Source organism: Lissotriton vulgaris, chromosome 1_1, assembly GCF_964263255.1.
Source record: "Lissotriton vulgaris chromosome 1_1, aLisVul1.2, whole genome shotgun sequence".
Taxonomy (NCBI): Eukaryota; Metazoa; Chordata; class Amphibia; order Caudata; family Salamandridae; genus Lissotriton; species Lissotriton vulgaris.
In genome coordinates this window covers 1,803,336,570-1,803,408,658 of record NC_141685.1, presented here as the reverse complement: position 1 = coordinate 1,803,408,658, position 72,089 = coordinate 1,803,336,570, and the positions used below count along the sequence as shown (strand labels likewise).

Here is a 72,089-nt window from a genome sequence, read left to right as displayed (position 1 = left end):
CTCTAAATCTAATATGTATATGACCACGGCTCATCATTTCCTGAATGACATTCATTTGACCTAAAAACAATATGTTCATTGGAGGATTAATGTGACGGGTATTAGGAAGCGTTGAATGTTTCTCTCCTACTCCCGACCACAGCAGGGGCTTAGAGAAAGTGGCTGAGCTAGCCCTTTGTGGCACTGCCCAAGCTGCCTTTGTGTGCCCATTACCAAATCTTTAAAATGATAGCTAGTGGATTCTTAAGTTGAAACATTTCTCACAGGAAGTACACATTGGCCATGTTTAGATAAGGGTAAACATCATTTACCTCGATTCCCAAACACCGCATGCCATTACAATGCGGTTGTTACATCGACCGCGTTGTTACAACTCATGCCATTACTCTGCAAGTCGGAACAATGACTTGCTCCAGGGGTCAGAAGTTTTGGATTTAAAATCCATCACCTTCCCTAGTGTTGCACAGACTGGAGTTGAAATAGTAAATGATACTATTTCAAAATCCAGTGCCTCCTCCCCTAGAGCATGTTGTTCTTCTGACTTGCGCTGTAATGGCATGGGTTGTTACAAAGCGTCGCTGTAATGACCGTGTTGTAATGGCATGCGTTAGTTAGTTAGTTAGCATGCAAGGTAACGAGGCATATTCTTAGATAAGATGTATCGAATCAGTTCCTGTAGTGTTAAGAGCGGTGAATCCGTACCTGTACTCCCAAGGTGCGAGTGATCGGCTACTGATGTCGGCCACCATCTTGTCTTCAGCACCAGCGTCAATGGCCCGGAGGTCAATTCTGGCAATGTGAGGGAACCTGGCACTCCCTCTACCAGGGCACCTGTCTCTGGTCTTCGCTGCCAGGTCTCTTTCAGGATCATTTTCATGAGGCAGCTCTTGTCCAAGATATTCGGTCGGAAGCAAGATTGCTGGGGAACAAAGGGCCAGTAGTGTGATGGCCTGCAAGGGGGAATGAAGGAATACAAGTGGGGAATGTTAAAGTAATAAAGTTACAACCTTTGGTCAAGTACAATTTGGCGGAAATTATTGTACGATTATTATGCAAATATCATTTTGGGAAAGAATGATATGACGTTTGAATTGTCAGAAAAATGTTTTTATGCCGTGACACGCTGCCACTGAATGCTGTGTGATGCAAAGCTATACTATGCTAAAAGTATTTCATGAAACATGCCTTTCAATGTCCCTTCAGCGCTCTTGGACACCGTGCACCAATATCTGCCTACTGACAAGGATATCTATCCAGTCTGCAGCATCCCTCCTTATCAGCTGAAGCCGGTTCTAAGAAGACTGTATCTAGCCTCTTTTTAACTTGGAAACGTCTTCATCCAAGAGCAGTTGTGTGAGGACTGCAGAGTGTCTTACTCACTCCCTGTGTGATGGACATACACTTCTTTAAATGACGCAGCGTGACAACACACGACTTCCCAACTATCTCACTTTTTCATAACAAAGATTACATCCAGAGTTGTTTCTTGTTTTGTGTTTAGATTTTTAGAACTTGTCTCCAGGCGCATAGACAGAGTTGCTTTGAAGAGACCTCAATGCTTTTCTATCAGGCCCTATCCCTTGCAGACACTGCTGTAGCCTGCCCTGCTTAGCGCCCTCACGCCCCACCACTGCAGACATGGAAGAGCAGCATGGCTTCAGGTTCTGCTAGAAAGGTTTCACCCAAGATCACACACTTATCTAGTGTCCTAACCAGCAGCTGATGAACGAATGTGTAAACCTATGGCATTCATATATGCTGAAATCAGATGTTTGCTATTTCATAGAAGGCAAAGGGTTTCTTACCATAATGGAGCAGGCTGAGGTCCTGGAAATCATGCTGCTCTTCTGGGTTTCTATCTCGTGGGCCTTCCTCGGTCGGGAGCTTGGAGTTTCTGCCTTGGGAACGGTCCTTCACCCCATTTATAGGCCTTTTCAGGGCGCCCGGGCTTTCCATAGTGAAGTGGTTCTCGGTTCACCTGCTTCCAGCTGACTTTCCCCCGGTATGTTACTCGTTCTGGCCCCGGGTCTTCCCTTTCATTCAGAAAAGTTTCTTTCTACCAGTTGAGAGACAAGGAACGCGCCTAAATGAGGAAAGCGTCTCTCCGGGATAACCTGGCGACAGCGCATAAAAAAAGGGACTTTGTATGTTCTTTCCTCGTACAGTATAATTTATGATTTTGCTCTGCTATCCAGCACAAGTCCGCAAGTGGTTTCTCTTCCTTAACGGATTATATTTACCTTTGCAGCACGTGCACACCGGTGGCAGCTTGGCATTTCCGTGGCTGCTTCCCCATCCACCCTCAATGATGTCATCACTTCCTTCTGTCGAACAGACTCACAGAGGAAGCTCTCCACAGCTCCGGCCCGCCTTACTTTGGGTTTATTCCCGCAACTAAAACCTGTCCTGAACTATGGCTTGGCTTTCATTTCCAGCTCCGCCTCCTGTACAGCCATCTACCTTCAACAGTGGATTGCATTTACGTATGCGCAAATCCAATCCGCAGGAGTAAATGCAGCTGTGAAGCTATGATTAGCTGCCTTTTTTAGGGAATAATAGTTATTCTTTGCATGGTATTATTGTAACTGACAGTTTATCAGCTGAAAAGATGAAAACATATTGAAACTAATATATCTGTGGGGCAGGAAGGAGAATCTTGCCTCGCTGAGTGAGTAGTGGGAATACTCAAATGAAGGAATGCAGTAGGATAGTCTGCCTGGACGCACAAATTACACTTTAACGTGTAACTGCATACCTGCCAACTTGAACAGCATGTTTATTATGTGAGAAGGTGGGCGGGACCTCGTGCAAAGAAGTACCTAAGAGGCACTTTTGAACCCCACTGTGATCCTGAACCCCACCGTAGTCCCAGCCCTCTCCTCCCCCAACCCAAAGAAAACGCTTGCTGAGGCTGGTGCCGATGCCCGGGGGTCTTTTTACATCCCTCAATGGACGTCAGCAGTTCAATGCCTCAAACACTTTGCTGGAAAATCACTATTTGCAGTGGCTTTCAGCTCGTTTTCCAGCCACCATCTGTCATCGGCTCCCCACCGGCTGACCGCGTGATGTGCGCCAATATGGTATGGTATGTCACAGGTTGGCACCGTGTGAGTTGGCAGGTATGTAACTGAATAAGGCCACTGCTACTCCGTGTTAATACAATGCTGTTCTGCTAATTATATGTGAGTAGCATGCTGGCATAATAACCACCTCCCTACCCTCAAGTTCGCAGCTCAGTATCTTTATTAAGTTCCAATGGTGCTATTGGAAAAATGTACTCTGGAAATCACTATATTAGGGGTCAAGCTGTAGCTGAGGAAGGGCAATGGAGTTACGCGGGGTGGAGCTTGAAAAGCAGAGTCTGACAGACAATTTATGTATTTATTTTGAAAAAATATATACTGCAAAGAAATTGGCCGCAAGGACGTCTGTGACAGTAAATCTGGGTTACTTAATTGGTCAGAAAGCCACAGTGTTTTAAAATATCTCACAGGTTAAGACTCCCCATTTTGCAGATAATTGTGCAGCAATTTTGATGAGATTATAATAGTGGTAAGATAACGCTAGTGGTTAACATAGTTCTGGGAGAGTTCTGTGCTTTGTTCAGTCACAGTTTTTACTCATAAAGCAGCATGTAGGGTTAATGTGCCTGTTGCAAATCACAGATTTGCTTTTTAATTACATTGGTAAGTGGGGTGCTGCTTTTCACATTGAGATCATTTTGTAACTTCCGGTTCATAAGTTGCAATCCTAATATAGTACAGTGATGTTTTTACCAGCAACAAGGAGCTACATTCAAACTGTAGGTCATGGGTTTAGATCCTTATTGATTTTTTTCTCAATCTGTTGCTATTCTAAGATTACAAAGAAGAGTTCCTTTGGGATGTAATCAGGTCTTATTAGTACAGATAACCACACTCAGTGCATTAGGCTTTATACTTGACTTTGTGTATCTCCCGTAATTTCACTCTCAATATATATTTGCTGCGACTATGGTCAATATGTGAATCCTATACCTTATAAGTTATAACCATCAGTGTTTTATATAACATTCGCTGTACTTTGAGGTACACACTTGTATGATTTATTGTGTCTCTGTGTATGATGTAAAGTGCTCTCACACCTTACATTGGGATGTGTAGTGCTATAAAAGAAATAGAAAGTAGTTGCCATTCACATCAATACTTGTGTAATTATTCATGCAGACAGATGCATCTTGCATTCTTACAGTGCAAGCACATCTCTTACATAGAGAGTTGAACAAGGGTAAAAACCTGCCTCCAAATCATAGTTTCTCTTAAGTACTTTTGAAGTGATAACATGCTGTGCGTCTTTGTTTTCTTCTGTTGCTTTGGCATCTAGGAGTGAGGCTTCAGATAGCTCCCATCCATTATTATACTCAAGCAAGAAAAATATATTGCATATAGTGAGGAGGCTAGGCTCATGAAGGTACTAGACCTGGTCATTTTTCAATCATACATGCTACTTTCTACAAAGGTATGGAGCCCTATTTTACCTGGGCAAATGAACCCGAGACAAGTTCTACCTGAATAGGTTACGTGGGAATAAGATCCATGTTTTGGCAGCTTTTCCATTGCCAGGTACGTGGTTTCCAACATTACCTTACTTCCCATGTGATGGAAAATCACATCATTTTACGAAGCACTTTATGCTCTTTTACTCACTATATTTTTCTCTCAGGCTACAGTTTCTGTGCCCATTTTTAAGAAGGAGATTTTTTTAATAATCACCAGGAGGGTTTGTGTTTCCTCCAACGCTGTGAGTCCAAAACGATATGCTGCTCAGTCTTAAATTGTATCACCCAATCACTGAAACTGTGAAGGAGAAATGCACTGTAGCTCAAGGTTATGAGTTTGTAAAGACTTTTATATGTGAGCCCAAAAAGCCATCATAAAATGTTGTAATTCTCATGGATTAAAAAATATTTCTTTAAGTACTCTTACAGTTGATATTGTCCTGATTTTATTGTGCTTTTATCGTTTTTGTAGCCCGATAAAACTAGATGATGATATACTCAAGCAAAGAGGGCTGATAGACCTTTAAATCAGGCCTTTGTTTTGGGTTGAGCTGGAAGTGTATAAGGGAAAGCCCCACTCACTGCCTGCACACTGCTTCTCCAAATGGAATACAGCCAACTTGTAGGCACTTCTGTTTCTGCATGTTAAGTTATACATTATTGTCAGGAAAGATCTTCTGATATTACGGCTTCTTTTTGGTTCATCCACTTGTGACAGTTATGGTTATGTTTACGATAAATACAATCATTTTGGGTCTGTTTTCATCCAAATACTTCCATTTGGTCTTTGAAATGCAATGATACAATGTTTTTGTTTGGAGAAAATGCATCTTTCACCAACAACAAATCATAGCAAGCAGAAGGCAAGACTAGGGTATAACGTTCTTTGCAAAACTGCCCTGCTGTTGTTGATTCTTAAGGTGTATAAATAGTATAAGTGGCACAGTCTTCATGCTCTGGCTAGATTAAATTCTGAACAGAGAAGGGAAACACCATTAACTGCATTATTGTAGCAGCAGGAAACAGGACAAAGGAATTCAGAATCTGTTACTCCTATATCTTGTTTGACACTTATGGAAAAAAAGGAACAACTTAGGGCGGCTAAATGCTTATCCATTTTCTTTATGTTTAGCTTCTCAACATGTCACGCATGACATCACAATCTTTAGTTTGCAAGACTGCTTAGCTGGGACCACTGCTCCCCTATACCATTTCTAAAGGTTAATGGCAATTCTTTCAGAAACGTTTCTACATTACATCAATTTCTTTCAGCTGCTTCTCCTTTGGTGGCCTTTTTGAGAGCAGTGTTTGCCAAGCTGATTGCAAATTTGCCAGGAATCCAAATTTAGAAGAACATTTCCAGACTGCGGTTGATGAATCCCAGGACATTCACAGCAGCACCACGGTCTTCAAAACTGAGGATCAACTTCAAACAGTGCTCTGCTCACTGGGGATAAACGGACAGACAATTGATGCTGGGAGTGTAATGACTGACTCAATTTGTGTAGTAATTAATAACCAAGGAGATCACTTGGTATAATGGTTATTACTGGCACGCCCCTGTAGGGAGTTCGATGAGGAGGGCAATAGGCCATGTTTACCCTTGATGTTACAACCATTCAGCTTCATTATTCTCAATCCTGTTACTTTGCATTGTGTGAGATTATCCTCTCAAATGGGAAGCCGAGAAGGTAGGCAGGGTCTGTGGCGTAGATTCCAAATTGTGATTTACTACACATGAAGTATGTGCTTGCTGGGGCATGGCTTGAGCGCTGATGGGAGAGACGGCGTGAGCTGTTAGCTCCGGACCCGATCCCTCAAATATCCAGTTTTAAACCCGAATCTGGCTGCAATCTCCGAGATCCGAGAGTCGGAAAAGTAAAGGGAAAGAACGCGGACGACCTCGGAACACCCGGTGACTTTTGCACGACCCAGGCGAGAACGGTGAAACACGAACGGACTTGGGAGCAGCGGTAAGATGGTGGCGGAGGCTGGTGGGTACTAGTATACCGCGACACGGAAGCTCCTGAGTGCACCGGCGTGAGAGGGCAATACAAGCCAAGACCCGAGAATCCTACACTGCGACTCCTGTGGTGGAGTGGGCGAACACTCCGATGCCCGAACTATCCTACAGGCCGAAAGGGAAAGCCAAAATGGCGGCTGAGGGACCGTCCACCCTCTGAGGAGCGGAACCAGGGAGCCAGGAGCCGGGAGTCCTGCTGTCAGCGAACTGGGCGAGAGAGACGGCACAGAGGAGCGACGTCTATTAACGCTGACAGGGAGGCGGAGTGCCGGTGAACGGAGGAGCACCTGGAGTTCAGTCACCACAGCGTAGGGATCGCAGGCCTCGGAAACAGACAACGGAGTGGCCCAGGGTCCGTGAGAGACATGGCAGTGGCGGACAGCAGTGCGTAGCCCAAAGCGCTGGACAAGGTGGAAGAACACCCAGCTGCAGCGCCCGACTACAGTGCCCGGGTAAGTGTGGTGGAGTGTGCCTGTAACCTGTACTGCGGAGGTGGGGGCGGGGGACAGGTACGCGACACGGCATGAGCGAGGGCAGGGGCGCGAGATCAGCGGTGGCGGGCTGAGGGAGTGCCCACGAGATGCCACGAAGCAGCGACATTGAGAGGGCTGGAAACGGACCCTGAATCCCACGCGACCAAGAAAGAGGAGAGAACTTCTAAGGGTCTCCGTGCTAGGCAACAGGCAATTGGTGTGATTGGAGGCAGGCACAGTGTCTGGGACTGGGAAGGAAGGGGCCCGGTGCCCAGGCATGATAAGAGAGTGCTGCTGAAGGCCGGGCGTATGGAGCTGTCGGCTGGCAGGCGGCAGAGCTCGAAGAACGGCCAGGGTGCGAATTCAGATCTGGGTAGCTCACGGACGCAATAGTAGCTTGAGAGTCATTAGGCCCCGCAACGCAAGGTGATATCGAGCACGGCTGATAGCAGGCGGTTAGGGCCCTACACAAATAGACCACAGGACACCAGGGCTGGAGTGGGGAGTCATTCAGGGAACCACACTGCCAGCAATTGATTCTACGCGGCACGCACTGTTGGAACTCTAAAAAAACATTGAGCTTACGCACAGTGTGCTTCCTCAGAATTAGGGTATTGGACATCGCAGCAGCAATAAGTGAGCCCTGGTACACCATGGTAACCCATAGAGTACAGAGAGACGACCGACTGTGGGAATGAAACCGAAAAACAGGAAAGAGGAAGCGACGGGGCAGGATGCCACGAATGGCGCAGAGTGAGGACCTGAGGAAGCCTTGTCGGACTCGGGGCTGCGTCAACATCTTGACAAGATCCTAGAAGCCATTGCGGCGACGAAAGAAGCTCTACAGCAGGACATTGCGCAGGTTGCAACTGGGCCAGGGCTTCTGCGTGCAGACCACTCGAAGCTGGAGGATAGGGTGAAAGCGAATGAACTGGCACTTCAGGACCTGAACCCTGCCCATGCAGCTATGGAACTCAAACTAGGGCAAGCTCTGGAACGCATAGAGATATTGGAAAAAAGGGCAGAAGACTCCGAAAGTAGGAACCGCCGCAATAACATACACATGGTGGGCCTGCCGGAAAAAAACAGAAGGGGCCGATATGATGGCTTACTTGGAGACTTAGCTTAAAACAGTAGTTGCCCCGGAGGGACTGTCTCCCTATTTTACGCTGGAGAGGGCACATAGGGTCCCGGCTAGGCCTCCGCTGCCTGGCCGCCCGCCCAGGCCAGTGGTGGCTAAGTTACTCCACTATAAAGATAGAGACACGCTGATCCAAAGAGCGCGAACAGCAGGGCCCTTTACAGTAGAAAATAGTAAGGTCACAATATTCCCAGATTATACGCAGGAGATTCAGAGAAGCAGAGCTTCTTATCTGACAATTAAGAAGGAACTCAGGGACGAAGGGATCCAGTATTGATTGATTTTTCCAGCAAAATTAAGAATTATTGTGGACGGTGCAACGCAGTTTTTCTTTACTCCAGCAGATGCGTGGACGTGGCTTGAAACGTGCAGAGCGGGCACTGATCGTGGAGCTCGCCGACACCCTGACCCTTCTCAAACATCCCAAGTGCGTGAATCTCAACGAATACGGAAAAGAAACAAGAGTCTGCGGAAACAGCAAAAAACGCAAAAGGTGGCAGACAGACAGGGGGCGCTGGCAGCGACGGCTGAGATAACTCGATCGCAGAGAACAGAGTCGGTGGTGGGAACAGAATCAGAGGAAGAAAAGATGAGGTCGGACATTGAAGTTTCAGAAACGGACAGCAACAAGGGCCCTGCGGTCACACCCTGAACGGCGGAAGGCAGGCTGGATGAATAATCAGCTCGAGTGGACTCCAACAATTGTCTGGCCACCCTGGACTGGTTGTATGTGTGGTAATGCCTGTGGACGGCAGGGGGCAGGGCAAATGCAGCCAATTACTGAATGGGATCAAGGGCGGCGGGGCATGAGGCGAACGCTGCAGCCTGTTGGTACTGAGTCACCCCTCAATTGCCCTTCCGGCAATCTGTAGTGACTACTACAGAACATAGTTGTGTGTATTGCTGTGAAGTTTGGATGGGGACTGATAGATTGTTATTAGGCCCTGTTCTGGGGGGAGGGAAGTGGGAGTTGAATGGGATGTTGCTGTATGAGGGGTAATGGTGGTGTGGGCGGACGTGATACGAGATTCATGAAGCTGGGAGATAGTCACAATGGGAACGTTACCTAATTTACGATGCCTCACATGGAACGTAAGAGGTCTGAACACGATGACAAGGCGCCATAAGATACACGCATATTTAGTGAGGAGGGGAATACAGATAGCCCTACTACAAGAAACACATCCGACTAGAGCAGAGGGTCAGGCGCTGCAGCGTAGATGGAGAGGGCAAGTCTTCAGCACAGCATACTCGGCATTCGCTCGGGGAGCACTCATTTGGGTGAGAGCGGGAGTCCCCTTCCAGGCCACGAGACACGTTTTGGATACAGAGGGCAGGTTCGTAGCGGTGGAAGGACGGCTATACGGGAGGGACATCGTGTTATGCAGCATATATGCCCCAAACGTAGATCAAGCACGCTTCTTGGAAAGCCTGTCGGGAACACTGGCGCACTATTTGGCGGGCCCCGCCATATTGGAAGGTGATTTCAACGCAATAACAGACATAGATTTAGACAGATCATACCCTCCGCTGCCCAACTCACCAATTTAGAGGCTAGCCAAAAGCAGGTCAGACTGGCAGGACAGATGGGGGTTGATAGATACATGGCGCAGGCATCACCCCCGAGATAGAGACTATTCCTTGGTCTCATCCATACAACAAGCTACATGTTAGGATAGACACAATCCTATGCTCTCACACGATCGCCCACGTGGCAGCACATTCTGAGTATCTCACACGAACTATTTCTGATCATAACCCGATGTTACTGTCGCTTAAATGGCTTCGAGCGCGATCCACGATCCCTACATGGTGGCTCCACCCCGAAACGATGGAGGATCAGGTATTCCGTACGGAAATACAAGAGGGCATTGAACATTACTTTGAAGGAAATCAAGGGACGGCTTCCACTAGAGCAGTTGAGTAGGACGCCTTTAAAGTAGTCATAAGAGAGATATGTATCAGCAAATACTCGGGAGCGAGGAAGGTGGGCTTAATGATGTGATGAAGGCAGAAGACAAACTGAGGGCAATAGAGAGAAGAAGGCAGGAAGAGCCTGCGCTACAAGAGCAGCTACTCGAAGCGAAGGAACAGGTAGCGGGCGAAGTCGAGAGGTTGCGAAGATTTGACTACAAGAGCTATGTGGCGAGAGTGCATGTGGAAGGGGACAAAGTTGGAACACTGCTAGCACGGCTGGCGGACCCAATCCCAAAGTGTGGCCCGATCATGAGTATAGAGGATGACAAAGGCCTTCTGGTCCATTAACAAGTGGAGGTGCTTGCCCGGTTCCTACACTACTATGAGACCCTATATAAGAGTGCGTTGGAGGCAGAGGATGTGGACATAGAGAGATATTTGGCGGAGATTCCGCTTCCACAGTTAGAGGAGGAACAGGCAAACATATTAGGGCTGGACATCACACTAGCCAAAATCCGGATCGCAATTAAAAACATGGCCAGGAATAAAACGCCAGGAGTAGATGGGCTACCCATAGAATTTTACGCACAATACATTGACATTTTGGCACCCCGCCTATTGGAGGTTTACAAGGAGGCCGGGGAGCTGGGTCACCTGCCAACGTCGATGCGGGAAGCATTGATTATTCCGCTACTCAAACCGGGGATGCCGGATATAGACTTGGCCTCTTATAGGCCATTATCTATGCTGACAGTGGACTATAAGATCTTGAGCCGGATATTAGCAACCCGACTCCTGCCGTACATGACTATGCTGGTTCATACGGACCAAGCGGGGTTTATTCCTACTAGGCGCACTTCTTCAAACATACGAAGATTATTAAGGGTGATAGCTGAGGGACAACCTGAATCGCGATCTCCGGCGGTCCTATCTGTTGATATGGAGAAGGCGTTTGATAGCCTGGAGTGGGCATTCCTACACAGGGTGCTGGAATGGTTCGGACTGGGTGAAAGGCTTGGAAACTGGACGAGAGTATTGTACTCCTGTGCGTCGGCCAGAGTACGACTGGGGGAGGTAATACCTACTCAATACCCAGTTCTAAGGGGGACGAGACAGGGGTGCTCGCTATCGCCACTATTATTCGCGCTGGCAATAGAGCCTCTTGCAGTCCAAGCACGATCGGGAAAAATTTACCAGGGGTTGATGCTCAACAATGCGCTGCAGTATATTTCTTTGTATGCAGACGATTTGCTCCTCTTTTTGGAGAACACTGGCGAGGCAGTGCGAGAAGCAGCCTCTTTGCTCGCGGACTACGGGAAGGTATCAGGCCTTAGAGTGAACTGGCGTAAGACGTGTGTCTTCCCGATCCGACCGGGGCTGGAACGCTGCCGTCAGTTGGAGAGATTACATGGGAGCCGGCGTGCTTCACCTACTTAGGGGTCAGGATCTATCATGATAACGTAGACTTGCTGGAAGGGAATGTGGGGCGCTGCATAAAGGCCCTGAAGGGATGTATGGCATTCTGGTCCACGCTCCCTCTTTCGGTAGTGGGGAGAGTAGCTTTGCTCAAAATGGTGGCCTTACCCAGATTGCTCTACTATTTCCGCACACTTCCAATTTGGATACCCCCGCAAATATTTAAAGAACTGCGGGCCTTGACAATAGGCTTTTTGTGGGGCACCGGGAGAAGGCATGTTGCACTGGCTACTCTGATGAGACCTAAACTAGAGGGCGGGATGTTAGTACCCGATTTTCAGCTTTATTACCTGGCGGCACAGCTGCAGGTTCTAACACAGGGAATTGCAGCGGAATTCAGGGGCCCTGAAAATAGGCGAGGACAGGGAATACAGCGTCATATACTATCTTACATAGTTTTACAGCAGAAAATTGATTTGAGAGACCTCAAAATGGAAGAGAGGACACTGAGGCTGTGCTGGAACAGGATCCAACGGAAAGCCGGTGTGACCCACCCATACGCTCAAGAGATTCCACTGGGAAGGCTGATGGCACTCCCGCATTGAGGTGACTGGACTCCCCTCTTGGAATGGGAGCGGCTGGGAATCCACATGGTGGGGGATTTGTACATAGATGGGGAGCTGATGCCCTTTCAGGCGTTACTAAAGATGCATGGTCTTCCCGAAGGAGGCTTCCTGATTCACGCAACTGTGACAGCAGCGATTCGGAAGCACTGGAGAGGCGGGCAGGGGGAGGCAGTGACCACGATGGCCTGCCAATATGTTGTAATGGAAGCGGGTACCATTAAAGCGATCACTTGTCTCCAATCTAGGATGTTGAATGAAGGGTTACGACTGTTAGCAGAACGAAAATTAAAATGGAAAGCGAGCATAGGCCGACCAATTCCAGAAGCCACATGGGGCCACATTCTTAAGAGGGCATGGAAGGGGAGTAGAAGTGCGCGGTTCCAGCAAGTACAATTTTTTATACTACACCCAGCTTACCTGACTCCGGGGAAGATTAGGAAATACATTTAGGTCCAGGATGCAGCATGCCCTAGATGCCTAGAGAGGGATGTAGAACTGGAACACATGCTATGGCACTGCCCGAATATGGGGAGCTACTGGGCAGATATAGGGGACCTCTTGAATACAGTCACAGACAGACAGCTAGACTATGACATGGCGACCTGCCTACTGCACTGGTTCCTGCACACAGCCAAAACTAAACTAACCAGCAAGTTTATTGATGTAGGGCTATTATTAGCTAAGAGGGAGATAACCTGGCATTGGAAATCGAGGGAGGGGCCTTCAAGCAGGCGTGGCGCACAGAGCTCTGTAAGTGGGCGAGTAGTGAGAGTGTCGTTAGATTCCGCCAAGCTAAACGGGTGGGAAATGACAAGGCAATGGAGATGGCGAGAGCATGGGAGGCGCTGGTCCAAGTTTTGCTGGAGCCACAATCGGAGGAGGTCAATGATTAAGGTATAAACGGGCATGTGGTCATCGAAGATGAACAATGAGGAGAATAACTGTCTGTACTGCTGAATATGTGATGAGATATGGAAATTTGAACATGCCCACACAACCAAGAATAAGGGGGGAGGGATCCACGGCGCGAGTTGGGAGTTACACACGGGGACATGTTTGTTGGACATGGATGATGCAAGAAATGCTTTAAATTGTATGATGAAAGAAAACCAATAAAATATGTTTTAAAAAAAAATGAAGTATGTGCTTGCTTATCTTGGAATACAATTCTAAGGCCACATGTACTAACATATTTTCCCACAGACATCGAATCGGTAAATTCCTTTGTTACATCTGGCCCTAAGTGCCTAATTTTATGGCAAGACCGGAGGCTCATATTATGCTTTCTTATCTTGCCTTTAATTACATAGAAGCCAAGATAAGCACTAAGACTACAGTTCCCAGAGGGCCAAGCAAAACAACTGGCCAATGGGAACGCAATAAAAACAGAACATTATAACCTATCTGGCAGTAGCTACATGTATAACGTCATAACTGACTGCGAACAGTACTCTTTTCTTGCTGCTTGCAGTCAGATAAGTGTTTTCGCTTCGTTGCTCCACTGTTTATGCATTTATATATTTACTCATTGTTGAAATTTGTCATTTATTGTTACTGTTATTGAATGCCTGCTCCTGCCCCAGTTATTGTCCGTTAGCTCGCACTCATGCTGCTAACCTGTTTCTTTCACTCGTGCGCAGTGTCTTTTCAGCCTACCGCGTCGTGAGGCGTCTGCATTCTGTCCCTCATAGCGCCCGTCTGTATTCGTGCGGCGCTTTCCTTTTTCAGAGTCTCCTGCTGTTTCCTTTGCTTGCGCGCAACGGTTTCCTACAGTTCCTTCTCTCTCTCTAAGAGTGCGTCTCCATTTTGACGGCCTTTCTCTCCTGGTGACCACTCTGAGCCTGCTGTCTCTTCCCTCTTTAACCCCTCCTTTTGTGGGAGTGTCCTGTGCTGGTTTCAGCATTTTTTTCAGCCTCCGGCTCCACTCTGTTCATCACGTTAACCCTTGCTCTAATTAGGCTCCTCATTTCTTCTACAATGGAACTCAACAGTTCTTCAGGGTCCGAACTGCAGAATGAAGAAGGCGAAGCATTCAAGAGTCCTTGCTTCTGTCTGCTTGGAAGATATCCAATCTGTCTCTCCTGACCTCCTCATTTCGCAAGAAGCTTCTCTCTTTATCAGTAAAACTTGGGCCCCAGGCACCTCCAATGCCTACAAATCCGCCTGGGCTTTATGGTCAAGCTGGTGTCTGGGGAGACTTATTGATCCCTTTTCAGCCCCTCTAAATGTTGTGGTCACTTTCTTAGCTTCTGAAGCCAGTGCAGGTAAGTCCCATAGAACAGTCAATTTATATAGATCAGCCATTTCCCTCAATCACTGTCCTATTGATGGCAATTCGGTTGGAGTTCACCTTCTCATTTGCCGCCTTCTACGAGGAGTACATTTTTCCAAACCTCCGTTGGCTAAGTATTCTAGTTTATGGGACGTTAATTTGGTCCTTAAGTTATTTTCGGATTGGCCTGACAATTCCGCTCTTTCTCTGAAAATGCTCTCTGCCAAACTTACCATGTCGCTTTATCTTGTCTCCATTAAACGTGTTTCAGACTTTTCTGGCATTGGATATTTCCTCTCACCAGTTTTCTCCAAATGGTGTTTTGTTTCAAGTTCATAAACGTACTAAAACAAATTTGAATTCTGTGTTTTACCCTTGTTTCCCTTCCCATCCTAAACTATGTGTAGGTCAATGCCTCAAGGTTTACGAACAAAGAACCTCTGATCTCAGAACATCCTCTCATTCCCAGCTTCTCATTTCCTTTTGCAGAGGGAGACAGCCATTACAACGCAGGCTTTACACTGCGCTACCATTATGATGCAGCCATCAAAACGCAAGTTGTTACAACGACTTGCGCTGGATGGCGCTATATACTAAGGAATAGTATGATTTACTATTCCAACACCTTCACTACTGTTACGTAGGCTCGAGTTGGAATAGTAAATCCAGCGCCTACAGCGCAAGTCATTGTGACGACTTGCGTTGTAATAGATGGTTGTAATGGTAGCGCAGTGTAAAGCCCATGTTGTCATGACATACATCCTTTGCCGACCACATCTTCTTGTTTCCTCTGCTACCCTGGTCCGTTGGGTTCGGTGGGTCATGTCCCTCACGGGCATTGAGGTCTCTGTTTTTGGGGCCCATTCTACAAGGGGAGCCATGGCCTCCAAAGCTTTTTGGCCAGGCTCCCGTTTGGAGGACATTCTGAGATCTGCGGATCGGTCTAATGATAATGTTTTCTGTATGTTTTATTGCAAGCCAGTTGTTTATGCTGTTTCTTTGGTTATTGATATGCTTTGAACAAACATAATATGAGCCTCCGGTCTTGCCATAAAATGTAGATATTCCTAGTAATTTATGACGGAAAGTCTTAATTTTAATAAACAAAGAGAGGTACGCAGTTCCTCAAATATGGTATATCCAATGAGTGAAATAAGGGGAGCCAGGTGCATACGTAGGAAAGAAACACAAGAAAGGGGGAGGGGAATCCTTCCTTTCTGAACTAAAACCCTCACACACCGAGCAAGTTAGGTGTCATGCTTCATCCTCTGGGTTTTGATCCTCGTCAAACTGGCGGTACAATGTCTGATGGGCATCCAGATGGGGCTCTTTAACGGAGATCTTCTGTCCCTGCCAGTTGGTGCATGTGGGTAGGAGGGCCCTAGTGGGGGGTGTGTAGATGTGAAGAAGTGGTGGTGATTAAAACAGGTTAGGTAGTCCACTGTGTGTTTTTAATGGTGTGGCTATCTACCTTAATAAGAACAGTGGGGAGAGGTGATTTCCTGGTTCTAAGATCCAGAGAAGTATACTCTACCAGGTGGTCGGTAGTTGTTGGTCAACATGTTTCATACATATGTTCTGAAGGATACAGCGCAATTCATCAGGACCTCAAATCTATAAGACTATCTACACGCTGTGGAAGGAAAAAGATTACCTACTCCACAGGGAATTCAAGGGTAGGCCGATGGTTCTACCACTTCTCAGTGGAACCTGGGGAGGGGAAACAACAAATAGGTACAGGAACAAACAGTGAGCTTGCTGTCAGAACCTATGATTACCTAATCACTCATGGGTATATTTAGGCAAGGGTTAAAAGATTCACCCCGTCACGGTAAATGTATAATTAAAAACAAAGCACAATTAAAAACAACAACGGAACAGTAAGTGCATGTCAAATACGCAACTTAATTAGTGGAGACAACAACGTAATGCTCATCCTCACCCTAAAGTGTACTGTGTATGGCTTCAACGGTCTCCTCCCGTGAACCGGGCACTTCGAAAGTAGGTGCCCTGATGGGGGAAGTAGGGAAGAGTGATTCAAAAGGCCACCCCGTTAGATGTACTGCGAGTAGCCGTCTCTCAATGGTTAGGCCAGCAACCCCTGTAGTACCGACACCCTAGAGAGTGGGGAGCACCACAGTGGGCAAAGTAGCAGTACATCTGGTACCGGGTGGGAGTAATGGCATGTGCCCAGTACGTGACCGCCGTGGGCAACTACACAAACCAAGACCAGGAGGGCATGAGTGGAGTCGCGGAGGTAAAGGGGCACGGCCCCGCGATCCCCTGGTGGTGCCACTGCCGGGGCATCTGGGTGCAGTCACACAAGCCACGTGGACCCAGGGGCTACACACACAATACCACCAAAAGGAAACTAAGGTGCCGCTCTAGATTGATTGGGCATGGTGGGGAAGTGGCTAGTACCAATGGGCGGTGGTCCGCCGTAAGAGCCAGCAGCCGGGGGTATTGATGGCGGAGCTCACACTTACCTGGTGCCAGAGCACGTTGCGTCAGTCATCCTACCCTCACGAGGCACGGGGTGTAGGAGCCGGGGGATGGAAGCCCCGTGGTGACGCGGCTTAAATGCACGTCCAAACCGCTCCCGCAGCCCGCACTTCCGTGTCTGTGTAAAGCGGTCGAACTGCGCATGCGTTGGCAACGGTGTGGGCGGGGCTGCCGAGCCGCGTATGTAAGTAAGGGAGAGAAAATGTCTCAGTGTATGCGCCATCTTAGAATGTCTAGGGGAAAGCAGATGTCAATAGTGGTAAGACGCAAGCCCTTGGATTGCAAGGCCGCAGGCGCTATTTTGGGTATGTAACGTGAAATAAAACCGGGACATATAAGTCAGAGGTTATTAAGAAGGAAGAATCCTTTTCCTTCATAAAACCGGTGTGTTCTCAGAGTGGTGATTCACGGGAACCTAAGCAAAGGCCTGGGAGCGTTTGGACAGAGACTGGAGTGTATGGACCGTCTCTTAAGGATGTCAGGTGAGGGGCAATCATAGGAGAGTATGAATGCACTCAAGAGGGAATAAGGTGGATCAATTTTACCTGGCTAGTGAAGCCCAGGGAATTGAGTCATTAAGTCCAGTGACATCGATACCTAGACGGTGCACCCACCTCTGCTCTATAGTGAAGAGAGCCTGTTGTGTTATGTGTGGGTGTGATTCCAATACAAGCCATGTTAAGCTTTCTGCAGAGTGGTGCATATATTTTTAATGAGTATACAATCTAGTGTGGGTTTTCAAGCACCTGATATTACTCTTGTGTTCAGTAATACGCAGTCTCACCTGCCTCATGGTCATGCCCACGTATCTTTTCTCACAAGGACATTTGAGAAGGTAAATGCACCTGGGTGTGTTGCAGTTTGAATGTCTCTTAGGGTGCCAGGTGAATGTCCCAAGTAGTTTAATTTCTTTGTAAATGCTTGTCTGATTACAGACCGCACAGTCACCACGCGGGTAGTGCCCGGTGACTGGGGGGTAGGTCCCACAAAGTTCGTTGGGTGCTAGTCTCTTTTTTCAATGGTCTGGTGTGCATCAATTTGTCCTTTAGGTTCGCCGTGCGTCTAAACCCGAACCTGGGACACGGGATAGAGAGATCGCCTGAATTGATTATGCCCCAATGTTTGATGATCGTTTTTTTGATCAATGATGAGTTTCTGGTAAAGGAGGTGACACAAGTCAGTGTATCAGTAGATTCCTTTATCTTAGGTTCAAACAGTAACTCTCTAAGGTTGTACAGGGCCCTTTTGTAGGAATTGTGGACATGCCTGGTGAATGAATGAATGAATGAAATGTGATTTATAACCGCGCAACTTAGCCCAGTGGGTAGGGTACCCTCTATCCTGCAACTTGCATTGTAGATGCTGGGCCTCAGTTTTGTAATCGGCCAAGTCTGAGCAGTTCCTACGTATCCGTAGGAACTGCCCGAAAGGGAGGTTGTCTCTTAGGGATTTGGGGTGGTGGCTTTCATAGAGGAGGAGACTATTCCTATCAGTTTTCTTAGTGTGTAGATTGGTACTAAGTCCCACACCATTCAGCCTTATCCTTAGGTCTAGGAAGGCAACCTCTGTGGTAGACATAGTGCTGGTAAATCTGAGGAAAGGGTTCTGAGTGTTCAGCCAGGTGCAAAATGAATTACAGGTGTCAATATCTCCTTTCCAGTGAATAAGAATGTCATCTATATATCTACGCCATATAGTGAGGTTGTCCTTAAAGGGGTTGGTAGGATTATTGATGACTATCTCCTCAAAGTGTGCCATGTATATACAGGCCAGGCTGGGATTAAATGTACTACTAATAAGCTATTTGTTAACTTCGAAACCTCTCTTCCCTCAGTTAGTTTCAGGCAGTATTCATAACAAGGGGTGCTAAAAAGCTACCTATCGTGAGTGCTCAATTTGAAGAGCATGATCAGTTGCAGCAAAGCACTTTGCCTAAACAAATCAAAACTTTGGAATTAAATTCCACCAGAAAGGTGGTTATCGAATGTGGCATTCTGAACATGGCAATAATTGCACAATAAAAGAACACTGAATATGACAATGCAGGTAGTGGTTGCCCTTGTCTAAAGTGCACTGAAACTGGCACAATGTGCAGTGACATACATGCAGTATGCAGCGTTCACTATTTAAAACTGTTATCAGGTTTCTGATTTGCATCACTGAGACTATACGTGTATATTTAAGAACCAAACATATTCTTTTGTGAGGCTGAGCACAGTGACTGTGTGGAAGTATGTGCATCCTGACGCATAAAACGGAGCACGTAACCACCACAACATCAGAGAAACCTTCTCCTTCCACCATATAATTTTAATTTGAAAATGGGTCAATATATTTTTCAGAGGTACTGTGTATTCTTAGTGAAAGAGAGTAAATAATTGACTGAAGCTTTATATGTGGCAGATGGACAACTGAAGGTCACCAATGGGTGGCCAAACTACCTAATGAATGTAAGACAGTAGGGATCAAATCTTTAAATCACTATGGCAAAGAAATATGTTAGGGAAACGTTTAGTGGCACAAACATCATTTATAAGCAAAGTCATATTTTGTCAAGAACTGGAGATAACATACATATCTTTTCCCAGGCTAAGCTAGAACCAAGGTATGAGCAATTCCTTTCAGTAGCCACTGTCCAAGATTGGAACATTAATACATAAAACTGTGGGGGCGTGGCTTAGCTGAGCAGCAAGATGGCCGCTTGCTAAGTGTGCTCTGGCGGCCGTACTGGTAATTTGGAATTTATACTGGCACTCAGTGGCTATCTCCCGGCTCAGGAAAACGAAAGTGCTGGAGGTGGGAGCCAGGGATCCCCCCATGGAAAAATTGGGGGCCACCAAGGCCGCGTTGCTGCGGCATGTCAACCGGATAATACAGGCCTGACTGAAATTGCAGCTGCGGCCCAATTGTCAGCTTTCAGAGAGACATCAGCGTGACATACTGAATGGCTGATTAAGGTTGGTGCGGCAGATGTTAATGTTCTTGTTAATGTTAACAAGATTTACAAAACTGCACAAATACCTAATGGTGTCTTGGCGCTGAGGACCACAACAAACCAGCTGTATGCCTAGCCCTGGAACAGCCAGGTTTTCAGTTTTCTCCAGAAGCCAATTAGGGAACTATCGTTCCTAAGCTCAGGTGGGAGAGAGTTCCAAAGTTTTGATGTTCCGTAATGAAAACCATGGCCACCCCAGTGTAAAGTCCGAATTCTAGATACTGCCAAGAGTCTTGCACCCGTTGACCGAAGAGGTCCAAGAGATGCTGAGGCTGCGAGTGGCGGAGGACACCGGCCCATGCCAAGTGGGCCCCCGTCTGGTACAAGTTGCGGTGAGGCGGAGCGCTCAGTGATCAACCTGCAGCCTGGCTGTGCAGGAGGTCCGTGTTGCATCTTGGGAGCTAACTGGGTGCCAGGACCAGCCGGACGTATGTTTGGACCCATGATGCCATGACCCGACACAACTACAGAAACAAATTGAATTATACTCACCGGACTGAGCGCCCACAGCCGGTGTGCCGGGCGGAGACGCGAGGTGAGGCTGCGGTCTCCTAACTCTGGCGTGCCCCATCGTGCCCTGCGTCGGCCCAGGGGCGGCAGCGGGCAGTTCCTGCTTTTGAGACCTAAGAAACCAGAGCACTACGGCCTGGAGTGGCCGTGTCCGATAAGGGTGAGAGAACTGCACATCCATCCTTGGTGCTGCTCCCTTAGTTTATCGGCTGGCTCTGGGTGGAGACTTAGGCCCGGAGCTGTGACAACGGAGACCTGAGGGAAGGGGCATTTACAATCGAACTTGCCCACAGGCTGGACAGGTTATGGCTGTGCACCACAAAGCAGGGTGGCAGCAGTGCTGCCTTGGAGGCTAATCCGCAGGACTTTGTCGATAGCAATAGACATATAAGTGCTGCGGTGGTGCAGCGACCCCTGGCTGCGGTGAACTGGTCTTAACATACTGAGTCTGGTCATTTTAATCTGCGGAACAAAGTGATGCTCCCTACTTGCCCACCAATTCATTGCTGGGTCTCTGCAATTCGACACAGGGTAACACCTATTGACGTGGGGAGAAGGACTTTCTGAGCAAGTGGTGTCTGATGTAACACACTTATAGATCTCCATGTCAGAAACATGTTAGATACCCCTCCAGCATCCAAATTTGGGGCTTTCAAAAGAGTGGTGCGGCCAATGAAACTCACACCCTCATCTCGATCATAGGCTGCCAGCACCCAAACCAGCTAAACCATGTGTACGCAGACGCTCACACTCACTCACTCTAAGGTGGAACAGTGAGGAAAAATGATACAAAGCAATCTAAACTTTTGTTTGAAAACAGGCGAGTAACTCGAAATGCATCAAATGGCCCCCCAGACAGGCAGGAAGATGATCTATGGGGCATTCAACTTGAGGTTAAGGCTAGTCTCAAAAACATTGACAATAAGCTAGACAAGCTGTCTGCTCAACCGGAACAAGTACAGAAGTGAGTGAACACCCACGAAACCCGACTAGACCAACTTGAGAACAGAATGTCTGATGCGTATGACTATCAGGTGGAATCGAAAGAGCATTTGTTGTGTAGTGAAGGCAGGGCCCTGCATGCACACATTGCTATGTTAGAATGAGCTTATTAGAAGTTTAAATGCCACTTTACCTTTTGCTGCTTTAGCACACAACACTGTTTATAACTGTTGTTGTAAGTTAGGCTGAGTAAATGTCTTCACGTGAGAATGGCATGTTTTCAACATCCCTAGACTTACATCGCAACCTTAATCTTCACAGTAAGTGCTGAAGCCTCCAAGGTTACCATAACAATGTTAGCTGTTATTCGGGCTGATCAGCCCATGTTTAGAGACATCCTGCACGCAGCTTCAGACAACTGAAATTCTGGTGCCTTTATTATTGCACTGCATGTTATGTTATGTTATGTTAAGATGAATGTATAAAGCGCACGGTCACCAAAGGTTTAATGGTTCTAATCGGATGAATTTTAATGCGAAAGACCAGATTAATAGGGTTGCCCAAAAAGCCATGTTTCCACAGCCTTTCTGAAGCCCAGTAAGTTGTCACAATTCCTGACTGAGAGTAGAAATGAGTTCCAAAGCCTGGGTGCAAGATAGGAGAACCTAGTCCACCCTGCCTTTTTAGTTTGATGATGGGGGTAGTGAGAAGATTGAGGTGAGCAGATAGAAGGTTGCGCATAGGGGCATATTTGGTGATCCGGCTATTAAGAAATTTTGGGCTCATACAGTACAGTGTTTTGAAAACTATGCAGCCTGTCTTAACGGCGGTGCGTTGTGCTATGGGAAGCCAATGTATTTTAGACAGTAGGGGCCTGGCTGATTGCCATCTAGGCTGTTTGTAGATCAATCTCGCTGCCTGACTCTGGATCATTAGGAGGCGGTTGAACAGGCCCTGAGGGAGGCCAATATAAAGGGAATAGGCTCTCTAACCTGCTGTGATTGACATCTCCTCCTGAGGCGTGAGCCGGGAGGTTGCTGTATTTTGTGTTCTGATTTATTTTACTTTGCACGCTTTTATTAGCTGTTCTTCCAGCTTTTTTAAATCTCACTAGTTTTAGCTTGAATACGAAGCTCATCCACTGTATTATATTTGCATTGAATGTGACTTCCTCGGCTTGATTGAAAAGCGGTGGTAATGTCCTCCCCTCGCCCCCCTTGCTGCCCGCTTGTCTGAAAATTATTTCCTCCGTCCCCAAGACTCTCACCTACATCAGCCGATCTTAACGCTGAGTTAGCGCTGTCTTGAATGGCCGGAATTACTCCTGGGGCCATCTTTGATTGGGGCAGCCTTTGAAGGCACCCAATTGGCCACTATAAAAGGACATTGCCGGATAGGCTCTCTAACCTGCTGTGATTGACATCTCCTCCTGAGGCGTGAGCCGGGAGGTTGCTGTATTTTGTGTTCTGATTTATTTTACTTTGCACGCTTTTATTAGCTTTTCTTCCAGCTTTTTTAAATCTCACTGATTTTAGCTTGAATACGAAGCTCATTCACTGTATTATATTTGCATTGAATGTGACTTCCTTCGCTTGATTGAAAAGCAGTGGTAATATCCTCCCCTCGCCCCCCTTGCTGCCCGCTTGTCTGAAAATTGTTTCCTCCGTCCCCAAGACTCTCACCTACATCAGCCAATCTTAACGCTGAGTTAGCCCTGTCTTGGGTGACCGGAATTACTCCTGCGGCCATCTTTGATTGGGGCAGCCTTCAAAGGCACCCGATTGGCCACTATAAAAGGACATTGCCGAATAGGCTCTCTAACCTGCTGTGATTGACATCTCCTCCTGAGGCGTGAGCCGGGAGGTTGCTTTATTTTGTGTTCTGATCTATTTTACTTTGCACGCTTTTATTAGCTGTTCTTCCAGCTTTTTTAAATCTCACTCATTTTAGCTTGAATACAAAGCTCATCCACTGTATTATATTTGCATTGAATGTGACTTCCTCTGCTTGATTGAAAAGCGGTGGTAATATCCTCCCCTCGCCCCCCTTGTTGCCCGCTTGTCTGAAAATTGTTTCCTCCGTCCCCAAGACTCTCACCTACATCAGCCGATCTTACGCTGAGTTAGCGCTGTCTTGGGTGGCTGGAATTACTCCAGCGGCCATCTTTGATTGGGGCAGTCTTTGAAGGCACCCGATTGGCCACTATAAAAACGGAAGACTATGCCTCCGCGCAGCGGACGCGAACAGCGGACGCGCCGGACCTGCGCCGGAGTCGTGCCAGAGTCCTGCCCGTCTGCGCCCGTCCGCGACCAGACTGCGACCACAGACGCAGGTATTGTTACCCTTAGTAATCCCCCCGCCATCTCCTATGACCGTGACACGCTCAAGTCCCTGAAGCCCGGACATTCTATTTTAACATACCCACGGATGTTAGCCCCCTTTTACCTCTTATAAAATGTTCCTCAGAACAACCTGACAACCTAAAGCATAACTGCCTCTTCCAGCAGACAACCCCGAACCTGGCACGATTAAAAGCCGGTCTGTTAAACTGCCGTTCCCTAGTAAAACATTCTCTTGATATTTCCCACACTTTGGAAGAGGACAAATGGGATCTGTTGTTTCTTACCGAGACCTGGTTAGGAGATGATACCAACCCTGCGGTACACTTAGCTATCCCCCCCCCCCCGGCTATAGTATATTGTGTGCTAATAGACAGAGCTCACATCCTGGGGGTGGTGTTGCCATCATATACAAATCCCACTGGACTATTTCCTCTTTACCCTATTATCAATTGGAACGCATAGAAGCACTTCCTTTTTGTATTAAAATAGCGCCTAATTTTACCTTTTCTGGTCTCCTGGTTTACCGTCCCCCCAACTCTAAAATATCTCATCTCCCTGCGTTCCTAGACTATGTTCTACAAGCCACACTGTAATTAAGCATGGGCGAATTTTGCAAATCTGGCGATCGCAAATTTTGCGAATTTGCGAACTCGCAATCCGCAAAATCCGTGAATTCTCGCGAATTTGCGGATTTTTTTGTTTTGTGTTCGCAAGGGTTTCTGCCAGTTCGCGAGGATTTTATACCAGTTCGCGATTGCGAACTTACTTGTCGGCACGCAACGGTAGGGACTATGTTGTTTCTACGTCTTGTTCATCATCACAGGTTCACAGCACCCTCTGTTTCAACACTGCCACCCTCTGTTTCACCCATGCCACCCTCTGGTACATCAATGCCACCCTCTGGTTCATCATCATCACTGTAGATTATGGGGGGAAAAAGCAAGCACACCTGCCCTGCTTCAACTGACATGAATTAACTTGGGGTTGATTTATTAATGTGTCACTGTTTTAAAATGCTAGTCTGCACCTGCTTCCTTATCTGTAATTTGCTTTCTGTTGCAGTGCAATTTTTTTTTCCAGGACCTTTGTGGCCTACTTGTAGCTATTCTATGATCCGGCTGTGAGGGTCAGAGCAGGGTCATACAATTGTTGCAACTAGCAACTGAACTCTGGAGGGTCCATAGTCAGGAAGCACTACAGGGAATGGTTACTAATGATGAATTTGAACTTTTGCACCTGCTGCTGAGTGCTTTCAGTTTAGCAAAACTCGTTTTTCTGCAGAACAGCAAATGTAATGCCCCAAACAAACTTACTTGTGAAAGTTTATTTCTAATCCAAAAGTGATCCAAAGAAAGTCAAAAGGCCTCAAATCCAAAAAAGGGCAGGCAAATGTCAACCTGAGGAGTTATTCTGATAAAAATCATCATTTTCAGAAGGTCTATGCTGCTTGCTAGTGGATTTCTTGTGCAGAATTGCAAATTTTGTAATTTCGCGAGTGCGAGATTGTTGCTGCCCGCCGCACCTACATGTTCGCAATTGCGAACTTACACCGCACGCCGCAAAATTGTATCACCAAGAAAAAAAAATCCGCTGCGTGCGAATTTGCGGATTTTCGGTAAATTCGCGAGCGTTTGCGGATTGCGAATTTACCGAAAATATGCAAAAGCGTAACGGATTTTCCGCCCATGCTTAACTGTAATACGCCAATTTCACTCTCCTTGGGGACTTTAATCTCCATGTTGACAATACCTCTGATTCTACCACCCTTACGTTTCTGTCCACCTTAGCAGATGGAGGACTAAACCAACTCATTGGCTACCCTACACATAAAACGGGCCACACCCTTGATCTGCTCTGCACCAACTTGGATGGTCTGACCATTTGTGATCCTGTTCCAGTAATTTGGTCGGATCACCTTCTTTTCCCTTTTTCGTTCTCTTGCCTTCGCAAAGACCGCCACAGTTGCCCGGTCAAACTATAGGGCAGAAATTGGAGCAAGATCTCCCCTGACAGCCTTGCTCCTCATCTCCAACCTACTGACCTCCTAGATACGAGTTCTGATCTAGATACTCGCTTGACCAACTTTAACGGCCGGATCTCTACCATAATCGACCTTCTTGCCCCAACCAGGCCCATCAAAACCTTCCGCTCCGCTCCATCGGCCCCTTGGTACTCCAATGATCTCTGAAAACTTAAATCAGAATGTAAACGCCTTGAGAGGCGTTGGAGAATAACCTACTCACCTGATCGCAAATCTCCCTATAAGTCTGCCGTAAAAAATTATAGGAAAAGATCCTTGAACACAAAAGAATTTTTCTTGAAGAAAAAATCAACCGTTCACAAGGTTCATCCAGGGAAATATTTGACATAGTCAGATCTTTTACGGATCCCTTGGCTTTAAAACACTCTCCAGTGGTGTCGCAGACTCTCTGCGATAGCCTTTCTGACTTTTTTGAGAATAAAATAGCCACCATTTACGATTCCTTTCCCAGTAACACCCACGCAAACATAAGTTCCACTAACTTTCCTACCCCTGGTCCTGGGTGTACGTTCTCAGACTTCTCAGGGATTACTCTTGAACAATCTCTTATGGAACTCCTAAAAAGCAAATCCGGCTCTCCCCTTGACCCTTGGCCTGCTAAGCAATACAAGTCCCTAGCCCCCATTCTTAATCCCACCTTGAATGGGATCTGGAATGACTCGCTACAGATGGGAGTATTCCCTGACTCCTGGAAGCATGCGCGACTAGTCCCCATAATCAAGAAAGCTAACGCCGACCCTAGTGAACCCTCCAATTACAGGCCAATTTCTCTTTTACCAGCCCCTGCTAAAGTGCTCGAAAGACTCGCTCAACAACAATTAGCGGGCTTTTTAGAAACATCAGGTGCCTACCATGACTCTCAGCACGGCTTTAGGCCAGGATACAGCACTGAGTCTGCACTAATCGAGATGGCAGATGCAGTACGATGGAGGATGGACGAGGGATCAAGAGCAGTGTTGGTGCTGCTGGACCTGTCAGCAGCATACAACACCGTCTCCCACCCCCTCCTCCTAGACTGCCTCCAATCTAAGGGTATCCAGGGTACGGCCTTAAACTGGATCTCATCTTTTTTGTCCAACCGTACGCATACAGTGTTTACCCCCCCTTTCACCTCAGGTAGTCGCCCGCTTCGGTGGGGAGTCCCCCAACGCTCCTCGCTAAGCCCCCTCCTATTTAATGTTTATTTTTCACCTCTTTTCGATATCATCGCCCAAACAGGAATAAAGGCCACCTCTTACGCCGATGATATTCAACTTTTGTTTTCATTTAACAGTATTACCCCCACAACCTTTGATCCCCTAAAAAACTGCCTCCGCACAATTGCCCAGTGGATGGACAACAGTTTTTTAAGGCTAAATGCAGGAAAAACTGAGGCACTCTTCTTCCACCAGCCGTCTCCCCTTGACCCCAACATCTGGTGGCCTCTTGATTTGAGTGCTCCCCCTCTGCCCAAAGACTCTGTGAAAAATCTAGGGGTTAGATGGGACTCCAACATTACACTCCACCATCAAGTCCACACAGTCTCCGCTGCATGCTTCGTCAAGATCAGAATGGCAAAAAAGTTTATCCACTTCTTGCCCAGCAACACCAGGAAGACTGTAGTCCAGGCATTGATTACTTTGCACCTGGACTACGCCAACGGCCTGTATACTGGCCTGTCTGTGGGGCTCTGTCATTGTCTCCAGACAGTCCAGAATGCTGCAGTCCGACTGGTTGGTGGTATCCCCTTGCGTGAGCACATTTCGCCCCACCGTCGCAGACTTCATTGGCCGCCGATACACAAAAGGGCTGAATTCAAGGCTCTGGTACTGGCTCACCATGCACTGAGAGGCAAGGGCTCTGCTTATCTCTCCACCTGTTTGATTCCTTATAACAACATTAGGACTCTTCGTTCCTCCTCAAAAAATCTCCTCACGGTTCCCAGATTTAGGAAAACTCGCTCAGGCGGGAAAACTTTCCAAGTGCTGAACTCGGCCCTCTGGAACAAGCTACCAAATGCCATTCGGTTGATTCAGGACGAACAACCTTTCCGGAGAGCCCTAAAAACCCACCTGTTTGCTTGATAATTTCTCTACTTAATAACATCTCAGCCAGCATGTGACCACACAGGAGGGCCGGGACACCCCGTTGGGGTATCTGTGTGCGATATCAAAATACACTAAATAAATAAATAAATAGAAAAATCAAGGCGTGAGAGCACCAGAGCTATAAGCACCTGAACCAGAGCTGGATGGGACAGCAGGTGTGCGATTTTCCTTATTTTACGCAACTGGAAGAGGCTGTTGGAGACCACGGCAACCACGTGTCCTCTCAGTGAAAGATCTGAGTCTAAAGTCACCCCAAGACTTTTTACTGATAAGGGAGGGACTGGGGGTGGGTCTAATTCGCCTGGCCAAAAATGAGATCCCCAACATGTGGAGCTCTTCCCAGGCAACACGAGTTCTGTCTTGCCTGGGTTGAGCTTCAATTGATTCAGATCCATCCACCGCTGGATGTGAAGCATTGTGGATTGGAATTCGGTGGCAGCATTGGGGGACTCTAGAGAGAAAACAAGCTGAAGATCATCAGGATAATTGAAGACAGTGGTTCTCATGGCTTTAAGTGAGTGAATCAGAGGCCTGATGTAAAGGTTGAACAATGGTGGAGAGAGGGAGAAGCTCTGTGGAACCCCACAAGAAGTGGACAGATTGGGGGCAGTATAGTTCCCAAGACGCACTGCTTGGGTTCTGTCCGTAAGAAAGGACTTTATCCACTTAAAGGCGACGTCCCGGATGCCAGCTTGTTTGACACGGTTCAACAAGATGTTATGGTCGCCCGTGTCGAACGCCCCCAACAAATCCAGAAGCCCAAGTGCTTGCGGGATCCCCCAGTCAGCAATGACCCTCAAGGTATCCATCACCGCCAGGATAACTGACTCCGTGGAATGTGACGGCCGGAATCCGGCTTGGTTAGGCTCAAGGTAATCGGTTTTCTCAATGAAATTAGGAAGGCGCCTAGCCACGTGGGCCTCCAAGATCTTTGCAAAAAAAGAGTGGAGGGAAATGAGGTGATAATTTAATGAATTTGAGGGATCTGCTCCTGATTTCTTGAGAAGAGGGACTAATGTGGCATTTTTGAAGGCTCTATGTACTTCTCCCTTACTGAGGGATTCATTAAGGAAAGGAAGAATACTGTGGGGTAAGGCCGCAAAAGTATCCCTCAAAACAGAGGGAGGACAGCAGTCCTTAGGAGAGCCCGACTTGACTCGGGACATTAACTCCAGTAAGGTGTCCGGACATATAGCTGTAAATTGGTTCATAGTCGAGGAGATGATAGAATTGTCATCTAGAGACTTCACCTGAACAGTAATGGGAATACTGGCCCTGATGGTTTCAATTTTTTCCACAAAGAATTTGTTCAGCAAATTACACTGCTTTTGAGTGGGGGCTGATAGGGGGACATTCTGTCATTGCTGCTGAGTTCATTTACAATCCTAAAGATTTCTCTGGATTTATTAGGGGCAGTGAGAATCCTAGTAGAAAAATACGAGGCCTTAGCAGTCAATAGGAATTTCTTATAGTCCCTAAGAGCTGACAGATAGAGCTGTCTATCCTTGCTGGCATAACAGTGCCTCCATTTCCTCTCTAGCTGACCAAGCAGTAATTTTTGAGTTTTCAGTTCACTGGTGAACCATTTGTGGGCTTCAGAGTGTCTGGCCCGAGAGAATTTAATAAGCGGAGCATGAGTATCGCTGGCCACCAATAGCCAGTCAGTGATATCTTTCTCCATAGAGTCAACATTAGCAACATTAGAGTTGGAATTAACGATAGGGAGGGAACTAGCTAGTGTGTTGATGAATTCCCGGGTGTCAAGTGTTCTCCACTTTCTGGTCAGGCCTCCCTCCACCTTAGAGGTCTTTGCCCTGCCACTAAAGGTAGCTGTAAATTCGATCAGATGATGGTCAGACCATATACTGAAAGAGATAAGAGGTGGCGAGAGTTCTATGTTGTAAGACCAATGGTCCAGGATGTGGCCCTTGACGTGGGTAGGGGCAGTGAGTTGTTGGACCAGATTGATGTTAGAAAGCAGTTCAGAGAGTTCCGCCAACTGAGGCCTCCCACATACATCATTGAACCAGTAATTCAGGTCCCCAATAAGTAGAACTCTGGCATGGTTTATGATAAGATTCGCTATCTGTTCACTGAGGGAGAGGAGAAAGGAAGGCATGGACTGGGGGGAACGGTAGATAAGCACCAGAGCCAAAGATCCTGAGTTGATAACGAGATTAATAACGATGTTCTCCATTTCTGGCAAAGCCAGAGAGGTCAGTGTGGTAAACCTGTGGCTTTTATGTATAATAGCAGCCACTCCCCCACACATCTTCCCTGCAGGACAGTTAGCTGATAAGAGGTAGTAGTCAGAGGGGAGTGCAGCTAGGATATCTGGCATAGAGTCCAGCTTGAGCCAAGTTTCAGAAAGCAGAAGAACATCCTGTTTATCAGATAGTGGCAACAAGAAGATGTCCAGTAGGTGCTTCACCAAAGAGCGGGTATTAAGATACAAGACCCGGGGAGAGGTCGAGTTGCCTATAGTTGGACAATTAGTGGGGGAAGCAGCAGGCGTCACGGACAAGGGGATGAGATGGCCCACTTGTTCATGGAGAATACCATGAGCTTTAATGCGATCGAGAACTTCATGGGTTAGTGAAGCTTGTTTCCCGCCGGGTAATAGGTAATAATTTGGCCAGGGTTCGTGGCTCCTGGGCCCGGTCATTCGCGGACGGGCGCAGACGGGCATTATGCATCATGCATACATGATTCTAAGCACTTGGAGAAAATCTGTTTCCAGAGGGAGGGAGCTTTTGCAGATCCTGATGTGATTCATCTCTATTGATCTTGGAGGTATGGGGTTCCCCATTCAAGCCTCAGAGACCTTTTATTATTATATAAAATGTAGTTTATAGCAAGGGAGGGTGGTACACGAGGTACTATAGGACCTGTTTCCACTATCTTTATAATATGATTTCTCCTTTTGTGTTTTATGGAATTGTAAAAATGCTGATCGTATTATTTTTAATCATATGCCTGCTTATGTTAGCAAAAATAGTGCATCTTAGAGGACGTGGTTAAAATAAACTTTTGAAACTTCTCTGTGTCTCTATTTACTCCTGTTGTGGACTGGTATGAGAATAACAAACGAAAGTGTTTTCTTGATTCCCACCATTACTGAGTGTACCCTAAGTCGCATGTTCTGGGTTGTGTCATCATTTGTACCTTTGCTATAGGACGAAGAGCTAATGAGACACTGATGCTAGTCGGTTAGGGTTTCTAGGTACTGAGGTGAGCTTTTAGGTCCACCACAATTCACTGAGGTCCTGAGTCTCTGTGCACAGTTCTGTGTATGAGCAGAATCCCTGCAACATGGCGCACCTAATGACATGGTCTTATTTTGAGACTCTCGAGTAATGCTTATATCAGTCCACAACACCCTCACTACTGTTTCCGGTTGGCGGTGGTGACGGATAAACCTACCTATTGTTACATAAGTTTTTTCAAGCTTGATATATACAAAAGATTCTTACTTTGAATTATAACCAGTTTGTGCTACATTTCATTTGCATAGTACTTGTTCTTTTCCGTGTCCATATGGCTGACGTTGAGATCCCACCGCATAGTAGGGTGGCAGTCCGCAATCATTTGCTGACGTATGGCATCACAGTGGATGGCATGGCAGTCGTTTTTGTGGTGAGTGCTGAAGCAGCATACCCGTTTGAGCTTTTCTACTCATGGCTTACCTTTCCTGTGTTTAATGCGGGTACTGGTACATTACACATTTATACTCCCACAGCCGTGCCTATTGACTACACTCCATATAGGACACTTGAGATTCCTATTACTGCCTGGCAGCATCGAGTTTGGTTCAATGGCTCCCTTCTGCAATCGGTAACGGCGGTTCGGTTAGGCCCTTTGTCTATTTCCGGGGCCACGTGGCACATTTTGGCCAGTTACACACCACATCCGTGTTATCTGACAGTCACTATAGCTGAGTTAAGTGTACTCTATGCCTCCTTGGTTGGGGTGCACCGGGCTTTAGTGCATTATGTTTTACGCAACGTCCAGGTGGGGGCACCTGGTGCTGCGGCGCATCCAGTTGGACCGGCCAGGATGAAAATGAATCCCTTCATGGTAAATTTGGTTATGGGCAAGCGCCCCCAAGATAAGTATGATATGCCTTTTTGGCTTGCTGAGAAATTTGACTGGAAGCAGCGTTTCCTAAAACGACTCCTGTTGAAAAACACAGGATTCTGACCATTAGTTTGCAGAAAGACTTCATACCGGAGGTACCTGACTGTGAGACCTGGGGTAGGATATTTGCGGCAGTCTATGCTAACTGCTTTGGCACTCCATCTCTGGCTGTCCTGCCCTCCATCATTAAGCATGTACAAGATGAACACGGAGCGCAGGCGGAAGCGGGTCCTTGCTAATGTTAAGGGAAGTGCTGTCAACTTTCAGGTGTCTAATGCTTTGTGCGATGTCCCCGATGCCAAAAAACCCCAGCAATCATTGCGGAGTCTTATAAGACCATTGGCCACAATTGTTTGGGTGTTAAGCCTTTTGCTAAGATAGCAGCACAGTAGCAAACAAAGGAGATGAATTCTAGTAAAAATGAACGCCCCAATTTTCCAAAGCAAAATTGGAATAAGAATAAAAAACAGGGGAAACAGCAACAGAAACAGGGGTAACGTCCTGTTTCACCAATACCTGCGTCTACTGAGCGCACATATTATTTGCGCAACCGTGCTAATATTAAGTCGCCTGATCATTTTCAGGTACTTGACCAAGGTTCTCCTCACTCTTTGCAGGATACATCGGTCTCACCAACTGGTGGAGGAGACAGTGGCAGAGGTCGGGGTGCCCAACAAAGCCGTGAGCAGCCCCGCAAGACACAAGGTAAAGGCAAGCAAGACGACTTTCCACATCAACGTCCCCAGTTTCAGAAGTAGAAAGTTGCCGCTTTGACAGTGAGGTATGCCACGGATAGTGAGAACACAGCTTTGGAACCTGACGTGGGCGCTGACGTTGCTAGACAGCGCGGCAGAAATTACAGTAGTGCGGAAAGCATTGCGTCCATTTCTGAAGGTGACAGCAACTGACACGGTTGTTGCTGTTGAGACAGCTGACACTAGAGTGGCTCCCCCTGAAAGGCTCTATGAAATAGTCCTTTTAATTGAAGGTGACATACAACGTACTATAAAAGGGGTATTTATGGGAAATCTAACAAATACAGACCACATTTTGTTGGCGGAGGCTGACTGGCCCCTGAGATGGGAGGAGGTAATCCTCCCTAGTTTTGCGCACATGGTGCCGAAGGAGCAGGCGCTGCATTATGCAGAAGAGTGGGCTAAGGTGCTTGCACCGGCTTTGTACCATATTCAATGTGGATGGGGCAAATTTTCCCCTAGACGTGAGAACCATTGTAGTCTGTGCCACAGCTACAACCCCAATATCTCATGCGGCGTGAAGCGAAAGCTCCCAATGCTAAAATCCTTGAACAATTGGAATATCAAGGTGTTATTGAAACGTGTGTGTCACCGATGAATAATCCTCTTTTTACTGTGACCAAGCCTGATGGCTCGTACCGTTTGGTATTGGATTACCGGCACTTAAACTCTCATTGTCGGACCTGCGCAGTAGAGAATGCTTACAGTTCTGCCCTTGTGGATAGTCTTGTGCATACACAGTTGAAAACCACACTTGACATATCCAATGGCTTTTTTAGCCATAGAATAGAATAGAAGTAGCATTTATAAAGCGCATGGCTACCCATGGGCATCCCAGCGCTAGAAGTAAGAAGAGGCCTGTGGAACTTATCTGGGGAAGAGCCAGGTCTTCAACAGCTTATGAAAAATCAGGTGATTGGTTTATTTCCGTAGCTGGAAGGGAAGGGAATTCCAAAGCTTGGCGGCATTGTAGGAAAAAAGCCGACCTCCGCTTCTGGCTCTTCTAATCCTTGGAACACAGGCCAAGTGCAATTCATCCGATCTTAGAGGTCTATTAGCTTGATAGAATTTAGCTAAAGGGGAGATAATCTTTGATCCATTCCCTCCAAGTAATTTGTGAGTAATACAAAGAGCTTTAAAATGGATTGTCTCCCAGATGGGCAGCCAGCGTAGGGCTTTCAAAGCAGGTTTAGCTGACTGTCTGTAGGGAGTTCCCATGAGGGTTCCTGTTCCACAGTTCTTGATTATTTGGAGTTTAGAAAGCACTGCCTCTGGGGCACCCAAATAGAGTGCAATGCTAAAGTCCAAGCGTGATAGAATAAGCGCTTGGACTGCAAGTTTCCTAGCCTGAAAGGGAAGTAGAGGCAACATTTTACGGTGCATTCTGAGTAAATTGAAACAGGCGGCCACCACCTTTCTGGCTTGGACTTTAAGGGTAAGGTCTGAATCTAGCCAGAATCTCAAACTCTTTATATTTGCTTTGGGAACAGGTGCTGAACCCATTGCCGTCGGCCACATCTCCATTGGTTTAAATAATAGAGGATTACCAAGGAGCATAAGCTCCGTCTTATCCCCATTCAACTTCAGATGAGAATAATGCATCCATTTGGCCACTTCTTCAAGACAAGTACAAAGGCGAGATGTAGATGAGTCAGACTGGTTGAGTGAAACCACCAGCTGAGTATCATCAGCATATGTCACAATATTTACTCCATATGGCTGTATGATTTCTGCCAATGAGGCCATGTACGCATTAAAAAGCGAAGGACTTAACGAGGAGCCCTGTGGAACTTCGTATGAGAGGGGCCAAGACTTAGACTGGGTTCCACCCTCAAAAACTTGGAAGGAACACCCTTCCAAGAAGGACCTCAACCAGGTTAGCGCTATTCCCGTCACCCCTATATTCCTAAGACGGTCAATCAAGATACAGTGATTCACCCTATCGAATGCTACACTTAGATCAAGTAAAATCACGGCAGAAGATCCTCCAGAGTCAAGAATTTTTCTTGATTCTTCCAGGACAGCTAAAAGAGCTGTCTCAGTGCTGTGACAGCGACGGAATCCTTTTTGAGTTGGATGAAGAAGATGATTTGATTCTAAGTGGGCAGAGAGAGTAACGTTTATGTGTTTCTCCAGGATTTTGGTAGTTCCAGGAAGAAGAGAAATTGGACGGTAGTTAGTGAGACAGTCAGGATCCAAAGTAGATTTCTTCAGCAAAGCCCTTACCATGACCTTTTTCCAGGGCGGGGGGACTACTCTGGACACAATAGAAGAGTTAACCACATCTAGAAGGACAGGACCAACTGTCTCTATTACCTGCTTAAGGATTCTAAGAGTTGCGGGGTCATTAGGTGATCTGCTTTTTACTCGATCAGCCATCGCTAGCAGACAGTTGTAATCCATTGTAGGAAAGGTCGCTAGACTTATTTCCTTGCCTTCTATGGAGGGCTTATCATGATGGATGGAAGTAAGTTTTTCGGTGGAAGAAAAACATTTGTAAATATTCTTAATTTTTTTATGAAAAAATTCCACCATTTCATCACAGCGCTGGTCTGATGAGCCCGAGGGATCAGAGAAGGAGAGGGCATACATTAGATTCTTAACAATTTAGAAAGTTTCTCAGGATGAATTAGCATCCGAAGCAATAGTCTTCTCATAGTAGAGAGCTTCGGTGTTTCTAATTTCCATTTTATAGATTTTAATGGTGTTCTTATATTCCTGCTTATATTCTAAAAATAAATTCCTTCTCCAACTACTTTCGGCTTTCTTACATAATTGTTTCAATTCTCGAAGCTTTGGGGTATACCAGACAGCTTTGTTAGGACCTTTCTGAAGCTAATTAGTAGTTTTAGGGAGGACTAAATCCAGAGAATTATTAATCCAATTGTCAAATTTCACATTGGTCGACAGTGGATCTGATGTAAAAACAGGTTTGGATTTCTCCAATGTTGCCGTCCAAGAGTCCAATGGGAGTTTTGACCAACATCGGGACTTAGTTTGAACTAATTGAGTTGGGGGAATGCCATAGGCAGGGGACCATGAAAAAGGAATAAGGAAACGATCCGACCAAGAAATAGATAGTGGTGATTGGCAGGATAGTTCCTTCAAACCAGAAAAAATAGGGTCTAAAAGGTGTCCTTTCGAGTGTGTTGCTAGTTGAACTATTTGGAATAGTTGTAAAGCCACTAGGTCAGAGATGAATTCCGTTGTGAGCTTAGAAATCATATCATCAAAATAGATGTTAAAATCTCCAAGAATGGTAAAATTAGCAGTGGAGATTGCTAATTTGGAGGCCATGTCTATGAGTGAGTCACAGAAATGGCCTGCGGCTCCTGGAGGGCGGTAGACCAGAATCCCTGAAAAGGTTAGCGTGGGAGTAATTCCAATTGAAAAATGAAAATTTTCGCAATTCGAGAGAGGCCTCCCCAAGACTGCAAGTAAAGTGATTCTTTAAAATAATAGCAATTCCACCCCCTTTGCCGTGGATTCGATCAAGTCTGTATATTGTAGCCAGGAGGAAGAGTTTGTACTATATCAGGGTTAGTAGCTGTATTCAGCCACGTTTCCGTTAGGAACAGAACATCCGAACATTCCTCCATCAGGAGCAGAGATATTTCCTCTGAATGTTTCGGTAGGGAATGACAGTTCAATAGGAATAACTTAAAAATCTGATAAGATTCCCCTGCATATGAAGTGATATGACTGAGGTCCTGAAAACTATGTAAACAATGCTTACACCTATGATTCCATTTGTCAGGAGTGATGGAATGAAGGCAAACAGAGTCCAAAGGTAAGTTGAAAGATTTAAGTAAGTTTGGGCTGTACCGTCGTTTTCCTGATGTGGAACAGACAGGGGGTCTGTCCCCTAGCCCCGGAGGGGCGTAGATAGGCGCAGACGGGCTTGCCTTTGGCACGCCAGCGGCACGCCCACCTGCTGCGCACGTCCGCTGTGCGGTCGCATCATCTGGCTTAATATAGCCCTGGTGATGTGAGCGACTAGAGCGCTAACTTGCAAGATGGCGGCAAATTAGATTGCAGGAGTTCCCCCCTCAATTCTATTACCACTAGTACAGCAGTTCGAGCAACAAGTGAAAAGTTATAGTAACAATATTAAAATTCTATTTGCAACATAAAAACAATTTTAATTCCATTTTTCAGTGAATTCAAACACGGTTCTCGCGCCCGCTAAGATTCAAGCTGCTTCCTACTCCATAACCTGTCCTCTATTAGTAGTCAATGGACAGCTTTTACCTGTTGTGGCAAACAAAAACAGTTTAGAAAATTTGCTATGGGCTATAAAAACAGTCCAGGCGTCTTTGCCGCCCGCATTGTCTCTCTTCTAGGAAGCAGTGACTAAAGCCAGAGTACCGCATTTAAAAGCTTTGCTTCCTCTGTGGACACAATGGGCCACGTTCTTGACATCTCCTGATGTCATTTTCGTTTTTGATTCCTCATTGCAAACGCAGGAGTATTTACAGTAGGAATTTGTTCATCCAGCTCCTCTGACCATGCCCCCGCTGGAGGATTTCCATTGTATAATTTACACTGACGGATCGGTGCAACCCGGGGCGGAATCAAAGCATGCGTATTCAGCGGCCTGCGCAATAGTGGTTGGTACTATGGTGAATGGAGAGTTCAAGTCCAATGTCGTGCATACACAGACATTAGTGGACTGTACCGCACAGTTGGCAGAGCTATGTGCTCTGGTGCTTGCACTGGAGTATGCTGATATTTGTGTGACTACTCTTATTGTAAGTGACTCTTACTACTTTGTTCAGTCTTACAATGACAATTTATTCTTTTGGACTCAAAATGAATACAGTTATGGGTTCTAGGTACTGAGGTGAGTTTTTTGGTCCACCACAACTCACTGAGGTCCTGGGTCACCCTGCCCCACAGTTGGGTTGTTCGCCAGTGACCCCATTTCCCCAGGAGATCTCCCTTGGGACTGTTCAAATGTTCATTGTTCTAGTCATTGAGGTGGGTGGGCTTCATTACTCGACCTAATTGGGGGGTTGGTGTGGGTGGTGGATGAAAGGGATGTTAAGGGGTTATCGCTGGTTAACTTGGAAACAAGCAGGAAGCAATAATAGTAAATTTGAATAGCTCACACTGTAACACCGATAATAGGCGCACTACACACCATAGGAGGTGCTCAAGCGTAGATTCAGTCCTAACAACAAATTGGATATATTCCTCAGTATCGCTCTGGGACATTCATGGCAGGTATATACTTGACTACTAACTAACTAAGATGGCAGCCTACAATTTATTGACCTGGAATCTTTGGGGTTTAAATAATTACAGGAAGGCAAGACTCATGCAGGCCTACCTCACCAGACAACACGTAGATGTCTGTTTCCTACAGGCAACTCACTTTAGCTCTGCTGATTCGAATAAACTAAAACACAAATGTTGGGGGCGAATGCTACTCCTTTACTTACTCAAACTATGCTAGAGGCGTGACAGTTTTAATACACGATGGGGTGGATTGGACAATGACACTCACATATAGCTACTGAGGGAAGATTTATTATATTGCAAGGGCTTCTGGGTGGATGAAGTAAACCATGAATGCAATCTATGGGCCAAATGTAGACAATTCGGATTTCTTTTATGACATTTTGGCAAAGGTTGTTGCTCTAGGATGTGACGCTGTCATATGGGGGGAGACTTCAATGCTATATTGTGTGATGAAATGGACAGGGTGGGTTCAGCACGCGCCCTTTTCCCCCGTTCCGGTCATGCCCTTAATACGCTTATAGCGGTACAAAAGGGGGTGGTGATGGACGGAGCATCTGAATCAATCAAACACTCACACCCAGTCAAAAGATCTGGGTTTAATCCATCACCGTTCTTTTGCCCACTCTGCCACCCCAGTTCAGTCATGGCTATATGCAAATCAGTCTGACCCTGTGCCTCATGGGAACAGTCCAGCCCGAACTGCTAAGCCACGTCTTCCCTGGACCAGAAACAAGCTTCCGAGGACCGATTTCTGGCATTCCAGCCGTCTTCAGCCCGGCTTGCTTGAATCCAGTGGCAAAGGGAGCAAGGGTCTCACGTCTGAGCATACCCTGCCACACTTATGGCGGCCAAAAGCGGTACAAAAGGGGGTGGTGATGGACAGAGCATCTGAATCAATCAAACACTCACACAAGAAAGCGTTTAAGAACTTATGAAGTGTGGAGTAAGGAAAGTCTGGTATTTGTGTGAATACCGGAGGGAAACTGCAGGCTTAAACAGGTACTAGTAGGCACAAGGGATTTCAAACAGGGTTTGAGCTTTGTGGTGTACTGGGTGCATTAACAACAAAATTAAGGTAAGCATAAACTGGGGAGTTGGGGAATGAGTGGGATGGGAGGTATAATCTGGAGGTCGAAAACTGTAGATATTGGGGATTGAAATAATGGTTATTTTATTTGGGACACAGAGAGGTGAACGGGTTCGCAGAAAATGAGTAATTTTTTTAAGGAAGGTAAATGAGTGGGATACATGTTAACGGACGGGTATGCTTTGTTTAAAAGGTTGGTTTACAACATGGTGTCACATAGTGTAATACAAAGCTTGTGTTTGATATTATTTTTGAATTCTTTGATTATGTACTGTACGGGGCTGATGTGTATTTTTTCATATTTGTAGATACCCCTGACGAAGGCCTTAATTCTGACCGAAATGCATTGGGTGAAAAATGTGTAGGAGGAATGGAGACAGATTACATACCTGCGAACAGACCCGGATGGGCAATTCCAGTGTCATTTAAAATGCGTGAAATAGATGATCTTTATTTCCTTGACGTGATGGATAAAGCTGTATGAATTGTCAAAATTAAAATTTGAATGAACTTTTATAAAATTACTGAGTATGTTTAAATATATCACAAATGTGTGTGCATAAAGGCTGTGTAACTCAACTGGGACACGAAATTGTGTGTGTCACAATTCTGTGATAAAGTCAGATAATAGACTGCACCAAGCAAAGGACATATTCATGTTCATCAGGGGTAGTCTAGTACTGGGTTCCCCATTTCTTAAATTGCTGCCTGTTTGCCAAGTAGCACATCGCAGCATTTTCTGTTCTCTCTAGCAGTTCTTAGACAACTTCCATTCACCTCATGCATTGGAAATTTCTTGAGTTTTGCCAGCATTAATGGTTTGTATTGCTTAGATTCTTCAAATTTCTGATATATCCTCCCTGAATGCTCGCATTGCAATAATGTATATATTCTATATCACACCTTCCAACTCATATAATTAGTATCTCTTGTCCAACAGGAACCCTTGCAGTTTTTAATTAATAATCTTGAAGAGTTATCAGGCATTCTTTCATCCTGTAATGCACCTCAAAGATCCAGCTTATTATTATGATAATGATCTGTTTTGTTACATGTGAATCCAAGCGAATGAGCAGCATCCACTAATGCACCGGAAAACAGTTCTCACCATCAACTTAGGTCTTAGAACATACATTCCTGTTGACATTCCCAAAACTTTTATCCAGCCTCTAGTCAATTAGAGAACAGACTATAGCAACATATTGTTCATGGATCTGCCAAAAATGTACCTGACCCTGCAGAAGACAGTTCTTCATGCAATTGCTAGGTTGGTTTCAGGTACAGCACATTATGTCCCCACTTCCCATAGATTGCTTATTGTTAAATGGGTCCAGATTGAAGTTTCTTCAAACAAGCACCCTTTGCGCATAAATCTCTTCACTCCCGTACCTCTAGCTACTTTGACCAAAAACTGAACACCTCAGGATGCTACCAAGGGGTCCGTAGTGCAGACACCCTCCTACTTGAAAACACATCCTCCAAAAAGAAAAACATCTCTAAATGAATTCTTCTCCAGGTGCACCCTGAGAATCTTGAACTTTGTCCCCCCTACCCATCAGGACAACTAGCAACAGCCAATCATTCAAATGACAAGTGAAGCACTGATTGTTTCTGTATCATGTTAACACCAGCAATTTTGTTCAATTGCAATTTAACATCTAGTCGAAATGTTGGAGTCTTGGAGTAATACACATTTCACCACGGGGGAGCCATCAGGGGTCAGGTGGCAGATGTACACTGAAAAAAAGCCCTTTGGTTGTAGGCAGGAAAATGACAACTAAATAAAAGTGGTGTTTCCAATTTAAAATCCAACTTGACCCTTAAGTTTGATTTTTCCCAACTGAAGTCAGCACTTCTTAAATGTAATAGTGTAAACGGTGTAACCGGTGTCTCATGACATCCTGTTGTACCGTTTGGAGGCTATCGGGATCAGGGGCCAGGCCCTGGAATGGTTCCATGCTTTCTTGTTGGACAGATCCTTCCGGGTGTTAGCACCGCCTTTTCTATCTCAAGCCCATTCCATCTGCCAAGGGGTTCCGCAGGGATCTGCGTTGAGCCCGACATTGTTCACTCTTCATGTACAACCACTTGCGGCTGTGGCAAGAGAGTGGGGCCTAACGCTGGTATCGCATGCTGATGATACTCAGCTGGTTGTCACCTTGGCCGAAGGCCCTTCTGCTGTTGCCACAAAGTTTAGAGACGGGATGACTGCAGTTTCTCAGTGAATGGCTGACAACTGTCTACAATTGAATGCCACAAAAACGGAAGTGATGCTGGTAGGGAAGAACATCTCCCTCTGGAACGAACACTGGTGGCCGGCTTCCTTAGGCACTATCCCTACAGCCAAGCCAGTGGTTAAGAACTTGGGAGTGTGGCTGGACGCGGATCTTAATTTCCAGTGCCATACGAAGAAGGTGGCAGCGACGTGTGTGGGCCTGCTGAGAGGCCTCCGTCCTATTCTGAGGTTTTTAAATGCGCCTGTCCGGCAGCTCATTATCCAGGCTACAATTTTATCGTGCTTGGATTATGCCATTGCTCTACTTCTTGGCGCTAATAAAGCTGAAATCTTACGACTCCAACGAGTTCAGAATTCAGCAGCCCATGCTCTTGTGGGACTCCCACATAGATGTTCTGCTAAAGCCACTATTAGGGCTTTACACTGGCTCTTGATTCAAGCAAGAATTCACTTTTAGATGCTTTGTTTGGCGTTTAAGATTCTCAAGTAGCCCTGAGCTACTCTGTCCTCTTTTAACCCCTTATATTCCCCAACGTAATCTGCGTTCCTTGGGCCAACACCTGGTGACTATACCCAAGTTCAGACTTTGTCGTGTTGGTGGCCGTTCTTTTCGACTACTTGCGGCCAAATTGTGGAATTCTTTGCCTGTATCTATTTGTTGCATTGACGAATTACTATTATTTCGGAAAGCCATTAAGACTTTTCTTTTTCCTCTGATCTAGGGCTTTGATCTTCTCAGCCTATTATGTCTCCTGCACATATGAACGGTCAGCGCCGGGACGCCCCTTAATTGGGACAGCTGGGCGCTTCAACAAAAGTTTAACATAACATACACATAACATAAACCGGCGTTAAGCTATGGGATAGCCTGCCTTGCCACAGTGAAAAACGAATTTCGAGGTGTGTCACTGCCAGGACAGGTAAAACATTAAATATACATCTAATGCTTTTAAATATCATGTAACCTGCCCTCTGGGCACTTAAGTCCTATCTTAGGGATAACCCATAAGTATTAAAAAGGAAGGATTAGGCTGGCAAAAGGTTTATTTTGCCAGGTCGAAATTGAAGTTTTAAAACTGCACATTCAGGTAGCAGTGGCAGACCAAGTTAAGACATGCTTTTCAGTGCTACTTTAGCAGGTGGCACAATGAGTGCTGCAGCTTACATGTAGCCTTTAATTTACAGGCCTTCCGCACGTGTATTACCATATGCTAGGGATTTTAATAAACTAAATGTGCCATTTGGGTATATACTAATTTTTCCATGTTTAACATGGGGAGCACAGGCACTTTTGCCCCTTGTTAGCTGTATTAAGGTGTGCAGAGACTACAGCCAACAACAACAGGATTCAGTAAAAAGACAAAACCTCCCAAGGCACCCAACACTAATAGAATCCTGCCTCAGACATATCAAAGTTCTCAATTTAAAATGTATCTGAAGTAATTTTTGGGTATCCCAACCATCTCTATATCACATCAACATTTGTTTGGAATAATTTGTGATAATGTAGCTGGTCCACGTTATTGCTCATGAGCATTGGTTTACTGAACAAGCTGATACATCATTTATATTATAAGACAGGTAGATAATAGATTTCAGCAAGCACAGGATGAATTGAAGCTTTGGGACAGGAGGAGTACACTCTCACACCAGCCAAGGGTCCGCGGGACCTCAGGGGCCCCATTTGGGGGTTAGTATTCCCTCCAGCAGAGACCAGCAGCACGGCCAACAGCACCAAGTGTCACCAGGAGTAGTCTAGGACTGGGTCTCCATTAGTTAAATTGTGGCCTGTTTGCAGAGCAACAGAGCACACAATCTGTGTGTGTAAGGCACACCCCAGAGGCTGCTGCACAGTGAGAGAAGTGTAGTCTCCTCCACCGCTTTGTGTACTGTAAGCTGGTCTATTGCTTAAAACATCCTTTTGGGGTCTTTAGAAGGCCCCAGTCAAACTAAGCCATGGTGCACTGTCACAAGGGCAGAAAGTGGTGCTGTGGCTGCAGTTGTATCAATATATAGGCAAAATGACACACCAAGCTTGTTGTTGATTAGTGCCAGAATACCCTGTGACAGCAGCTGTAGGTTTGTAGGATCCATCTGTTCCAATCCCATCTATTCCTCCTCTGGAGGGTGTAAGTTGTAAAACATTCACCTAGGTTTCCCCACTATGTTCTCTTTAATGAGGAACACAGACTCAATGCGTATTCCATTACAGCACAAGAGCAAGGTGGAGGTCAATCTGATCTTCTCATATGCTTTAGGAGCAAACAATGGATATGCATCCTGGAATGCACTGGCTGAGAATCCACACCAGCATACTCAGGATTATTGAGAGCCCTTCAAGGGCATTCTTGTAATACAATAACAGATTCAATAATCTCCAGCACAAATAAAATGGTACAAGCTGAAGATTTAGCTTTATGGCCATCTTTATGGCTAGCTTTAACTCAAAATCTTTCCATACTAAGACCCATTCAAAGTGGATTCCTTGCTGCAAGTCCTCTGTAAATCTGTAACATTGAAGTGGCTTTAGATAGCATAAGATACTCAACATTATCACCTAAATAATTACTAAGCATGGGCGGAAAATCCGTTCCGCTCGCAGATTTTGCGGATTTTCGGTAAATTTGCGATCCCCGAACGCTCGCGAATTTACCGAAAATCCACAAATTCGCACGCAGCGGATTTTTTTTTCTTGGTGAAACAATTTTGCGGCGTGCTGCGTAAGTTCGCAATTGCGAACATGTAGGTGCGGCGGGCAGCAACAATCTCGCACTCGCGAAATTACAAAATTTGCAATTCTGCACAAGAAATCCACTAGCAAGCAGCATAGACCTTCTGAAAATGATGATTTTTATCAGAATAACTCCTCAGGTTGACATTTGCCTGCCCTTTTTTGGATTTGAGGCCTTTTGACTTTCTTTGGATCACTTTTGGATTAGAAATCAACTTTCACAAATAAGTTTGTTTGGGGCATTACATTTGCTGTTCTGCAGAAAAAAGAGTTTTGCTAAACTGAAAGCACTCAGCAGGTGCAAAGGTTCAAATTCATCATTAGTAACCATTCCCTGTAGTGCTTCCTGACTGGGGCCCCTCCAGAGTTCAGTTGCTAGTTGCAACAATTGTATGACCCTGCTCTGACCCTCACAGCCAGATCATAGAATAGCTACAAGTAGGCCACAAAGGTCATGGAAAAAAAATTGCACTGCAGCAGAAAGCAAATGACAGATAAGGAAGCAGGTGCCAGACTGGAATTTTAAAACAGTGACACATTAATAAATCAACCCCAAATTAATTCATGTCAGTTGAAGCAGGGCAGGTGTGCTTGCTTTTCCCCCCCCATAATCTACAGTGATGATGATGAACCAGAGGGTGGCATTGATGTACCAGAGGGTGTCATGGCTGAAACAGAGGGTGGCAGTGTTGAAACAGAGGGTGCTGTGAACCTGTGATGATGAACCAGACGTAGAAACAACATAGTCGCGACTGTTGCGTGTCGACAAGTAAGTCCGCAATTGCGAACTGGTACAAAATCCTCGCGAACTGGCAGAAACACTTGCGAACACTATAAAAACAAAAAAATCCGCAAATTCACAAGATTTTGCGTATTTTGTGGATTGCGAGCTCGCAAATACGCAAATTTGCGAACGCCAGATTCGCAAAATTCACCCATGCTTAATAATTACGTAATATCTATCAGGACTTAACCAATTTGTCAAACATGCTCACACATCAAATCTATTAAATGTGGTCAGCCCTATATTGAAGGGCACATTTACATCTATTTGATTGCCTTAAAAATGCAGATTTATAAATACACTTCTTAAATTAATTAGTCACTGATTGAAAAATCGTTACCTCAGCACTTAGATATACTGAACATAAGCAGGAGCTGCAGAGCAATGTCTACCTTCTACCAAAATAGGTATAATGATACATGATACCTAGGTATGTCCCAACAGGAGACTAAGCAATGCGCTTCAATGTCAACAAGCATTGGCATAGCCAATCGATCTCGCAATGGGAGTGCCTAACGACAGAGATGGGGAAAGGAGCATTGTGACAGGGAATGCACCAATTAGCAAGCAGGCTGCTGCATATGTCCAAATGCAATGTGCACACTCTGACACATGCAGACATATAAAGCTACTGAGACACATGCACTTAAAGAACACACGCATACACTTGGGACCAACAGATATGCACAAGTGCACTTAATGGAGTCATAAAAACGGACACACATAAAGCACACTGATGGGGTCTGACCAAGCAGAGCCCAGTGCATTGCCAGTGGCACCTACTGATACTCATGTGGAGAAACAACGAACACCAGATATAGAAAGAGTAGATCATCTTTGGTGATTCCAATGACAGATAGATAACCCAAGATGAGTTGGAAAAAGGACAAATGGTTCCCGATAATTCACAAATGGCATATGCAATTGTCCTTTATGTTGGATATGGGCAACCGAGTACTTGGAAAATCTCAGGAATGCAAGTAATCCAAGAGTAGATATCATTTGCATAGGTATTGCCAGGTAAATTAGCATGGGGACGGCCTACTCCTGATGGATAGGGCAGTTGTAGGCCTTGCATGAGGCAGAGCAAGAAGGGCAGATATTCCCAGGGGCAATGAGGGGGCACGAGTTACCTGGAGTGATATTAAAGGGGTCTACAGCCATAGTCTCGACCTAAAAAGGATATCATCCTTGCACCTTTCTATGAAATACAGTTCCCTTTAGAATGTTGTTTTAGAAAATTATACTGTGGTTCTCAGGAGGGTAAGAGGACATTTTGTCATCTAAGATATTCTGTTGATACTCAGAAAAAATACCTAAGCAATATTTTACAGCATAAAGAAACCACACAATTCAGAAACAATAGAAATCCAAAGCAGGCTCAAATCCAAGGGAATTTTAGAGTTCATGGGTGCATGAACGCACAGCGTTGCTGAGAAACATTCATGTGGCTACAGCCATTAATAATGTATCATTCTCCTTCATTATAAAATAGAGATTCCCATTCATTGATTTGTCTGGTTGCAGCTTGCAATCCACTGAAGCAGAAGCTCAAGTACTGCTCATGGCAATGTTAATATCTACTTTCAGTGCAGTCAATCAATAGCATCCTTTTGCTTTAGGATTGTCCTACAACCCACAGTTTCATTGTGTGGATGATTCTGACACAATATTATTTGATTTCTAGCATCGTGTATATTTCCTTCATATGCCTGAGACTTTCTGATAGCTCAGTGTTTTAAAGTGACTCAAAATATGCAATTAAGCTGCAGTTTGAATATGAATCGGTTTAATTTAAATTTAAATCATTAATGTATCAAATTAAGAATCTGTGGGGCACCTAGGTTGTCCTCTGACACAATCAATTTGGAAACTGTGGTCTTCATCATCAATTCTAACAACCAAACTATTAACAGTTCCAATAGCGAATATTTTTTCATTAAACATTTTGAATGAATACATAGCAAATGATGTATTTAAAACTGTGGAAAAGTTAGTATGCCAGCTTAAAATGGCCAGTGGAGAGGATTACATTTAATTTAGCTTTGAAGTTATTTTTCCCTTCCCTAAACAAATCATAATCAATGCTTCTTTAAGAATATGTGGCAGTTTTTAATGAAAATGTGGATGGTTTTGTGATCAAGTCTTTATAGGGAGCTCTCAATCTAACAATTTTCCAAACTAGATAGCCTCAATCTGATGAACTCAAAGTAACAAGAAGCAATTTTAAACAAAAAGCCAATTCATGAAATGCTGTAAATCACCAGCGCAAAATTTGAGTCCTGGCTTATGAAAAGATAATAAAGTAATACAAATCTTATATAATTCAATATGAAAATATTTCAAAGTTAAAATGGAAAAGAAGACTAATTAGATTCACTCTTGCAAGTGTTGGCTATTATGCTCAGAGTTTCTAATTTCAGTCATTGGGGTCACTGATGAGAGCCCCCTCCAACATCCCACTCCACCCATTGTCCACCCAATGGTTCTCTTTGTGTCATTTTGGTGTCTCCCTCCTATGCCACACTGCGTGGGAATCATTAGCTCCTTGCGGCGAATGGGGGTCTGGGCTGGGCAGAGGAGTAGGGGCACAGGCTGAACTCCTGGTACCGCAGAAGGAGCCTGTGATACCCGGAGAGGAATTCTCGGGGTCTTTCCACCCCCAGGTGATTCCCATCTCTCAAATGCATGTATACGGTGAGATTACCTGGATGCTGTGGTTTGCATCTTGTTATGTGCTTATTTTAAAATGTTTGTAATTAAAAATATCAATAAAAAATAGTTGGTAAAGGAAAGAATGCAGAGCGGTTTCTTATTTAATTGTAACTCCTGCAAGTCAGAGGCTTGGCATAACATCCACCCTTGGATGTTGTAAGCATCCACGTTTACAGAACGAGCATACAGGACTGAAGTGCAGCATAACTTTGAAAGTTATTTCAATCTGATGCTGCCAATCGTAGAAATGTTACGATTACATATGTTTTATTCGATCCTTCAATGGATATATAAGAAACTACGTGCAAAATAAGTACTTTATAAAAATTTTATTCAACAAATTATGTTAAAAACTGGGTGCACTGTCTTGTGTAGCGACACATTAATTCTTCAAAATTTAAAATAAAACATAAATACATGGATAGAAAAATAAATACATAAATATATCCAGCTCATAGTCCGAAAAATAGGAAGTTAATTTAGCTACTACAATGTAAATGGATACATTTGTGGACTTTCAGATTAAAAATCTGTCATAATCTGTCAAATAGTTTTGTCTAATTAAAATAGTATAGAACCCGTTGTTGGACCCACCTTCACAAGCATTAGTTGCCTGTAAAATGGTTTAAAATGGTTCAATGAGTCCCTTTAAACACCTGTAAACATCAGACCATCTTAATCATTGCACACGTTCAGGAGGGACCTCAAGACCTGGCTCTTCGACTGACCTGAGCAAACTTTCCTCCCCCCACCCCCCCCCCCCCCAGCGCCTCGAGACCCTCGCGGGTGAGTAGCACGCTTTACAAACAACTGATTGATTGATTGATTCACCTGAAAAGCTTCAGATATTTACACAAAGCTTTGATAGGGGCTGTGTTGTGTCAATGACCTAGCAAGACTCATTCAAATGGATATGTCAAGAACTCCCTGATAAGACTTGCCATCACCGAGCATTTCTGTTTAGGGTTTTATGGCTTTGATGTTGATGTTAATCACATTTTGTTAAGAGTCCTTGAGTGACAAACGATGACAGGCATTGAGCGGATCTGAGGCCAGGCCACAGTGTGAGCCCCACGGGTCCTCAGTATGAGGCATTTCTGGTGACAGCCCGGACACAGGTGCACCCAAAAGTGACCCATTGCTTCTCCAGCTTGTAACTCTGGCTGCAGCCCTTCTGCTCCCGGCGCAGCACAAGGATTTGGTGCCTGATGGGAACGGAGGACCCGTCGTTCCCGTCATAGTCCTGGCACTTGGAGGGAAGGCATTTGGCTTCCACGATGACCTCAGGGTATCTGTTCACATCCTTATCCACACTGCAAAGAAAACAGAACAATGCAAAGTTTAAAGGGATGGAGCATTGCAAGACGTTCCTATCACATGCAATAATACAGCTGTATACTATATCAATCATCCTGATTACTGAGTTTTTTGTGCAATAAGACGTTAGAAAGGTGCTTATGCCGATCCGGGTTTCCCTATATCCTTTATTCTATTCAAACCTTCCTCCTTTGTACCTGATTTTTCTTTAGTCACTTCCCTACTCTTTGTCTCCCTCTCCTTGCTTCCCCTCTTTGCTTTACTCTACCATATTTATCGTTTTTTTACACCTCTTACCTTGCCTCCCTCTGTATTCCCTTCCCTATTTACATTCCATTTTCCTTCCTTCCTTCCCACCTTTCTTCATCTATGTTTTTCTTTCGTCCTTCACTTATTTCTCAATTGCCTTTCTGTCTTCCCCTTTTTTTTAATATAGCTCAAATTTTGTGGCCACCATATCTGGCCCTGTTTTTCACAGTTTCATCCCTATAGCAGTAGGCAATTGGAAAACAAGTCTGAGCTGATGATATTATCTTTAACACTTGTCCTCCAACTTCACCCTTGTTCTACAGCTGGTATTCGAGCCCAGAGTTTAATTCAAGTGAGTGTATTCATTAAGAATTATTGGATCCGTCATTAGCTATTGTAAATTACACACATCATTTTCTCGAGGATCTCAAGTTGTCTCAGCAATGATTCAACAATTGCCCCACAATGAGCGAATCCAATGTCGGTGTTGAGACCGATGCGTGTGATGATTTCCCTTTTGTGTTTTCACATTTCTGGACTACAGCTACTGAATGATTCTTACACACACAAGCACAGATCCAAACACTCTTTCAGGACTTTTTCCCAGAATATTGCTTGTCTTTCTAAAGGACCAGTGAAGCCCAGAGTTAACATGGGCAAATAAAGGTAGGATATTTCGTTGGGTTGTTAGTTATCTTTCACCCTAACTCTTGTAGGATTGGCCACTATAGGCATGTGGCGTTACAATGTGATGGCTTCTCGTCACCCAGTGTGCTATGGTTTCTATTGTTTGATGCATGTTTCGGTGCGCCGACACTCACAAAGCCACCATCAGAATGAGAAAACAAAGTAGATCATTTAACTAGAAATCTCATTTGACAGGTTAAGGGCTTAAAATAAACTTGGCTTACTATTCTTGTCCACATTGAGCCATCTGAAGGAATGCAAACAATGGCACCCAAGGTAAGGGTTGTCGGTCTGTGCAAGCTAGGCTGGCAGAGGAGCAAGGCATGACTAAACTGCCAGCAGTCTGCCACCAGAATGTCTCTGCAATTAGAAGATGTTGTCTGCCATGGAGTGGAGTGACGAAATGCTATCACTCCACTGGGAATGTATGACGTTACAACGCATACTTTTACCACGCATACCATTACAACGCGGTATTTACAACGAATACCGTTACAACGCATAGCGCTTAGAGGTGCTGGATAGTGGTAAGTATAATTTTATATTCCAACTCCAGTCCCCGTGGACACTAGGGAAGGTGTTGGATATAAAATTATACTTATTCCCTATCCTAGAGCGCCCCCCAGCACAATGCGTTGTAATGGTATGCGTGGTAATGCCTGCGTTGTAGAGGTAGTGCGTTGTAAAAACTTCATTGTAACAGTTGTATACCCTCCACTGGTCTGAAGATAAAAGATCATTTAAGAGATAGATATGTTAGAAATAATAATGTAATCATATTTGTAAGACACCAAAGCCCCCTTCCCGACCCCCACTCAGCTATATGGTTCTTAGTAAAAGATACTGGGAATGCCCAACCTATAGATCCTAAATGGTAATTTTGGTGCAACGTGGGCATTTATAGGAAAAAAGAAAACATTGACTCATTAGTGAACGACATCTTTCGAAAGAGCTTTTCAAGATTTCTAGCCAGGGAGTTCAGTGAGGAAAGTTTGCGGGCACCTATGCGTGCTTGTTCATTACAAGACCTGCTGGGGAGTGATACAGAGGCACAGTCTTGAGACCAGCCACTGATATGCAATAGAGGGTCAGTCCATGAGGTTTGCTTGGTGCTCCACTGATGAAACAACAGTTCCTTTATGCTCAAGTTTAATGCCACGTTCTGCTGCACATATATCTATCTGACACCGTTTCTAGCTCTAGATTTTCACAAGCACCAGAATCAAGCTAGGGGGCTGCTTCCCTAACTTCTGAGTTCAGCTTCCTTATCGCCTCCAGTTGGAACAAAATAAGAGACTGTGTGGAGAAGACTAGGATCCCGGCCATGTCCTCTGTGTATGGAAAAGTATCAACATTAATACGGAGAGCTGAATGTTAATTGTAGACCCAGGAATGCCTTTCCTATAACTTCATGGAATCCCTTGGCTCTCGACCGCTTCTAAATACTGATCTTCTGACTATGCATTAGTCTCTTCCTACTCTCTTCCCATCCACCACCCCCCCCCCCCCCCCTGCCACACCCCGCCTCTCATTCCTGATTCATTGATATACTGTATACATTGGAAGCTGTTTCCCATGAGTATTTACTGATGCAGAAATAAACAAATCGATACATTTGCCACCATGGGTTGATTAGGTTTCACCCCTAAAAATATATTAAAATTCCTTCAGCAAGCTAGAGCTGAATCCACTTTTATTCGAGACACCGACCATTTCAGAGATGATTTATTATAAACTATCAAATGATATCTGCAGGCCAATCACTGTTGGATCTATATAAATTGTTGTCATTTGTTTTGTAGATTCTTAAAAATAGCAGTGAGGATGTGGCTCTAAATCTAATATGTATATGACCACGGCTCATCATTTCCTGAATGACATTCATTTGACCTAAAAACAATATGTTAATTGGAGGATTAATGTGACGGGTATTAGGAAGCATTGAATGTTTCTCTCCTACTCCCGACCACGGCAGGGGCTTAGAGAAAGTGCCTGAGCTAGCCCTTTGTGGCACTGCCCAAGCTGCCTTTGTGTGCCCATTACCAAATATTTAAAATTACAGCTAGTGGATTCTTAAGTTGAAACATTTCTCACAGGAAGTACACATTGGCCATGTTTAGATAAGGGTAAACATCATTTACCTCGATTCCCAAACACCGCATGCCATTACAATGCGGTTGTTACATCGACCGCGTTGTTACAACTCATGCCATTACTCTGCAAGTCGGAACAATGACTTGCTCCAGGGGTCAGAAGTTTTGGATTTAAAATCCATCACCTTCCCTAGTGTTGCACAGACTGGAGTTCAAATAGTAAATGATACTATTTCAAAATCCAGTGCCTCCTCCCCTAGAGCATGTTGTTGTTCTGACTTGCGCTGTAATGGAATGGGTGTTACAAAGCGTTGCTGTAATGACCGTGTTGTAAAGGCATGCGTTAGTTAGTTAGTTAGCATGCAAGGTAACGAGGCATATACTTAGATAAGATGTATCGAATCAGTTCCTGTAGTGTTAAGAGCGGTGAATCCGTACCTGTACTCCCAAGGTGCGAGTGATCGGCTACTGATGTCGGCCACCATCTTGTCTTCAGCACCAGCGTCAATGGCCCGGAGGTCAATTCTGGCAATGTGAGGGAACCTGGCACTCCCTCTACCAGGGCACCTGTCTCTGGTCTTCGCTGCCAGGTCTCTTTCAGTATCATTTTCATGAGGCAGCTCTTGTCCAAGATATTCGGTCGGAAGCAAGATTGCTGGGGAACAAAGGGCCAGTAGTGTGATGGCCTGCAAGGGGGAATGAAGGAATACAAGTGGGGAATGTTAAAGTAATAAAGTTACAACCTTTGGTCAAGTACAATTTGGCGGAAATTATTGTACGATTATTATACAAATATCATTTTGGGAAAGAATGATATGACGTTTGAATTGTCAGAAAAATGTTTTTATGCCGTGACACGCTGCCACTGAATGCTGTGTGATGCAAAGCTATACTATGCTAAAAGTATTTCATGAAACATGCCTTTCAATGTCCCTTCAGCGCTCTTGGACACCGTGCACCAATATCTGCCTCCTGACAAGGATATCGATCCAGTCTGCAGCATCCCTCCCTATCAGTAGAAGCCGGTTCTAAGAAGCCTGTATCTGGCCTCTCCTTAAAGTGGAAACGTCTTCATCCAAGAGCAGTTGTGTGAGGACTGCAGAGTGTCTTACCCATTCCCTGTGTGATGGGCATACACTTCTTTAAATGACGCAGCGTGACAACACACGACTCCCCAACTATCTCACTTTTTCATAACAAAGATTACATCCAGAGTTGTTTCTTGTTTTGTTTTTAGATTTTTAGAACTTGTCTCCAGGCGCATAGACAGAGTTGCTTTGAAGAGACCTCAATGCTTTTCTATCAGGCCCTATCCCTTGCGACACTGCTGTAGTCTGACCTGCTTAGCGCCCTCACGCCCCACCACTGCAGACATGGAATAGCAGCATGGCTTCAGGTTCTGCTAGAAAGGTTTCACCCAAGATCACACACTTATCTAGTGTCCTAACCAGCAGCTGATGAACGAATGTGTAAACCCATGGCATGGCATACATATATGCTGAAATCAGATGTTTGCTATTTCATAGAAGGCAAAGGGTTTCTTACCATAATGGAGCAGGCTGAGGTCCTGGAAATCATGCTGCTCTTCTGGGTTTCTATCTCGTGGGCCTTCCTCGGTCGGGAGCTTGGAGTTTCTGCCTTGGGAACGGTCCTTCACCCCATTTATAGGCCTTTTCAGGGCGCCCGGGCTTTCCATAGTGAAGTGGTTCTCGGTTCACCTGCTTCCAGCTGACTTTCCCCCGGTATGTTACTCGTTCTGGCCCCGGGTCTTCCCTTTCATTCAGAAAAGTTTCTTTCTACCAGTTGAGAGACAAGGAACGCGCCTAAATGAGGAAAGCGTCTCTCCGGGATAACCTGGCGACAGCGCATAAAAAAAGGGACTTTGTATGTTCTTTCCTCGTACAGTATAATTTATGATTTTGCTCTGCTATCCAGCACAAGTCCGCAAGTGGTTTCTCTTCCTTAACGGATTATATTTACCTTTGCAGCACGTGCACACCGGTGGCAGCTTGGCATTTCCGTGGCTGCTTCCCCTCCACCCTCAATGATGTCATCACTTCCTTCTGTCGAACAGACTCACAGAGGAAGCTCTCCACAGCTCCGGCCCGCCTTACTTTGGGTTTATTCCCGCAACTAAAACCTGTCCTGAACTATGGCTTTCATTTCCAGCTCCGCCTCCTGTACAGCCATCTACCTTCAACAGTGGATTGCATTTACGTATGCGCAAATCCAATCCGCAGGAGTAAATGCAGCTGTGAAGCTATGATTAGCTGCCTTTTTTAGGGAATAATAGTTATTCTTTGCATGGTATTATTGTAACTGACAGTTTATTAGCTGAAAAGATGAAAACATATTTATATCTGTGGGGCAGGAAGGAGAATCTTGCCTCGCTGAATGAGTAGTGGGAATACTCAAATGAAGGATTGCAGTAGGATAGTCTGCCTGGATGCACAAATTACACTTTAACGTGTAACTGCACACCTGCCAACTTGAACAACATTTACTATGTGAGAAGGGGGGCGGGATGTCGTGCAGACAAGTACCTAAGAGGCACTTTTGAACCCCACCGTGATCCTGAACCCAACCGTGGTCCCAGCCCTCTCCTCCCCCAACCCAAAGAAACGCTTGCTGGGGCTGGTGCCGATGCCCGGGGGTCTTTTTACACCCCCCCAATGGATGTCAGCAGTTCAAAGCCTCAAACACTTTTGCTGAAAACACACTATTTGCAGTGGTTTTCAGCTCGTTTTCCAGACACCATCTGACATCGGCTCCCCACCGGCTGACCGCGTGATGTGCGCCAATATGGTATGTCACGCGTTGACACCGTGTGAGTTGGCAGGTATGTAACTGAATAAGGCCACTTCTACTCCGTGTTAATACAATGCTGTTCTGCTAAATATATGTGAGTAGCATGCTGGCATAATATCCAGCTCCCCGCCCTCAAGTTCGCAGCTCAGTATCTTTATTAAGTTCCAATGGTGCTATTGGACAAATGTCCTTTGAAATCACTATATTAGGGGTCAAGCTGTAGCTGAGGAAGGGGAATGGAGTTACGCGGGGTGGAGCTTGAAAAGCAGAGTCTGACAGACAATTTATGTATTTATTTTGAAAAAATATATACTGCAAAGAAATTGGCAGCAAGGACGTCTGTGACAGTAAATCTGGGTTACTAAATTGGTCAGAAAGCCACTGTGTTTTAAATATCTCACAGGATTAAGACTCCCGTTTTGCAGGTAATTGCACAGCAATTTTGATGAGATTATAATAGTGGTAAGATAACGCTAGTGGTTAACATAGTTCTGGGAGAGTTCTGTGCTTTGTTTAGTTACATTTTTTTATCATAAAGCAGCATGTAGGGTTAATGTGCCTGTTGCAAATCACAGATTTGCTTTTTAATTACATTGGTAAGTTGGGTGCTGCTTTTTTTTTTTTTTAATTCCTCATTCTGCAATGTGTAAAGAGTTATCGGGTACCCGTCACTGTAACTTCTGGGCCTGCACTGCCCCTTGGAGGGAATCTGAGTGGGGAGTTTCCCAATGACGGATGTTTCAGTTGGAGTCCCCTTGGTTCCTTTACAATATTCAATAATTCTGTTTGTTGGTTGGGGGGGTTAGCCAACCTGGCTACTTGACAGGTATGTTACCCATCAACAACTATTGCCATCGCATAATCATTGGACTTTGTATATTTTGAAACCGAGTGAGCATCAGGTGTTAGTTTGGTGGTGGTCTTCCCATATTTCCCAGAAGTTATATTTTTTACTAGGCTTTCCTTTCCTATGAAGTTTATTCGTTCTTAGAATCGAGTTCAGCCACTCCCCATGAGTCGGTGCTGTCGGGCCTACCCATTTTATGCATATCTCCCTCCTTGCCAATAAAATCAATACATTTTGAGATTAATTTAGCCACATTTTTCTCTTAAAAATTGTGTTCATTTTATGTAACTTCCATCTCGTTGAATTATTTGCTTCTTTTTAACAGTGTTGTTTTGTATTCTCAATTCATTGAGTTACATGTGTTTAATGTAAATTGTAAATGTGTATTATTATTTCAATGTGTTTTAATAATTTGTGAATAAAATCGAACTCCTCTTTTTTTACAAAAAAACAATGTTTTAGCTCAGTTCATTTCGACCTCTTGTTACGCTCTGTTGCCTAGATTGATACATATCAAATTATTTGCTTTTCCCTGGTCTAGGAACTCTATTTCCATGCACTCAGGGGGTCCTTGTTAAATATTGACGCAATTTTAATAAAATCAATACAAACAGTAGGTTCTCCTGTTTTTTTGTTAGCTTACCCATACCATTTGTACTATCAATCCCAAAGATGACGAGGTTTATATTTACATCAAGTTGTTTTCCCAGTACCGTACTTAAGGTCTTACCAACTTCTTGCCAGAAAGTGTCGAGGTGTGGGCACTGCCGGAACATGTGTATATCATTTGCCTTCTCCATTCCACATTTAGGGCAGTTCTTTATTTTGGGCCCTTTGAACTTGGATAATCTTTTTGAGGTCCAATAGAGAAATGTGGCTCAATGATTAGAGCGGCAGACCCTGATGCAGAGGCCTGGCCCGGGACCAGGGTTCAATTCCTCGCCTCGGCGGGTCTTGGGCTCAAAATTCCACTGACCTGATAATTCTCGCCTCAGTGCCTATTCCAATCATGGAATCCCACTCTGCAACTCTGGGCAATAGCTTGTTTAATCTCCACAACTGCCTCCACAATGCTACGGATGCCTGGCCTTCACCTTGGGGGTGCCCAGGAGTAGACGCCTCACAGGGAAAGCCAGGATGGGTTCCACAGCGGGATTCGTACAAGCGCCTTGAGACCCTTGCGGGTGAGTAGTGCGCTATACAAGTATCAATTTACATTTACATTTAGGCCCTGTGGACAGTAAATAGGTGGTTTCTTTTTAAGGCGGCCGGTTTTACAGTCGACCAGCATTTCTCTATTGATATTCACCATGTGTTTTTTAGGTCCAATGCTGGCAGGTCTTTCCTCCAGATCATTTCTGGAATCAGGAAGTCTTCTTCCCCTGCTGTTATTAGGGCCCAGTACCATCGAGATATCTCTTTTTTTTATGGGCGAATCCTTCGTCATCTCTTTCTCTAGTTCTTTGTTTCCGTTATTTTATTCGGTGAGCGATTTTGCCCAACTAGTAAGTTGGTAATATTTAAATTTCGATAGGGAGGCGTTAGTGACTATGGTTAGTTCATCCCAGGTGATTATGGTGATTCCTGACATTAATTGACCCCAATCTTTAATACCTGCTGTTTTCAGTGGAGTGGCCATACAGTCTTTGAGGAAGTCTGGGGTGCCCGGGGATTCCCGTATGGGGGCCAAAGAACTATAGTATGGTATGTTTAGAGTGCTCCTTATTTGGTACCATAATTTTGCTGCAGCCTTAAGAATCTTCAGTTTTATCTTTTTAAAGAATTTCGGGTGGCCGAATGAATAAAGGAAGTGGTCATTTCTTTCTGTCATTATTCGCAAGAAGTCAGGTTAGTTTTGACAGCTTTTCAAAAGTGGTCTCATGTTTTTGAAGTGGAAAGCTCTGTAGTCTTCTAATAAATCAGGACTGGCTACCCTCCTTGTTCTTTTCTCCTTCTTAATTTACTCCACGCTATTCTTGTTCCTTTGGATGACCAAATGAAACTTGTTATTTCTCCCTGAAGTTTCTTTAAAGATTCCCTCTTAAATTCCAGCGGTATAGTATTGAAAGGGTAGGTGAATTTAGGCAGGATGGAAATTTTTATTATATTGGATCTTCCCATGAAACTTAGTGGCAGACCTCCCCATACATTTAGTAGTTTTCTGGTTTCGCCAGCGATCCTGTTAAGATTTATCTGGGGCACCTTATCCAGGTCTTGAACCAGATTAATCCCCAAATACTTTATCTTTTCTTTGATGTAAGGGTTGTTGAATTGCGTGTTTCAGCTCATAACCTCAGTTTTTGACTGGTTAGTCTGATACCCTGACACTTTTCCAAAGTTGGTTAGGGTTTCTTCTATTGGTCCAATGGACTTTTGGAAATTATCTGTAAATAACATCAAGTCAACCTCATATAGTGTGACTTTTTTGTTCCAACAGCGGTGTTTGAAGGGCGATATTGTACCATGATTCCTGGGGCTGTTTGCTTGAGGTTCAATGTAAAGATTAAAAAGGAGCAGAGATAAAGGACATCCTTGTCGAGTTCCTCTTTTAATCGCTATATTTTCGGTGAGGTTTCCGTTGATTAAGATCTTAGCTCTCGGTTTTTTATATATTTCCTCCACCATACGTAGAAAGCACTCCCCTAGATTATATTGCTGATGACTCTGCTCAAGAAAGTCCAGTTGACTCTGTCAAACGCTTTGGCAGCATCGTAAGTGATTATAGTTAACTGTATTTTCTCACAAATGGCTATATCTATTGCCCCAAAGTGTTCGTGTGTTAAATCTTGTATTTGTCTGACTTTCACAAAGCCCTTCTGGTCTGTATTGAACAGGTTTGCCATTACTCTTCCTAGTCTTTTTGCCATAATCTGCGTGAACATTTTGTAATCGCAGTTGAGTAAAGATATAGGCTGGTATGATTCACAATTCACAGGGTTTTTCCCTGGTTTTAGTATGATGCTGATAGTTGCGTCATTCCAGGAGTCAGGGATTTTTTTGTTTCCTCTGTAAATTAGATTTAGTAACTCCATGATTGGTGGAACCAAGGTTTCCCTTAAGTTGATATACAACTCATTCAGTAAAGCATCCGGACCGGCTGCTTTCCCTCTTTTTAAGCCTCCTATTGCGTCTCCTACCTCTTCGTTTGTGATTTCTGCGTTTAGTTCTTCTTTTTCTTCTTCCGACATTGATAGGAGGGACTGGTCATCTAGATATTCTTCCAGCTGTTCCTCTGATGGATTTGTATCCTCAGTATATAGATTGGAAAAACAAATTGTGAATTCCTGCATAATTATTGTGTCTTCTGAGCTTGGTTCTGTTTGGTTATGTTGCTGGATGCTGGATACTTTGTTTCTGGTTTGATCAGTCTTTACTTTCCATGCCAGCATTTAGCCGCATCCTTCTCCATATTCATGGATTGATAGTTAACTGGCTTCCCACTTCTTCCTTACTTTATTCGCCAGGATGTCTGTCACTGTTTCTTTTTGTTTTTGACTTTCTTTCTCTAGTTCTTCTTTATTAGTTATTATATGCTATGCTGCTATTTGTATATCGAGTTGTTTTATAACGTTTTCCAAGTCTCTTATTTCTTGCTTTATAACTTTTGTTCTGAATGCTCCCATGCTTAGTAGTTTGCCTCTGATTACTGCCTTGTAAGTGTCCCAGGTGATTTGTTTCGAGGTCCCAAGTTTATTATTCTCAAAGAAAATCTCTGTCTCTGTCCTAAGTTCCTGTATTATTTATTGATCTAATAATATAGTTCGATCAACAATCCATCTAATTTGTAAGTTACTTTTTGTCGTTTGTATAGTAAGTTGGACTGCTGAGTAGTCGGACAGGTGAGCTGGCAGGTGCTCTATTCTCTTGACATTTTCTAATAAACTTATGTTTATTAGGAAGTAATCAATTCTTGATTTGTGCCCTAATTTTTTATTGTGAAAAGTGAAGGCCTGTTTTTTGTCCCCTTTCTCTTTCCACATGCCCACCAGATCCAAATCTTTTTTATAGTGTCCTAGCTACTCCCTCATTTTTGGTAGATTTGCTTGTCTTCCTGGGGGGATCTGTCCACTTGGGATCTCTGATTATGTTATAATCACCCCCTAATACTATTGCAGAGGTAGCTGACAGTAGCTGTGTGTAGAGTTTTTGAAGAGGGTTGGGTCATCTGTGTTTGGACCGTAATAACCTGTTATAGTATACAGATTATTGAATATTCTTACCCTAGTTATTGCCCATATGGGGTGCTGCTTTTCACATTGAGATCATTTTGTTACTTCCGGTTCATAAATTGCAATCCTAATATAGTACAGTGATGTTTTTACCAGCAACAAGGAGCTACATTCAAACTGTAGGTCATGGGTTTAGATCCTTATTGTTTTTTTCTCCCTCTGTTGCTATTCTAAGATTGCAAAGAAGAGTTCCTTTGGGATGTAATAAGGTCTTATTAGTACAGATAACCACAATCAGTGCTTTAGGCTTTATATCTTGACTTTGTGTATCTCCCGTCATTTCACTCTCAATATATAATGGCTGCGAGTATGGTCATTATGTGAATTCTATACCTTATAAGTTATAACCATCAGTGTTTTATATAACATTCGCTGTACTTTGAGGTACACACTTGTATGATTTATTGTGTCTCTGAGTATGATGTAAAGTGCTCTCACACCTTACATTGGGATGTGTAGTGCTATAAAAGAAATAAAAAGTAGTTGCCATTCACATCAATACTGGTGTAATTATTCATGCAGACAGATGCATCTTGCATTCTTACAGTGCAAGCACATCTCTTACATAGAGAGTTGAACAAGGGTAAAAACCTGCCTCCGAATCATAGTTTCTCTTAAGTACTTTTGAAGTGATAACTTGCGTGCGTCTTTGGTTTCTTCTGTTGCTTTGGCATCTATGAGTTAGGCTTCAGATAGCTCCCATCCAATATTATACTCAAGCAAGAAAAACATATTGCATATAGTGAGGAGGCTAGGCTCATGAAGGTACTAGACCTGGTCATTTTTCAATCATACATGCTACTTTCTACAAAGGTATGGAGCCCTATTTTACCTGGGCAAATGAACCCGAGACAAGTTCTACCTGAATAGGTTACGTGGGAATAAGATCCACTTTTTGGCAGCTTTTCCATTGCCAGGTACTTGGTTTCCAACATTACCTTACTGTCCGTGTGATGGCAAATCACATCGTTCTACGAAGCACTTCAATCTCTTTTACTCACTATATTTTTCTCTCAGGCTACAGTTTCTGTGTCCAATTTTAAGAGGGAGATTCTTTAAATAATCACCGGAGGGTTCGTGTTTTCTCCAGCGCTTGGAGTTCAAAACTATATGGTCCTCAGTCTTAAATGTTATTACCCATGCACTGAAACTGTGCAGGAGATATGCACTCTTGCTCAAGATTATGAGGTTATGAGTTTGGTGCAGCTGGTAGTCGTAGTGTACTGAACTCAGACAAGATGGAATTCCTCATCCTGGGATCAGCACCCTCTGCCTGGGACGACTCCTGGTGGCCCCCTGCCCTGGGCACCACACCCAAGCCAACGGACCACGCACGAAACCTGGGCTTCATCCTGGACTCCTCCCTCTCAATGACCAGACAAGTCAACGCCGTATCGTCATCGTGCTTCAACACCCTGTGCATGCTCCGTAAGACCTTTCGATGGATCCCCACCGAAACCAGGAAGACAGTCACCCAAGCACTCGTCCCCAGCCGACTGGACTACGGGAACACCCTCTACGCGGGAACCACCGCCAAACTACAGAAAAGACTCCAGCACATACAGAACACTTCTGCACGACTCATCCTGGACATCCCTCGCCGCAGCCACATCTCTACCCACCTGAGAGACCTGCACTGGCTCCCCGTCAACAAGAGGATCACGTTCAGACTCCTCACCCACGCAACAAGGCTCTCCACGACATGGGCCCGAAGTACCTCAACAGCGGCCTCATTTTCTACACAACCACCCACCAGCTACGATCGGCCAGCCTCGCCCTCGCCGCCGTGCCACGCATTCGCAGAGCCACCGCTGGGGGAAGATCCTTTTCCTACCTGGCGGCCAAGCCATGGAACTCCCTCCCCACCCACCTACGATTGACCCAGGACCACCTCTCCTACAGGAAACAACTCAAGACCTGGCTTTTCGAGCAGTAACGTACCCCTCCCCCCAGCGCCTTGAGACCCTACTGGGTGAGTAGCGCGCTATACAAATTATGTTGAATTGAATTGAATTGAATTGAATAGTGTGTGGGCTGCGGACCTTTGATTTGCCCTGATTGTGTTGCCGGGACTTTACTGAGACTTCTATGCCGTGCCGGGCAGCGGGACTTCTGCAGTGTGCTGACTGGCGGGACTGCAAGCTCCAGGATCCTTTGCGGGCTGATACCTGCCGCACCTGTGAACTCATCCCGCCCCCACCTCCACCCTCTCTGAGCACATAAACAGCTTGCGGCCCCGCTTCACAGGCGCCGCTCGTAGTCGTAGTGTGTGGGCTGTGGACCTTTCATTTGCCCTGATTGTGTTGCCTGGACTTTGCTGAGACTTCTACGCTGTGCTGGGCAGCGGGACTTCTGCGGTGTGCTGACTGGCGGGACTGCGAGCTCTAGGATCCTTTGTGGGCTGATATCTGCCGCACCTGTGAACTCTTCCCACCCCCACTTCCACCCACTCCTCGGTTATAATCACGCTTTCAGACGCGCATCGCGGGACGCGCGCGGGACCAGCCGGGCTAAGCCGGGGCCAAGGGCGGTCCCGTTCTAGCCCATTACAGACCGTGTGAGACCGGACCGGGCCCCCCTCTAACTTCTCCTGCTATATGAACTGTTCATGAACTGTATGTATGCTCCATTTCTCTTTTTATAGACTTTAAATATATTTTAAAAAAAAGCTTTGAATTGAGATTGTACATCGTGCTTACGCTAGTATCATGATAACACGAGGAAACAGGAGCAAAACAGCTGCAGGAGGGGCTCAGCTAATAGGCCCCTTAGATAATTTCATTATTAGGGCAAACTCCTTCATAGATCAAGGTATCTCCCTTAAGGAACGCAGAGTGTCCCAAGACTTAGCTCTGGCAAAAAGATCTTCCATGGGCCATTTTGCGACCGCTAGAACACCTGAGCAGATTAGGGAGTCCGGGCCGATAGAAGTTCGTGCTGATATACATAGCCTACCAAATGTGGTGGATTTATCAGCATCACAACTGCTATCTGACTCTCAATTAAGTTCGGAACTGGAAAAGACCCCAGAATTAGCTATGATCACCACCCCAGAGGAAACGAGACAGCTGAGGGGAAGGAGGGAGGGCGCCGTACAGAAAAAAAGGGAAAAACCAAAAATAACAAAGGTCAATGAGATACGTGAGTTACCCAAAAACCAGGGGGAGAAGTCAGACCAAACTACACATAGAGGGCAAAACATCAGGCAAATTGAGCCTCCAAACCTCGTGTCAAATGAGATCTTGGGACATGGAAGTATAGAGGCATTGGTCAACTCGGCAGGGGGAAGCAATGATAACGAGGTTGATAGCCAACTTCTAATAAAAATGGGAGAGCTATTTAAATTCTATCTTTCCCCGATAGAAACTAGACTACTGCACATTGAAAAACAGTTAGTCGAACTGACTGCCCTTTCAAAAAATCCACCAAATCACGGGCTACCAAAGATTGGGGGAAACAAACCGATCATTAACAAACCAGTAGATTTACAAGCAAACAAAACAGCTGCTGCAGGGGTAAATGTAAAAGCGAAAACACCTACAGTAATAGAGAAGAAAAGTGTAGAAAAGCCCAAAGAAGCCACAGCGCAGACCACGCAGGAGAATAACACTCCTAAGGCCCCCGCTCCAAATTCTAATAGAGACTGGAATAGGGGAGCTTCTGATGGTAGATTTGCTGTTAACCTGCACCCTGAGGCTAGCCCTTTCGTGGTGGTGATGACTGGCATCCCGGAGTTGGTAGACCCCACAGAGGAACCTAGCTGGTCATTAAAGAATAAGGTCCAACATTGGCTCAATACGAACCGACCGCTACCACCTTATTGATTGAGTAAGATCCTAAAGGTACGTAGGGCTCCCTGGGTGGGGCATGGAAGGAAATCAATTCAGGGTGACTGCGTTCTGGTTAATTTCGAGGATCCACGTACGGCAGACCATATTTGCTCATGGGGAACCCCAGGTAAAAATGAAGGTATAGAAACCAAACAACTCTCTTTTTTTTATCCCCCTAGGAATCGTACTGGCCCAGTCTATGAAGGGAATTGGCATAGAGTGGGCCATCGAGACCTGGGAGGAGACTGGGAGGAGAGGGGAGGCAATCTTACTAGAAACCCTACCAGGGAGGCAGCCTACAGGGATAGTTGGAGAGGAATCCCAACTATAAATAGGTACAGCTGCCTGGAGATGGTTGATTGACCATCACCGACAAAGGGACCTTCGATTGGCTGTTGGGAGGAAGTTGACCCCACCCCCCCAGCGGCCAGCCCTTTAGCTAATGACTCACAATCACTAAAAGTCATTTTTGGGAATATCGTGGGCCTTCGTCCCAAGGTTGAAAATGGAAGCGCCCTGAATTTTCTGCAGAAGCATAACGTAATCTGCCTCCAGGAGACATGGTCTATGACCGAACTTCATCTGATAGGATATAAAACCTATTTCACCTCAGCATTAGCAGGAATCATGGGCAGGCCCAAAGGAGGACTGACTATTTTTATAGCCAACACAATACAAGGACTGAAAATAACCGTAGTGCAGCTGGATGTAAATTACCAGCTTCTCTGCCTCTCCTTTAGCAACAAGGAGATTATCCTTCTGCTTAATTTCTATAACAACCTTTTGTAAGGACAGGTCTTGAAGGTCTTGCTTAACCTGCGAGATAAACTCTCTCAGCTGACACAGGATCTTGGAGACTGAGTAAGTGTAAGCATTGTATGGGGGGGATTTTAATCTGCATCCTTGTTTACGCAGTAGTAGTAACATTTGTGGGTTGGTGGATGAATATGACGGCCCCATCGTCCATTTTAAACATTCTAGCATGGGGTCGTACCTGAATGAAGTCCTCTCAGCATTAGGTCTCATGATAGCTACTAAAGTGGATCCGATTTTATAACGGCTCGAACCAACATTCTTGGGGAGGGGGCATGAAACAACAGTTGACTATGTTTTACTATCGAATGTTCTGGCCAATAGAGTCATGAGTTTTGATTTGTTAGTCAACACACTAAGCGATCATTCTGCCCTCAGCTTAGAACTTCATTTAACACACTCTCAGCCTTCCTCACAGACCATACTAAGTGCGTTAAGTCAGAACACTTTGCATCTAGACAGGACCTATGGATACTCCCTAAGATGGGAGAAGGTGGACCCCGGGGAAACTACCGAAAAGGTGATAAGAGCAGCCTATCCATTTATTGTTAAATGCTTAGACTTAACAGCCTCAGAGGAGGAAGTTTTAAGTAATTTTGCGGTAATTCTAGTAAAAATAAATGAATTACTGACAGTAAAGATCCAAAGAGATCGACCCAGGAAAGTAGGGTGGTTCAACCATAGCTGTACGGCAGCCCACACAAAACTAAAAGCAGCATTGAATAAAACCATAAAACCAACAGAGACCAACAGGCAATAAGTAAGCTTAGAAAAGATTATAATATTGCACGAAAGAAGAGGAAGGGTGAATTAAAACAAGCCCTGTGGGACCAACTTCAGAAAAGCTCCACAGACAAAAACAGTGAGGCTTTTTGGAGAGTTGTAAAATCCCCCTTTCTAGTAGATGACAAAAACCTCCCAAGAATTGAAGTAGCTATCGAGGAATCAGTCTGGGTGGCCCATATCCCCAAAATATTCCAGAGAGGCCCACCATTAACAGGGACTGATGTAGCTTCCACTAGTAGCCCCCCTGCGGTTTTATACCCTATTCCGCTAGAATTTGACATTTCTGAGGTGCTTCAGGCATTAAATGCTAGTAAAAATGGGAAAGCCCCGGGACCTGACGGGGTTCCCGTAGATCTATTTAAACATAATACGGATCTGTGGGCCCCAATGTTGACCAGGGTGTTTAAGGCAGTAATGGAGAAGGGCCTGTTGGATTACTGGACCAAATCTATCATGGTTCCAATATTTAAAAAACGAGACCGGCTGGAGGTATCCTGCTATCGCCCGATCTCACTGCTGGATTCGCTGGGCAAGGTAGTGAGCAGAGTTGTGCTTGAGCATCTCCAGCAGTGGGCTGACGATGGCGGGGTCCTCTCCGACCTTCAATTCGGGTTTCAGGAGGGTTTTGGTACAACAGAACAAGCCCTGAACCTATCAATGTTGCTGGGTAAATATGTTCACGCAAAGCGGGGAAAGTTATACATGGTTTACGTTGATTTGTCCGCTGCTTTTGATTGTGTCTGTCATGTAAAGCTCTGGTCTGTTCTGTCACAAATGGGAGTTGATGCTCCTCTTGTAGAATTTTTAAGGGAGTTATACTTGAAAGCCTCTGCGAGAGTACGATTTGGCATAAAAGGCGAATTATGTGCGTCCTTTGGAGTAGAGCGTGGAGTTCGTCAAGGTTGTGTCCTGGCCCCCTTTCTGTTTTCACTGTATACAAATGGTCTAGAGGCGGCAATGTTGAGGGGGGGCCAGGATCTACCGCAAGTAAGAAAACGTCCGATTCCCGCTCTGCTCTACGCGGACAACGCCGTGATACTGGCTCGTACACCACGCGAATTACAGAAGGCTCTGGACGGGTATGCAGACTTTATGGGGAGCCTAGATTTACATTTAAATATAAAAAGACTTATGTAATGGTAGCAGGCACAGGGAAAAAAGGGGTTAAAGACATATTCCTTAGCAAACAAAAACTCGAAACTACGGCCCAGTATCCCTATTTAGGTATCATAATAGATGATAAATTGAACTGGAAAGCTGCAGTTGAGGCAAGAAAACATCTTTTTATGAGAGCTATTGTAGCACTCATAAATTTTTCCCAAAAGCTGGGCAAAAGGTCTCCGGTAGAACTGCTAAAAATCTATAATGCTAAATGTCAGGCAATAGCCCTGTATGGGGTGGGAGTGTGGGGGCATGCTAACATCAGTGCCTTGCAAGTGGCAGAGAACACATTTTTAAGATTCCTATTAGCAGCACCTAAATGCGTCTCCACGTTCGCATGCCATACGGAACTGGGGATTCCGTACTTGGTGGATTTGGTAAAAATCCAAACACTCTTACTTTGGCGAAGAATTTGGTTATCTGAAAAAAATCTACTAACTAAGCAAATCATGACAGATTGTATGTCCTTAGACCACTCATTGAAAAATAGTTGGCTCTTGTATGTGAGAAATTTTCTGGTTGACTTAGGGCTAGGGACCTATTATACTACACCTGAGATGATCCATGAAATCTCGAGGAAGGATTTGAAAGTAAGACACTGGGCCATTTAGAAGAATTACGAATTGCCAATGAAGCAACAAAAGCTTCTGTTCAACATTCAATTGCGTTCCAGACTACCCTGTCAATCAAGCCATATCTAACACACGACCTTAAGGTATTTGAGCGACTTCTTTTGACGAGATTCAGGCTAAACACCTTTCATCGACTAGTTGCTTTCCCAGTGAAAAATAGCTGGGACTCAATTCTTTTACCCTGCCCTTGCGATGAAATTTCAGAGCAGACAACTATACATACCGTCCTGTTTTGTAAGTTTTATCATGGCCATCGTAAGCTTTGGCTGATACCTTTGCTAAAATTGTGGGGTATCAGACGATGTCGCCCAGCTATGTTGCGATTACAGTTTTTAGATTCCGAATGGACTTGTAACCACATCATCAATTTTCTGAAATGTATTTTTAAACATAGAACAAATTTGTGATAAGACTTTTATCTGTGAAATGGATGATTTTTAGAATGCCTATGTATTAGATAGTATAGTTAGGGATCCCCCATGATGTTATGGATAACTGCGTTCAAAATTTATTGTAACAAGTTTTTTTTAATTTAATGGTGTGTAAAATATGTTTTGTATCTGTGATGCTGCTTTTATGGTTTTCTATTTTGCAAAACCGAATAAAGAAAGAATATATATATAAGTTTGTAAGGACTTTTATATGTGAGCGAAACAAGCTATCATAAAATGTTGTATTTTCTCAGGGATTTTAAAATATTTCTTTAGGTACTCTTACTTTTCTTTTAAATGTGGGGGCAGTTGATATTTTCATGATTTTATTGTTTTAAACTGTGTTTTTATTGTGCTTTTATGGTCTTTGGCGCCGAACAAAGCTAAAGGATGACATACTCAAGCAAGGAGGGCTGTTAGACCTTTAAATCAGGCCTTTGTTCTGGGCCGAGCTGGAAGTGTAATTAAGAAAGCCCCACTCACTGCCTGCACAATGCTGCTCTAAATGGAATATAGACAACTTGTAGGCACTTCTGTGTCTGCATGTTAAGTTATACATTTTTGGCAGGAAAGATCTTCTGATATTACAGCTTCTTTTGGGTTCATCCACTTGTTCACAGCTTATACAAGTGACAGTTAATGGTTATGTTTACAATAAATACAACCATTTTGGGTCTGTATTCATCCAAATATCTCCATTTGGTCTGTCAAATGCAATGATACAATGTTTTTGTTTGGAGAAAATGCAACTTTTGCAACACTAAACCCTAGCAAGCAGAAGGCAAGAATAGGGTATAACGTTCTTTGCAAAACTGCCCTGCTGTTATTGCTTCTTAAGGTGTGTAAATAGAATAAGTGACACAGTCTTCATGCTCTGGCTAGATTACATTCTGAACAGTGAAGGCTAAACCCAATTAACTGATGATGTCATTGTCAGCTGCATTATTGTAGCAGCAGGAAACAGGACAAAGGCATTCAGAAACTGGTACTCCTATATCTTGTTTGACACTTCTGGAAAAAAAGGAACAACTTAGGGTGGCTAAATGCTTATCCATTTTCTTTATGTTTACCTTCTCAACATGTCACGCATGACATCACAATCTTTAGTTTGCAAGACTGCTCAGCTGGGACCACTGCTCCCCTGTACCATTACAATAGGTCAATTGCTATTCTTACAGAAACATTTCTACATTTCATCAATTTCTTTCAGCTGCTTCTCCTTTGGTGGCCTTTTTGAGAGCAGTGTTTGTCAAGCCGATTGCAAATTTGCCAAGACGCCAAATTAGAAGAACATTTCTAGGCTGCGATTGATGAATCCGAGGACGTGCACAGCACCACCACGGTCTTCAAAACTGAGGATCAACTTCATCCCATGCTCTACTCACTGGGGATAGATGGACAGACGATTGATGCTGGGAGTGTAATGACTGACTGAATTTGTGCAGTAATTACTGACCAAGGAGATCCCTTGGTATAATGGTTATTACTGGCACGCCCCTGTGGGGAGTTGGATGAGGAGGGCCATGTTACAACCATTCAACTTCATTGATCTCGATTCTGTTACTTTGCATTGTGTGAGATTATCCTCTCCAATGGGAAGCCGAGAAGGTAGGCATAGGTCTGTGGCATGGATTCCAAATTGTGATTTACTACACAGGGTGTATATGCTTGCTTATCCTGGAATACAACTCTAAGGGCTGCATGTACTAATACATTCAGCCATAGACACAGATTGGGAAAACTCCTTTGATACATCTTGCCCTAAGTGCCTAATTATGCTGCAGGCCAGAGCCAGAGTATTAACGTTCTCCCTCTCTCGAGTCTACTTTTTCTTTCTCAGAACCTGTCAGGGCAGCACATAACATAGAATAACTGGTTGGAGTAAAAGAGGAATTTGAAATTATCAATAAACCGTATAGAAACATGCTGATGCAAAGTATATCCTACGTGGGAAGGAGAGTGAGCTAACTTAAGATGGTGAAGAAAGAGTGCAGAGTGTAATGGTGAGTCTGTGTCTTGGGAGACCTACATGTTTTTGAACATTTTAATATCAGTGAAATATCATGCAGGCATTTCAGTAAAACTACAAAGCTGCTTACATAGTTTTTCTTTGAATAAGTGTGTAATGATTTTCTGAGTAAGTTTTGTGTTTTTGTAGACAATTTATCCATGCGCCTGATGAAGCATTTAAAGAGTCACTAGTATGGAAGGAAAATAATTTTCATTGAAATGTAATGAATTTTCAGCAAATTTAAGGATTTACTTATAGTATAGGCTGTGGTGAGGTCAGCACAGGAGGCCACCAGTAGACAGCGACAGCCCTGCCAGATGTAACACGGCCAGCACCTCTCCTACCCTACCCCTTATCCTTTCCATCCCCACAGGCCTCACTGCCCTTCTTGCCTGACACGGTCTCTCCCAGTCATATCTCCCTTATACAAAGTTCGGGAGCGCCTGCCCCACACTTAAGCCCCAGGCCTTAATTCTGCCCTATCTACAGCCACATATCTTTAACATACCTTTACAGTCACAGCTGTTTTCCAGCTAACTTCCCAGAGATTGAATGCAGCCCATCTAGACAGGGAATCCGGAGGGTAAATTCTGCAGATTCAGAAAACATAGTTCAGCTTCATTAATGTGAAATTCACATAATTCAAGGGAAGGCTGTTACCTCTTTTTCTGTTACCTATCATGCAGGCTCAATTTGAAGAGCATGATCAGTTGCAGCAAAGCACTTTGCCTAAGCAAATCAAAACTTTGGAATTAAATTCCACCAGGAAGGTGGTTATCGAATGTGGCATTCTGAACATAGCAATAATTGCATGATAAAATAACACTGTATATGGCAATGCAGACGGTGGTTGCCCTTGTGTAAAGTGCAATGAAACTGGCACAATGTGCAGTGACATATATGCAGTATGCAGCCTTCACTATTCAAAACTGTTATCAGGTTTCTGATTTGCATCACTGAGACTATACGTGTATATTTAAGAACCAAACATATTCTTTTGTGAGGCTGAGCACAGTGACTGTGTGGAAGTATGTGCATCATGACGCATACCACTGAAGAAATAAGCACCACAAAATCAGAGAACCCTTCTCCTTCCATCATATAATTTCTAATTTGAAAATGGGCTAATATATTTTTCAGTTACTGTGTATTCTTAGTGAAAGAGAGTAAAGAATTGACTGAAGCTAAATATGTGGCAGATTGCCAGCTGAAGGTCACCTAGGGGTGGCCAAACTATCTAACAAATGTAAGATAGTAGGGATAAAATCTCCAAATCACTTTGGCAAAGAAACATGTTAGGGAAACCTTTAGTGACACAAAAATCATTTATAAGCAAAGTCATATTTTGTCAAGAACTGAAAACAACATACACATCTTTTTTCAGGCTAGCCTGGAACCAAGTTATGACCAACTCCTTTTAACAGCCACTGTCCAGGTTTGAAACATTAATATATACAACTGTGGGGGCGCGTCTTAGCTGAGAAGCACGATGGCTGCTTGCTAAGTGTGCTCTGCTGGCCGAACTGGTAAGCCGGCATTTATCCTGGCGCTAAAGGGCAATCTCCCGGCTCAGAAAGACGATATTGCGGGAGGTGGGAGCCCAGGATCGCCACCTGAAAAAAATCAGTGACAGCCAAGGCCGCGTTGCTGCGGCACGTCAAGCGGATAATACAGGGCTGACTGAAATTGCAGCTGCAGCCCAATCGTCAGCTTTCAGCGAGACATCAGCGTGACATACTGACCGCCTGTCCATATTCAGGCTGGTGCAGCAGCTGCAGAGGCTGCAAGTCGCGGAGGACATCGGACCGTGCCATGTGGGCCCCCATCTGGGACGAGTTGCATTGAGGCAGATTGCTCAGTGATCGACGTGCAGCCTGGTGCCGCCAGATGCCCGTGTGGCATCTTGGGTGCTGACTGGTTGCCGGGATCGGCCAGATGCGGTGGTTGACTCCTGATGCCATGACCCGATACAGCTACAGAAGCATACTGAATTATACATACCAGACCGGGTGCCCACAGCCGGTGTGCCGGGCAGAGATGCGAGGCGGAGTCAGTGAGGGATGCAGTCTTCCCACTCTGGCGTGCCCCGTCTCGCCCTGCATCGGCCCAGGGGGGCCGCGGGCGGTTCGCTGCTTTCGAGACCTGAGAAGCCGGAGGACTGCGTGCCTGGAGCAGTCATGTCCGATAAGGGTGAGTGAACTGCCTGTCCATCCTTAGTTCATCGGCTGCTCTGGGTGGAGACTTAGGCCCGAGCTGTGACAACAGAGACCTGAGGGAAGGGGCACTTAAAATTGCACTTGCCCACAGGCTGGCCAGGTTACGGCCACGCACAATAAAGCAGGGCGGCAGTGGGGCTGCCTTGGGGCAAATCCGCTGGACTTTGGCGATAGCAATGGACATATAAGTGCTGCAGCGGTGCGGTGACCCTTGTCTGCGGTGAGCTGGTATTAACACTCTGACTCTGGTCATTTTAATCTGTGGAACAAAGTGGTGGTCCCTATTTGCCCTCCAATTCATTGCCAGGTCTCTGCACTTTGATACAGGGTAACGCATTTGGACCTGGGGAGAAGGACTTTCTGAGCAAGTGGTGTCTGATGTAACACAATTGTAGATATTCACGTAGAAACATGTTAGATACCCTGCCAGCAGCCAAATTTGGGGCTTTCAGAAGAGTGTTGCGGC

At 44.9% G+C, this 72,089-nt stretch overlaps 2 protein-coding genes across 2 annotated transcripts in view; both read right to left on the bottom strand.

The window, feature by feature from the left end:
* LOC147751234 (interleukin-17A-like) overlaps positions 1–1,838 on the bottom strand; it is a 4,827-nt gene extending 2,989 nt beyond the window's left edge. The window contains exons 1-2 of the mRNA XM_086933176.1: positions 1,806–1,838; positions 703–950 (exon numbers count right to left, since the gene is read on the bottom strand). Of these exons, the coding sequence (XP_086789302.1) occupies positions 703–950; positions 1,806–1,838 (281 nt within the window). The remainder of the gene's footprint in view (positions 1–702; positions 951–1,805) is intronic.
* Positions 1,839–48,594: 46,756 nt separating this feature from the next.
* On the bottom strand, positions 48,595–53,437 carry LOC147751233 (interleukin-17A-like). Its single transcript, XM_086933175.1, has 3 exons — positions 53,405–53,437; positions 52,298–52,545; positions 48,595–48,826 (listed from the first exon to the last, which is right to left on the bottom strand). The coding sequence occupies exons 1-3, from the start codon at positions 53,435–53,437 to the stop codon at positions 48,595–48,597; spliced, it is 513 nt and encodes a 170-aa protein (XP_086789301.1).
* Positions 53,438–72,089: the final 18,652 nt, after the last annotated feature.

What these genes read in the sequence shown, in the direction of transcription:
- LOC147751233 (XM_086933175.1), bottom strand. Translation starts at nt 53,437, where the DNA reads ATGATTTCCAGGACCTCAGCCTGCTCCATTATG. An exon ending in CCTCAGCCTGCTCCATTATG is followed by an intron (nt 52,546 to 53,404) that starts GTAAGAAACCCT and finishes TCCCCCTTGCAG; the next exon opens with GCCATCACACTACTGGCCCT. An exon ending in CTCGCACCTTGGGAGTACAG is followed by an intron (nt 48,827 to 52,297) that starts GTACGGATTCAC and finishes TTTTCTTTGCAG; the next exon opens with TGTGGATAAGGATGTGAACA.